The 72,089-nt window shown below is 41.8% G+C and overlaps 1 protein-coding gene and 1 pseudogene across 6 annotated transcripts; one reads left to right on the top strand and one right to left on the bottom strand.

Annotated features, from left to right (window-relative positions):
- Positions 1 to 7,607: 7,607 nt before the first annotated feature.
- Positions 7,608 to 11,189, bottom strand: LOC147453088 (uncharacterized; annotated as a pseudogene).
- A 13,180-nt stretch (positions 11,190 to 24,369) lies between these two features.
- On the top strand, positions 24,370 to 47,053 carry LOC147453087 (uncharacterized). Of its 6 annotated transcripts, XR_015188947.1 has the most exons (3): positions 24,370 to 25,206; positions 46,466 to 46,535; positions 46,647 to 47,053. XR_015188947.1 is itself a non-coding variant. In XM_086518589.1 (2 exons), the coding sequence occupies exons 1-2, from the start codon at positions 24,510 to 24,512 to the stop codon at positions 46,688 to 46,690; spliced, it is 741 nt and encodes a 246-aa protein (XP_086374715.1). In that variant the 5' UTR covers positions 24,370 to 24,509; the 3' UTR covers positions 46,691 to 47,053. The 6 variants fall into 6 exon arrangements, 5 of the variants coding, with proteins under 5 accessions (XP_086374715.1, XP_086374714.1, XP_086374712.1 ...); XM_086518589.1 differs by lacking the exon at positions 46,466 to 46,535; XM_086518588.1 differs by lacking the exons at positions 46,466 to 46,535; positions 46,647 to 47,053 and adding an exon at positions 46,060 to 46,422.
- The last annotated feature ends 25,036 nt before the right edge of the window (positions 47,054 to 72,089 follow it).

The raw sequence follows: 72,089 nt of genomic DNA, 5'->3' as shown, positions 1-72,089 counted from the left end.
TCATGAAGTCGCTGAGATATGTGTAATGAGTGTTAAGCATGTTTTTACCAACTTGAAACTCTTGTAATTTTGTGGATAGGTGTCCAATCTTTTGAAATAGAATTTGTGAATAAATGCTTGTTTTCATATCTTGTATGTTTCCCTATTTCTTTATTGTAAAATTGTATTCAAAGAATGATATCTTCCAAATAATGTGAGTAATATTTATAGATTCCGTCTGCCCCATTGACAAGGCCGTCTATTATGTTCAGATTGCCTGCGCAAAGTTCTATCACGAGGTTTGGTTTCAAGCATTAAAAGCCTCTACATTGTTTTGGGTCTTTAGGAATTCTTATGGTCTTATTACAGTTTTTTGATTTCTTATGGGTGGCTAACAAAAGTTTCCGGTTTGCCGTCCATGGTGTCGTATATATGCTTGTTATATTTATCTTTGGTTTTATTTTCATAAAATAAATAAGAAATTTGCATTTCTTTTGGCACAGAACGACAGTAGTTTTGATTTAAGAAAGCTATGTCTTTGTCTATATGTTTGCTCTCTCAAATTCTGTTTAGAATATCGATATATATTTTGTTATCTTGGCGCATTGTTTGTCGTAATTCATAACATTTTATACTTGAATGCCAAAACGAAGGATTTATGGTTTCTAATATATTTGTTTTTTCAAAAAAAATCCATTTATCTTGAACAAGACTTGCTTGATAGAGATCACCGCAAACTATAATATCCAATCCACCAAATGGCCTATCATGTATATGTTTTATGGCAGGCAATCTTGCATCAATTTGTTCAAAAACGCTTTGGTCGACAAGAGAAATTTTGTCAATGACAATCAGTTGTAGATCTATGTAATGTAACAATAACTCATCAAGTTTTTCAGCACTCAAAGAAGTCATGTCAGTGGTAATCAAGAAAAGATGTAATGCAGAGTGTATAGTTATTCCACCGATATTAAATGTTGTTTTTCCTGTATATGCCGTAAATAAGATTTTTATGTTTTCAATATTTCTTGGGAATTGCAGTTGTAAAAGCACAACAGAGCTTGAACCAATAACATCAATAAAAACGTCTTCCATGTCCCAGCACCTCCTATTAAGAACAAGTGCAATGGTTCGTGTGGAGAAATACGTTTTCTAAGCATGATGTCATCAAGCAAGCATTTTTGTTCATCGTTAAGCATATGACATTGTTGATAACATTCATTATTTGGAATTGCAATGGTTTATGTAGTACTTGTAGCTTGTCTGGTGGTTTTTATGAACGGGAGATTAGAGGTTATGTTATCATGATCATTTTTTTACATAGATCTTGATGTTTTTGTGTGACTGCAATTAAATTGTTCATTTTATCGACAATGTCCTTATTGAATTTTTTTTCATTGTATGTTATTAAGTCTTTAAAATGTGAATGCACATTTTTCCAAGTTTTAAAATTTTGTATATGCTAATTTTCAATATTACCATGGTAAAAATAAGTAACATTGTTCATGATAAAAGTTATCAAGATCTTTATGCTTATTGTATCGTACACAATGTATGATTCTTGGAGTTGGTACTACGACAAATTTCTTTCCACATTGTCTGTAATGAGAAGCAAATTCTACCAAGCATATATTATGGAATTGGGGAGGTCTTTTTTTGTATTTATCAATAACGTTATCAAAAAATTTGTCTATGCTATCTGGTTCTAGCTGTTCAAGTGTTTCTTTTCTTTTAAGCAGTAGAGCTCGAGTTTCTGGAGGGCTAGTATTGATAAATACAAAATTTCTTGTTGCACTGTGTAATGGTAAAGAAAGTGTGATATAGACAGCTTGTTGAGCACTCAGTTGTTGCATATTTAAGATTGTGTTTTCGATAGGTCACAATCTTTCGATGGTGTTTGCATTAGTTGCAATGCAGCACTCTATTTTTGCATTTACTACTGAGATAAGTGTATTTTCCATTTTTGTTATATATGATGTACAATATGAAGCTGCGCCATATGCATTAATTATGTATTGAATAATTGTATTTGCGTTCCATAGGTTTGTTATATGTGTGTTGAAGTTATTTGTGTAAATATTACATGGTTTTCTTTGAAATGTCACTGTTAGTGATGTAATTTTTAACCTGATAGCATTGCTATATTGTGTAAGCGAAAGATCAAGAGTCATTAACAATTCAGTAATATTTTCAGGCAAATAAGCCACGTTTGTTGATTCGAGCGAAAGTTTGATTTTCTTAGATTTCTTTGTTTTTTCTTTGAAACGACGCTCATTATCATGAATTGGTTGGAGTATTAAAGTATGTGGCATTGGATATCGAGGAAAACCAAAGCGACATTCTTTATTTTTCTTGAAGCAAGCTTTTGGATGTGCATGCCGTTAGAGTTCTTGTAAGCTTTGATTCAACAAAGCGTTATTTGTAGTGATGCATTTATCAATAAAATTTATTATCTTTTCATTATTTGCCACAACTTTGTATGACAAGTGTGGACAAAATTTTGCAAATGCAGTTGCAAATTCCAGGGCTATTTACAATGCAAAACTTTGGCATGCCACAAGAAATATCATTTCTTATGTGCAAAAATTCTTCCGCAGTACAGTTGTAGCTTTCATCAGCATAGGTCTCCAATAAGCTCTTCAGTATGCTCGTTTCTTTAGGAGTCCATGTTTTGTATGCTTTTCGAAGTGCATAAGAGTTCACTCTAGGATATATAAATAAACATCCTTGTGTCTCAAAAATTAAAATTTATTTCGTGGGTGCTCTTTGACAAGAATTTTCTATGATCAGAGTTCTTTTTCTTGCACCATTGTGAGTATATATAATTACTTTGAGAGATTGATATGTCATGACGTAAAAGCATTCTAGAACTTGTATATTCAAGAGAACTAAGTTATGAGTTGTATGTATAGTTCTATTATTTTATCTAAATTTTGAGAGTCGTTCTATTTTGTGTCTACAAGAAATGATTTTATGACCTTTACTGATATGTTATCTATGTTTAATTGTGACAAGATATATAGACCCATATTATTGAGAAGTTCTATCGAAGAGCACGACGAATCCAATAAGAATTGTACATCAATGAAAATATTGTCATTTTTTGGATATCTTTCAAGAAATTTCTCATCGATGTTATGTTTATGTTCTATGAATGCTGTTTATTTGAAGCAATAGATTTTGAAAAACAGCTTTATCTTAGTAGATTCAATGGATTTTTGTGACTACTTTGTGAATTTTGTAATTTATGATGAAAGCATTGCAATAGTGAGAAAAAACCAAGTTTATGCTATCTACAGATGAAGGAAAGAAGGTTAACAACATCATTTGGAAATTAAAAGATAAGAGTTAGACACAAGGATAGAAAGAAAAATGTGAAAAAAGAAGGGGAGAGAGGGAGGGAGGGAGAGAGTGGCAGCATGTAGTTGTCATAATGTAAATATTGCTTTAAAGAACATGAAAAACACACGTCATTGTTTATAACGTCACAGATTCAAGTGTTACCTACATGGTTGGATGTAATGTAAAGATTTTTAAACTATCATACAATTCATAAAATCTAAAAAGTACACATAACAATGACCATGTTAACTACTTTTTTAGTTAGCACTGTTGTCTTCATCGTCATTCTCATATGGTTCCTCATCCCAACTTTCATAAAGTTGCATATAAGATATATGTAAGCTCATCTGCAATCACTATTGATTTTGGTTTTGTTTCCTAAATCCTTCTCCAATCTAATTCATGTTGGGGTATAAAGCCCAATGTGGTCGCCCAGGTAAGTGGGCGGGCCGCCAGGTATGTACACATATTCTTTTGTAAAAACCTAATAAGAACTCACTATGCTCTACACATTACAATAGAGCGAGTTCACCATATCGTCGTGCTCTTCTTCTCGCACTCTCTCTCGCGTCGCACTTCCGCTCGTACTCCTTCAACTGGTATCAGAGCTCAGATCGAGGCTCGAGGCAGCACTGCAGGAGGCTAGAGTCACTAGCTCAGATTGGAGTGAAATTCGACAGGCGAAGACACGGCCCCAAATCCTGTGGGATAGTCCGAAGGGCTTGGTGTTCTCAGAATTTCATTCTGAGGTCATCTCGGCCACCGTTCGGCTTCGACAAAGGTCTGCGCAGGCCATTTTCGACTACGTGGTCTCGGTCGGTACTGATCCGACTCTGCAAATTTGGGGTTTTCGGCCTACGACTGCAGGTGCTGAGGATATCGACACTCCTAGAGTGTTGATTTGTGGTTGTCTACACATCGAAGGACGGCTCACAGTTCTTGGAGGCGTGTCACGTACGACACGGGGGCATCTACACACAGACTGTAGTCGACATCCACTAGTTCATCAGGTTGATATTGGTTCAGAGGTCACTTTACAGGGGAAAATCTGCCGAATTTTTCCCAGGAAAGTAAACTACTGTGAAGCGTAGCTATGGCTGGATCACAGGACACTGCTCTTTACAATATCAAGAAGCTGGATGGAACCAATTTCCCATTGTGGAAGAAGCAGATTTGGCACGTGTTGGTACAAAAGAAGCAGATAAAACCTATAAATCTCAAGGGGATAAAACCAGAAGATATGGACGAAGATGAATGGAGCGAAATGGATGAATTGGCACTTTCTACCATTATGCTGACTTTGGCAGAAAGCGTTTACTTCAATGTAGCAGACGAGATGTCGGCTTATCAAGCATGGTTAAAGCTGAGTGATCTTTATGAGAAGTAGAGTGCAGCTTCACCGGTATACTGGCTTAAGAAGCTTGTTGACTTGAAGATGAAAGAAGGGACACCTATGTCCAATCATCTGAATGAATTCAACACAATCTATAGTCAGTTGTCAGCTCAAGGTGTCAAGTTTGATGAACCTGTTAGAGCTATGTTCCTGTTGATCACATTGCTGGAAAGTTGGGACACTTTTCGCACAGCTTTGAGTAATTCTGCACCTCCAGATGGTTTGAACATAGCAGGTGTAGAAGGAAGTCTGCTTACTGAAGAAACCAATAGAAAGACAATGGACAAAGGCAAAGGAACAGCCTTAGTTGTCAGGGGAAGGACCAAAGAAAAGTACAAAGGTGGAAAGAGGAATCAGTCTCGTAGCAAGTCCCGCAGTGCTAAAGGCAAGAGTGACATAGAATGCTACCATTGTGGCAAGAAGGGTCACATGAAAAGAGACTGCAGAGAATGGAAAGCAGAAAAAGGCAAAGAGAAAGCTGAAGACCATGGTGAGAAGAACAAGTCCTCAGTGAAGATTCAAGAAAAAAATGTGACAAACATTGTTGCAGAGGATGACAGTCTAGTGTCAGGAGACATCTACTTCTTGAAGAATACAATGGACTCAGCTCTTCTTACAGCATCTGATGGAAATGCACTGAGTGACTGGATTATAGACTCAGGGGCATCACTTCATGTGTCTCCAAACAAGGAGTGGTTTACCTCTTATGTGACCACTAAAGATCATGTTCGGCTAGGCAATGGGCAGACATGTGAAATCTTAGGTGTTGGAGAAGTTCAATTGAAGTTTCAGAATGGCTCTTCTTTCACGCTGAAGAATGTGAGACATGTTCCCGCAATTACAAAGAGCTTGATCAGCACAGGTTTACTTGATGATGTTGGCTACGTCACCACTTTTGGACAGAACATGTGGAAGATATCCAAGGGTTCTATGACATTAGCACATGGAGTAAAGTCTGGAGGACTTTACATGATTTATGTATCAAATGTCTCTAAAAATGTAATCAATGTAACCGAGCAGCCGAACATTTCTTTGTGGCATAGCCGGTTAGGACATATGTCCAAGAAGGGAATGGAAATCTTGTCTCGTTCTGGTTATTTGCCTGGCTTTTCATTTAATGATTTTGAATTCTGTGAACATTGTCTGTATGGTAAGCAAACATAGCAGCCACATAAGCATAGAAGCAGTAGAAGAGATACAAAGTTGGCACTTGTTCATAGTGATTTGTGTGGACCTATGCCTAACCTATCTCTAGGGGGAGCTTCTTACTTTATGACATTTATAGATGATTACTCGAGGAAAGTATGGGTTTACTTTCTCAAGCACAAGGATGAAGCGTTTAGTGTTTTCAAAACGTTTGTGACACTTGTGGAGAATCAGAGTGGCAAGAAGATTAAATGCTTACGCACTGACAATGGTGGAGAGTATGTTTCAAAGGCCTTTCAGGACTTTTGTGAGTCAAAAGGTATAAAACGTGAACTTACTGCTCCTTACAATCCTCCTCAGAATGGTGTTGCTGAGAGGATGAATAGGACCATACAAGAGAAGGTCAGAAGTATGTTGTCTAATGCACAGCTGCCAAATGGGTTTTGGGCTGAAGCTGTATCAACAGCTGTTCATCTTGTAAATAGATCTCCTAGCAAGGTTTTGCAGAAGGATTCAGTGCCAGAGATGGTATGGTCAGGCAAAATTCCCTCATACAAGCATCTCAGAGTCTTTGGCTGTGAGGCATATACTCACGTTCCAAAGGAATTTAGGAACAAACTTGAGCCAAAGAGTAGAAAGTGCATCTTTCTAGGCTATGGTTATTCTGGTAAGATGGGGTACAGACTTTGGGATCCCGAATCCAGAAAGGTTGTTCGCAGCAATGATGTTCACTTTAATGAATCCAAATATCATTCTAAACCAGAGAGGGTTGAGGAGATTAGAAGAGTTGTCTTCCAAGAAGATGGACCTGCACGTGCAAGACAAAATGTCAGGGCTCAAGAGGAGCAAGGACAGGATAGAGTGGAACCACAGGTTGTGGCTGAGCCTGAGCCACCTATTGTGCGTAGATCTGGACGTGTCACGCGACCTCCTGATAGGTTTGTTCCATCTATGAACTATGTCATGTTGACTGATTGCAATGAGCCCTCATGTTACAAGGAAGCAGTGCAAATGAAGGACTCAGTTTTCTGTTTCAAAATTCTCTCTCTCTCTCTCTCCCTCTCTCTCTCTCTCTCTCTCTCTCTCTCTCTCTCTCTCTCTCTCTCTCTCTCTCTCTCTCTCTCTCTCTCTCAAAGTTAGAACAAACCGAGAAAATAACATTTGAAAATAAATGGTGAACTCAATAATAATGGTCATGTATGTTGTTTTTCTTCACTTGTATTGTCTTGATGACAAAAATTTTCTTTCACGTTGTTGTTTATCTTGTCTTTGTTTATTCTCTCTCTCTCTCTCTCTCTCTCTCTCTCTCTCTCTCTCTCTCTCTCTCTCTCTCTCTCTCTCTCTCTCTCTCTCTCTCTCTCTCTCTCTCTCTCTCTCTCTCTCTCTCTCTCTCTCTCTCTCTCTCTCTCTCTCTCTCTCTGAGCAGCCAGAACATACTGAAGAAATTGTAGTTGAAAATAGATGGTAAACTCGACTATATTGGCCACATATTTTTTCTAAAAGACAACTTTTCTACGAAACAACAAAGTGATCAGAGAAAAGTAGTAACATCACAGCACGTAGTTGTTCTGAGTGTTCTATGTACACATGTAGTTGTTATGAGTGTTCTATGTACATCCTTCCATTATAAAAGACAGTCTTTGTCAGCTTTATTTATTCGCAATGTATATCTTTTTGTTGCCATAAACATTTTGTCTGATTTTATCTATGTGTCAAGTGAAGGCACTCTGTCTTTCTCTTCCTTCCTCTAGTTCTTCAACTGTGTAGTGAAAGCTACTATCACGCCTGCAAGGTTGATCTTAAATTTTCCAGTCCAAGAGGTTGAAGCAAGTATCTCTCTTGCAGTGATGACAGTTTTAGAGTAGACACTGCAAAAAGACTTTTCTAAATGCAGTACATCATCAACTAAACTGCCAGTAAGCTGCACATGCACATTTTTCTTTTCTGACATTCTGATCTTCACCTAAGCTTTGGAATTTAAACTGTTTTTGTAAAGCTTTCACATGTAATGCAGTACAAACTTTTTGTAGTCTTTTGTATTTTATTGGACTAGCAATTTGTACAAGCAGGCTCAACGAGAACACTGTTTATATTCGTAAATTGCAAGACGCTAGAAATCTGCAAGTAGTGCGTCATGTCAAAGCAATCGTAATATTTCTCTTATACATTATTGTAAGCTTGCGCTCACCTCTTGACCATATCCAAGGTCTTTTGTTTGCTTGCTGTAAGTCTAAAGTAATTTACGACAAAGCCAATTGCTCTGAATTAGTAGTAAGATAGTTAGATCTAGAATAGATAAAGCATCTCCTTTTCCATAGAAAAATCTAATATTTCTTGCCACACGCATAACTGTTGTTCCACTCTCAATCTCTCTCAAAATGTTTCTGCAGCCTTCTTTTCAGTCATTCACAAAAGACAACTGCAAAAATCAGAGTGTGTGAGTTACAATATAGAAGATTGATTTCTATTTAAAGTTTTAATGAGGCTTACATTTGCATGATTGTTGTCATCGGATCCATCTGCAACTAAAATCTCTCCACGGGTGGAGGTAGTTCCAACTTCAATGTTGTCACATTTGATGAAGACAAATCTCATAGTTCCGAGATAGTTCTTCAGGCCAGAGCTTGTTGCTTCATTCAGAAAAGCTCTGATTTTAATCTCGAGGTAGAAGCTCAAGTTGACGAAAAAAGGCATACCAGTAGTAATAACTCATGAGCCATTTAAATACAAAAAAAGTGATGAGCTACCTCCATCCTTGCTATTCTTTTGTCTCACAGAAGCACCCTCTATGCGTATAAATTTACCAACTTTCAGTTTGTTGAGGAAAAGATTTATGAGCGAAGCTTCTATAACAATTATGGTGGTGTTTGAGTTGTGTGAATCTACAATGTCCACTTTGAAATATTTATTGTTAAATGCTTCATTGATCTTGTGTGTACCGTAGTTATTTAATACATTTTCTTCTATAGCAAATCAAGATGTCACGTCACAAAGATTGACAATGTGAAGCAACGGAAGTGAAGTTCCTGCTTGCGGGCCTGCTTGATACGCGATTACTTCATCATCATCGTTGTCATTATCTTCAAGGTTGATCACATCGATGTTTTGAGGCATGGAGATCAAATTTTCAAGTAGTATTGTGCGTTGTGTGCATGCTTGACATCTTGATTTGTTGCATTGTTATACGGGGCTTTTGAACCACTAGATTGATGAACGCTTCGTGCACTTGTTAAGAAATATGCATTTTAGGTTGCGTTTCAATAAAACTTAACTGGGCAAATGAAATGCACAGAAAACGATGCCCATTGTGAGACTGTTCTTTGTTCTTTGGAAAGCATGATTCAACAATAAAAGCACATTCATTTTCTACACTTCTTTTATAGCCCTTGGCAGGGGAGCTCACAGATGTTTCGCTAAGCTTGATTGGAGCGCTGCTTCTCTTTAAATAAGCGCTTTTTTCTTTGATTAGAATATCACTACATTGTGCTTGATTTTTATTTCTTGGTTCTACAAAATAATCAGAACTCAAATCTCACTATATATAGTATTACAGCAGTAAGAATTTATTTACTATTAAAAGCAACAGAAGATGGTACCATCAATGTCCATTTTTTATGCGCTCTAAGAACGGAAAGCCATACTAAAAGCTATATGTTGGTGCTCTGTAATATAACCGTTAAAGTGAGATAATTAAAACAGAACATGGCAAAGAAGGTATGATTGTGAGCGTCTTGTGAAAGAGGAGTAGCAGATTGTGTCAATTACAAGCAGAATTTATTTTAAGCTTATCGAAATATTTTCAAGATACGAGACGGTGAGAGAAGGGGAGGGGGAGAGAGAGAGAGAGAGAGAGAGAGAGAGAGAGAGAGAGAGAGAGAGAGAGAGAGAGAGAGAGAGAGAGAGAAAGAGAATATTTTTTGTGGCTCGTAAGAACCATTTTGGCTTTCTTTCAAGGTGTGTCGAATCATGACAATTGCTTCAAGTTGCTTTGAAAGTGCATTGAAATAAATCTTTGATGTTGTGATCTCTTCCTAAGTACTTTTCACAAGCTTGAATGGAACCTAGAGTCCATAAAGATAAAGATTGTTTGAAAATTACAATGTTCTTCTATTGAGCATGTTCTTAGATATAATAACCTTTGCATTTCACAAATGCAAATACATTGCTCTCAACAAGCTATTAGATATATATATAGAGAAGGTTTGTGCTTGCTTTTCCTTGAAATGTTAGGTGTTCGATGATTGAAGGTGACAAAATTACATCTCTAAGTAATGATGTCGTTCTATGAAGCTTATTTTCAGGCATAAGTAAGCTCTAGATGTGAGACTAACATTCATTTTTATAATATGTCAGATTTTTAAAAAACACATCTCACTTGTCAAGAAGAGTAAACTGTGTGAATTTCAAATGATTGAATACTAAAAGTTATACTTTGTAGATGGTATTAAAGTGTGTCAAACAAACTTTTGTTCCCTGTATATAAAAAGAGCAAGACATAGTTATGTTGTTTCTACATTAATTTCATGATACACTTAAAATTGAAGAACAAAGAAGCTGCATGTTTTGGGAATCTAGGAAGTAAAAAAGAGGAGAAAGCAGTATCACTGAAAAAAAATTAAATACGAGGAAACCATGTATATGTATATACAAAAGGTTATTCAATGCTTGAAAAGATATTGGCTTAAACGAGATGTGGTGACATCTCATAAATAGGTCGTAAGCACTTCTCATATTTCAAATCAAGCTTATGTAATCTCTCTAAAAGATCCACTGATGTTTTTCTATCTTCTGGCACAATCCACTTATATTCTGTCATCCACTCTTTAATGACTCTAGTGTCGATTTTTGAACGTCCATTCCATTTGACTTTTTAGAAGTGTCTAAAATCATCGCAGAAGATTGTGAACATTTCTATCAACCAAGACAAAGCGTACATATCAGTCGCTTTAGACCAAGGACAGGGAGAAGCAATACTCAGTAGCTCAAGAGCTCTCCATGGTCTCGCATCGTGATCTTCTTTTATTGCGATATTTGTCGGCCTCTGTTCGATCCCATATCTCAAAGCTAAACCCCAATCAATCAATCCTATTCGAGGCATTCCCTCCTTGGTGAAATCAAACATAACATTCCACAAATGAAGGTCATTGTGGATAACTCCTTCACTGTGTGTTGCACATACTGCAGCTACCAATATTGTGATTATAGATGGTGCATTGTTAATCAAGCTAGCAATTCTTGCAATTTCTTTGTCATGTGGTAGTTGCTTTGGTTTCTTTTTCTTTTCTTTTCTCTTGTTTTCTCTCTCATCTGACGAATCAGGTTTCAGCATGCCCGCAAAAGTTCCATAAGAGCTCGACAGACTTTGCATGATGATCCCAAGGTTTCCTCCTTAAAAAAAGGGGAATAGAAACCACCATTTCTCTTTGCAAGTATGACCAAGAGCTTGAACTATTCTTGGATGCGCCTAATCGATTGCTGCTTCATGCGCAAAAGATTAGTGTATTCTTGCACGACTTCCAGTAAATTATTTAGCACAGTATGTAATGGATGCTGGAAAGTACGAGACACCTTGAACATTACATTCAAAAGTCTCGCCATATGATCCCTTTCCAAGCCTCTTGTCTAGCACCAGCGCTTCAATAGGCACTCCAATCATCACACTACATGATGTACTATATATAGTCCACAATAAATGAATACCATTGGTAGCTTCTCTAGTAGCAGCGTCCTCTAATCTGTGCACATTTGTAGATGCTCCTTTCACCGCTTTTTTCTTGCTAATTAGGGTTTCAGAGAAAGGCACACAGCTTGGAGAAGACGAAGGAAGCTCAAGGCACACAATAGAGAGTGTGTTACATAGTGTGCAATGAAAGATAGATAGCCCTAGAGTGATGGGCGTATATACAATGCTCGGGGGAAAAAACCTCCTAAAGAGGGGAAAAATGCCCCGGCGGTCCTAGTGTGTTCACACGCATCACTACCACATCTATATGGTAACAAATCCCCCCTGGAGTGATGCGGTGAACGAGAGCTGGCACATGAGTAAAGGGAAGTGCCATGCCCTGAGGACATGATCAGTCCACAAAGGGGAGTAAGCCCAAAGCTTTGCGCAAAGCTTCAAGCTTCTCACGAGACAATGCCTTTGTGAAAATATCTGCAAGGTTGTCCTGTGTTGGCACATAAGCCAAGCTGATCTCTCCTGCTGAAAGTCTCTCCTTGACATAGTGGTAATGCACCTCAATGTGCTTTGTGCGAGCATGAAAAATTGGGTTCCTCGCAACTGCCAATGCGCTCTGATTGTCGGTGTAGATAGTGTTGGCAGTGTCCTATCCAACACCCAACTCAGCCATAAGGCGTCTGAGCCATACACACTCAATCGTAGCTGTGAAGACTCCCTGCACTCAGCCTCACAACTCGAAGTGGCCACAATAGGTTGCTTCTTGCTCAACCATGATATACATGAACTGCCAAGCATGAAACAAAAACCAATTGTGGACACTCGCGTATCAAAACAACCAGCCCAATCTGAGTCCGAAAAAGCATGTAAGTCTGGCGGCAATGATCCCCCCTTGGGATAAAACAAGCCAAGATGTAAAGTGCCACTAAGGTAGCAGAAAATCCTCTTGATAGCCTGCCAATGCTTAGACCGTGGGCTATGCATAAATCTGCTGACCTGTGAGACTGCAAACTGAATATAGAAATGAGGCAGCCAATAGCAGTTTGATAAAGAGTGACATCAGCAGGATCACCAGCATCATGTAGACTCAACTTCAAACCTATTTCCATGGGAGTGGCAATAGGTTTGCAATCCTCAAGTCCAAACTTACATAGCAATGTCTCTATGTAACTTTTCTAACACAAGGCAATACCACCATCACACTACTTAAACTGTATACCCAAGTAATGATGCAACAACCCCAAATCTTTCATCTTGAAAGTAGCATTCAAATCAGCCTAAAATTCAGCAATATGTCTCTCATTTGGTCCAGTGATCAGCAAATCATCGACATAAAGAACCACAATGAGAAGTACATTACCCTCACGCTTTACATTCAATGTGCTTTTTTTTGGACTGTTACAAAAGCCTCGTTTGACCAAATGAGCGTCAGCCTCATACCAAGCACAAGGAGATTGCTTCAATCCATACAAAGCCTTCTTAAATCTGCACACTTTTTCCTCTTGTCCTTTTATGACAAAACTGCGAGGCTGCGTTACATAAACTTCCTCAAATATGTCACTATTGAAGAAAGCAGTAACAATGTCTAATTGATGTACATCCCAACCAAAATGAGATGCCAATGCACATAGAAAACGCACAGTAGTTATACGACAAGTGGGAGCAAAAGTCTCTTCATAATCTATGCCTTTTTGTTGTGCATAACCCTTTGCAACAAGTCAAGCCTTATGGCAATCGATCTCACCATCCAGCTTGCGTTTCAACTTGTAAACCCACTTCGTACCAATGGAATTTTTTCCAGGAGGCAAATCACATAAAGTCCATGTGTCATTTTCTATAAGTGCATCATATTCTGATTGCATGGCAGCCATCCAATTTTTTAAATTCTGTGCTTCATCAAAAGACAGAGGCTCCTCAACATCATGTAAGCTAGACATAGCCAAAGCATAACAATCTGATGCATAAGATGCATGGTGAGAGCTTGAACGAGTACGACTAGACAAAGGTGCATCCAATTTATTGTCACGCAAAGTGTGCACAAGTCATTTTGGCATACCTCTAGCCTACTCATTTTCAGCCCTTTCCTCATCAAGTACATCATGTACATCTACATCAGTAAGTAGGCTGATCTGTAACATTTTCAGAAACCCCCATAGGCTGTACATTTGCCTCATTGGAACTTACATTCGTATTTCCACCACTGAAAAGGGGTAACAAGGTGTCATAAATGTCATGTGAGCTTACATTACTGTCTCTAGTACATGACAGCAAGGGCTGAACAGAATCTTCCACAAACACTACATCCCGTAAAACCAGAATACGTTTTGTTTGCGGATGATACAAACTGTAACCTTTGCTTTCAGCACTATAACCAACAAAAATACATTTGACAACCTTATTATCCAATTTTCTGCGTTGTGTTTGTGGCACCAAAACGTATGCCAAACAACAAAAAACATGCATGTGCTCAATAGAAGGCTTTCTATCATGCCATGCTTCATACGGAGTAATAGACTACAAAGCTTTTGTAGGACACCTGTTTAGTACATAAGTGGTACACATGATGGCCTCAAGCCAAAAAGAAGGCGGCAAAGCTTGACTTTTGACCATACATCATGCCATTCTATAAGTAACCTGTTTTTCCTCTCAGCAACACCATTTTGCTGAGGTGTATAAGGCACTGTACATTGGTGTTTTATCCCACGACTAGCCAAAAATGCATTGAATTCATGAGACATATACTCCCCCCCTCGATCGGAACGGAGGGTGCCCATAGTACATTTCAAGACATTTTCAACCATAGCCAAAAATTGTTTGAAGCACATAAAAACTTCGGACTTCGCTTTAAGCGGAAATACCCATGCATGCTTGGAGTAATCATCAATGAAAGTCACGAAGTATAGGTAATTGCCCAAGGAGGGAGTTTGCATGGGCCCACAAACATCACTATGCACAAGCTGCAACCTGCATGTGGCCCGAACTGAACCATCCTTTGGAAACTTAGAATGCTGCATCTTACCCAAAACACAGCCTTCACAAACATGTTTGATAGGTGCTTCAAGAGGCGGCAAAGAAGCAACCATATTAGATTTCTGCAAATGCAGCAAACTGGCAAAATTTAGATGACCAAAACATGCATGCCAAAGTTTTGCATCTGAAATAGCCCTTGAATGTGCAACAGCATTTGCAAAATTTTGTCTACACTTGTCATACAAAGTGAGCTTATACAGCCCACGGCACAAAAGGCCAGATGCAACAATTTCATCACCAAAATTGAGATCATGAACTGTACATCTGTCATCCACAAATTTGACTACAAGTCCAAGTCTAGCAAGTGCGGATACAGACAAGAGATTCTTCTTGATCCCAGGTACATAAAGTGCATCAACAAGTGTGAAGGAACTACCATTTGCAGCAGTAAGCACAATCTTCCCAATTCCCTAAACTGGATAAGAGGCATTGTTGGCACAAGTGAGTGAATTTCCATGAGGGATAGACTTGGGAGAGGTGAACAATTCACGATGTGAGGTAATGTGCTTTGTAGCACCACTGTCGAAATACCACAAATGTGAATCTGTAGCAACTGACATGCATGCATCATGGATAGCAGGATTGTAAGTGCACTTTGCGCTTAAAGCCCATTCTACATCAACATCAGCATCACAATCTCCTTTCACAAAAGACTCAACATTGGCTGCATTTGTAGTGGAACCAGCATTCGTAGTGGAACCACCCTCTTTCTTCTTAGCCTCTTTGGCCTTCAACTTAGGACACTGCTTGATCAAGTGATCATTTGCTTTACAATAATGGCAACGCATCTTCTTTTTGCCCTTATCACCAGAGTTTCCAGACGAATTGTTGCCAGCAAAAGCATTAAGAACAGAATTTTTGCCACTCGCAGCAGAACCATAAGAAGTGGCTGCATTGCTGTTACCACCCTTTCTTTGAGAAGCAATAAAAGCCTGTTCAACTACACGCTGCCTAGTCCTATTTTTTCAGGAAAGTGACTCTCGCAACAGGAATGTGCATAATGCATCAAACTTGACAACTTCTAGATTTTCTTGAGTCATAAGTCTCCAAGTACTAGCAAATGTCTGGTATGAATCTCATAAGACATCAAGAACAGTCTGCACAAGGGAATTGTCTAAAATGACTTCACCTGCAAAAATAAGTTTCTCATTAATATCCTTGACACTAGGAAGGAAAGTGTCCATATCATCTTCCTCATGCATAATCTTCGACTCCAGCTCTTTACGCAGCAAAGCAATTTTAGCCTCATTGCAACTTGCCTAAAGACCAGCCAAAATATCCCAAGCCAGCTTTGCAGATTTTGCTAAACGGATGTGAGGAACAATGGTGCGCTTCACAGAAAACGGAATCAATGCATGAGCTTGCACATCCTTTACATCCCAACGAGCTTGTTCTATCGTAGGCAAAACAACTCTAATAGCAGCAATCCTTGCAGCAAGACCTGCAACATCCTCAACATCGCCTTCATCCTCAGAACCAGGACGTACATCAATGCCCTGCACAATATTCCAGACGCCCTTTTACACAAGAACGTGTTGCATCATATAAGCCCACATAGGGTAATTGTCCCCATCCAACCTGTCCTCAGCAACAAAAGAAGTTGAAGACACCTGTGTTCTTGTCAGCCATGGTTAATGCAGCACCTGATGTGAAAACTGCCCGAAAATAGGAGAAACGGAGCGGGAACAACACGTGCTATATAGCACAAACCATAGAAGACTGTAAGGCACTTGTTATGCAAAAATCGGTACTAACAGAAATTCTGCACAAAATGACAAAACTGCCTGTGCAGACCTGCCTGTAGTGGAAACGGAGGCCGAAATGAGCCCGAATCAGAAATCTGAGCAGACTAAGCTCTACGAGCACACTCGAAATATTTATCGACCTGCAATCGCTCGCCAAACCTCATTGTAATTGGAGAAAGTGAGTAGGTGTGTGCTGGAGCAGCTAGCGTGTAAGGTCTCTGACCCCAACCAAAAAGAGCACCCTTGTACCATGAAATGATCATAATGGAAAAAAGTTACTATTTTTAGCAGTTTTCTAAATTCTGTCAGTGCCATGATGTTTAGAATGTTATAAAGCTTCGAAATGTGAATCAAAATAATTTTTGTGAAAATTTTCCAAATATAATAAGTTTTTGGTCACCCGACCCGTCTAGTTTTGACCGTCTCGAAAATCTGCACCCATACCCTGAATTTGAAAAAAATGCATTTTCGAACTCCAGGGGGTTCCTAAATATGGCAAGTACTCGGTCCAAGACGCCTTAGTTAGAGCTCAGTATAGCAATTTACGGCATCAAAATCTGACTCGTATAGCCCGTTTTAGACTAAAACCAAATTTTCATAAAATTGGTCGGGAAGGCACCGGGGGGGCCCGAGGCTGTGTGGGAACAGGTTCCAGCCCACTCCAGCTCAGCTTTAGCAGCTAGGGGGCTCCTTCTCTCTTTGTGGGAGTCCTAGGAGAGTTTCCAAGCCAGTAACTAAGTGTCAGAGCCAGTTAACCAAGCCAACTGGACACTTGGTGGGTAGGGGAACTGGACTTGCCAATGTAGAGACTCAGTGCTCCCCCAGATGCAAATAGCAAGGCTGGTCGATTTTTAGCCTGTAGGAGCCTATTTAAAGGCCTGCACACACACACACACACACACACACACATGCTCACACACACACACAGTGCATACACACACACCTACACACACTGGGAAGGTGCTGTCAGTACACACACAGTTTTTGAAGTAGAAGCAAGGAGGGAGGTGCTGCCGAAATTCTCATCTTGAGGATTCATTGGATCAGAAAAATCAGAGGATTCTCAGCCCCTAATCACGCTCTTTTCTTCAAGTTTATCAGTTAAATTAGTGAGTAAAATGGCCCCGGTTAAGAGAACTCGCTTCGGTGGTGCCCACGACCACGAGGCGGGAACGAGCAATACAAATGGAATAGGAAAAGCTCCCATGGTCGAACAAGCACCGGCCATCTCATGTGCCAATGACGAAGAAATGGAAGAGGAAAGAATGTCTGCTAGGGAAAATTTAGCTCGACATGTTCATTTTATTTCCAATGTTGAATCAGTCCTGACCCCCCTACTGATCACAGGGGGCAGAGTTCCTCGTTAAGGGCTCTTGAATCCACGACTTTCTTTTTATGCGGTGGATACCCACGACTTGCTTTCTATGCGGTGGGAACCCACGTCTGCTGGTTAAGCGGTGGGAATGTCCATGTCGTGCTTTCTATGCAATGGACATACCTAGTTGTATGGGCAGCTAGGCGACAACGGGAGGAGTAAACTCTCGCTGGAGGGGGGATGTTGTACCTCCAGAACATTGGAATTTTAATGAATAAGTTTGAGTAGAATTTTTACTAGAATACTGTCTTGGTGCCGCTTTGCAATACTGATTGAAGGGCTGTCTTAACGAACAATGTGATTCGAAATTAATCAAGGAATGTTTATGTTGAACAATCATTGTGGTAGTAATTAGGTCACACAAGGAAGTGTGAGTGTGGGGGTGGAAAGTGGGGGCTTGGCTCAGGTTGCCAATGCCTATGAGATGGGTGGTCCCGATTGGTCGGGAACTCTCTGTCCCCATAGTGCTTACTTCGATATTAGTAACACTCATTGCCCCTAGAGCGGCGAAGTCTCAAGTGTACGTGCCTCTGAAACATGGGGAAAAAGGCACTCGAGGTTTCTCTTCTCTTGGAAGGTGGGTCTTAGGATCGCTAGATAGGTTAAGTACGCTTCCCCTGCGAGGTGGAGCTAGATCTCGATGCTAGTAGGCTCGAACTCGACTCACCTTGTGATGAGAGATCGTCCGCTAGTTGAACCATGAACCACTTTGTTTGCTTCCGCTTTAGATCTAGTGGCCACCAGGTTCACCATCAAATCTGCCGTTTGATACGACGGGGTGGGGACCTCACATAGCGACTAAGCCTAGGAGGACGTAACCTGCTCTGATACCAATTGTTGGAATTACGGTTGCTGAGAAACTCACACAGCTTGGAGAAGACGAAGGAAGCTCAAGGCACACAATAGAGGGTGTGTTACTTAGTGTGCAAAGCTCAGCCCCATGTCTACCTCCTAAGTACATCAAAACAACCCCGCAACTTCCTTGTCTGCAGAAATCACAACAACAATATTCATCCTTCAAGTCAACAGTCTCGAGTCAAGATATTGCATGCATGTACATTCCATTCACAATGTCTTAAATAAACACTATGCCAACAATGATGCAAGAAGCCCTTGAGAAGGTTGCTTCAAACCCTGTCGAGCGTCATTCTCCTCTCTCTCTCTCTCTCTCTCTCTCTATCTATCTCTACACAGCTCCACCGCTCTCTTGTATCTTGTCTCTTGGAAAAGGAGGAGAAGTCACCGTTCATGTTAAACAGTCATTAATGCAAGAAGCGAACAGACATTAGTGGAAGTGTGAAATCTAGATTTTCACGACTTCAATTCCATTGCAATCATCAAGATTTGTGTTTTCAACCCTTCATCTCTATGACATTGAGAATACAAGCCAGCCCCAGATCCACTCCTTAGTGCCCAAAAGAATCTAAACATGCATCGAAACAGCCCCAAAGTTGTCTCGTCTTCTGAAGTCACTGTGGTGACATTCACTGATCGAGTCTGCCTGAGATATTGCATCTATGCACATTCCATTTACACTATAAAACACATTCATACGGGCAACGACACAGTTATGAGGGAGGCCCTTTTTGAAGGTGAGCCTTGGATAGGGGAAAGCAGATTCATGAAGAGATAGTGAGACATGGATTGTTGAAAAATCACATTGCTTTGGGCAATGCTCTTGTTGACATGTATGCCAAGGGCGGAGCTCTCTCAAAGGCAGAGGTCGTACTTGAAGAGCTCCCCCCTCGGGATGTCGTCTCTTGGAATGCACTGGTCACGGGCCTTGTAGCCTAAGGCCAGCTAGCACTTAAGTATTTTGACTGGATGAAGCATGAGGGCATCATGCCAGATAACGTGACTTATCTTTGTGTCCTCAAAGCATGTGGAATAATTGGAGCTATTGAAACAGGAACATATATGCATGATGAGATTACAAGAAAGGAGTTGCTACAAATGACATTGTACTCGGCAATGCTCTAGTGGACATGTATGCCAAATGTGGTGCCTTTGCAAAAGCAAGAACTTTTTTTGAGGAACTCGGGTCTCGGGATGTTGTTTCTTGGAATGCATTGATGGTCAACATGAGTAAGCACTCCAGTGTTTTGAGCTTATGCAGCTTGAGGGCATCTCCCCAAACTCGATGACCTATCTTTGCGCCATCAAAGCATGTGGTTGTAGTGGAGATTTTGACAAAGGAAAACAGATTCACAACAAAATTGCAAGGGAAGGAATGTTGCAAAAACATACGGATCTTGGTAATGCTCTTGTGGACATGTATGCCAAGTGGGGTGCGGTTTTAAAGGCAGAATGTGTGCTCCTTTTCAAGACATTGTAACTTGGAACACTTATTGCTGGTTATGTACAAGATGGTCAATGTGAGCAAGCATTGCTTTGTTTCGACTGAATGCATCGTGAGAGCATTCCTCTAGATGCACTGACTTTCACTTGTATTTTGAAAGCATGTGGGCTTTTGGGTGCCCTTGATAAGGGAGAAGAAACTCATGAAAAGATTCCGAGACAAGGGCTGCTACAAAATGATCTTGTACTGAATGCCCTTATAGACATGTATGCCAAGTGTGGTGCTCCCTTGAAGGCCCAACATGTATGCACAAGAGGGCCAAGGTGAGCAAGCATTGGAATGCTTGAAACGAATGCAAAGTGAAGGGATCGCACCAGATTTGGTCACGCTTGGTTGTGTGATCAATGTGTGCAATCACTTCGGGCTAGTGGATCATGGTTTTCTAAATATGACCACCAAATATGGTGTAAAACCAAGCTTGGATTGTTTCACTTACATGATCGACCTTTTTGGACACACAAGCTCCCTAGAAAAGCAGTAGAACTGATTAATGCAACAACGTTTTTGGACAGTTCCATAGTGCGGCAATACTCCAGGAACAAAATTCGCGCACACATAAAAGAAACAAGAAAATAGAGGGAGAGAAGAGCGAAGTAATGAAAAAGACATAGACTCCATGCAACAGACCTAGTCGAACGGTTCGACCATCTGTTGAATAGGATATGAGTTCATGTCAACACGAAATCCTATCATTTCTATGACGACAAATTCAGTCGATTTGACGACCATTTGTCGAAAGAGAACACCAAGGCTTCAGACGTCTTCACACAATCTTGCCAATAACAATAAAAATTTTCATCAAGCTAGCAATCACAAGACATGAAGTCAACATAACTCACTTGTCTCGAAATTACCAAGCAAGCATCAAACCAACAAAGATTACATTTGCCCAAACTTGACATACTATCGAACACCATGAGATTCCACAAGGGTGCAAGCCAACAAACAAAATGAACAAATGTTGATTTTTAAAAAAAAGACCACACTACATCAAGAATTGCATACATGCCTCTTCCCATGTCTCCTTGCTTGAAGACTTGATATCCTCTCTCTCTCTCTCTCTCTCTCTCTCTCTCTAAAGAGGAAAAACTACACTTTAACATCCCTAAATGAGGAGCAATGGAGAAGAACCACATCGCTGCATGCAAGATGGGTCCCCTACAAAGAGGAAAAAATAGATTATAGCATCTCTAGTTATTGACAATACACCAAATGAGCAGCAATGAAGAAGGGTCACATCATTCAAGACTTCTTCAGGAACGTCTGAGAGAGCAATTGCTTAAGAGAACAACCGTGAAGCTACAACGATAACAGCTCACTACAACATCCACACAATGGATAAGATTGCTAAAACCCTCTTAACAGAAACCTGCTATTGAATAAAAACCTGCAAAATCTCAAATGAGCAGACTATAGACTGTAATCCAATTACCACCAGTTCCAAAGGCGTTCATTACCATAACACAATACAGTAGAAGGGTATAGTCGACCGTCCCAACAATCAAATGCAGCAACAGTAACAACAAGAAAGAAGCGACGAAGAGAGAGAGAGAGAGAGAGAGAGAGAGAGAGAGAGAGAGAGAGAGAGAGCAAGAGAGAGCAGAAATGAATCTGTAGGAGATTTTGCTCGAAGGCTCACCACTGCAAAACAAAAGCAACGCCACACATCACGTAGAAGCACTTCCTCCAGACCTTCTAAAAAGGTGCACGCATAGGTCGCACACCAGAAGCACGTGGGAGAAGAGGCTGCATCCACAACTTCCCGCCACGATGTTCTTTCTCGAAAGGAAAAGGCTGTGCACCCACCAATTTTCCCTGTTACATGTCCCCACATAGAAGCAAATACATTGAAGCCACGTGCTTGGTCTGATTTTGCTTGGTCCCAAAATCAAACCAAACACTAAGACGACTGCATGGCATGCCAAAAAGAAAGAAAGATACGAGCCGGGTCGCACTCAGGGGAAGTGGGAGCAGTGGGGAGAGTGCATTCTCCATATTTGGTATCTCCTACAATGAAGGCAAGGAAGTCGAACCCAGATGCTAGTGCTACTAGTCCTTTGAAAAAGAGGGGGGGCTAAGCTATTTTTCTGGACGCAAACTAACCAACGTCACTGTCAGAGATAACGACCAATGAAGCAACAATCTCCAGCTTCACTTTTCAGCAGGTTTTTCGTAACCTTTATGGAGAGTATGTCCCTACGATCTTGGAAAAATCGCAACAAGAGCGAATCTCTGGGAGATCCTACGCTGAATCAACTGAAAGGCAAGTTAAGGAAACAAAACACCCCCGCCTACGCGCAGGATTTGTGCTCATCTGTCGCAATCCGTACGCCAACTGACATTGTTCTGTGCTGTCCAATAGCTGCAGAGAGAGAGAGAGAGAGAGAGAGAGAGAGAGAGAGAGAGAGAGAGAGAGAGAGAGAGAGAGAGAGAGAGAGAGAGAGAGAGAGAGAGAGAGAGAGAGAGAGAGAGAGAGAGAGAAAGAAAGAGGGTCAATGGTTACGGCCGGTGTGTATTGAAAGATCCACTAATAGAACTAACCACGCGCAACATGATTGGTCTAGAAAAAATCTACGGAGAGCGTTCAGTCTGATAGATCTGAGTTCGAGACCTGTATTAGGTATTTTAATGTATAAGACAAATGCAGAGGCTCGGAGCAGAGGGATCTCGACGACAAATCAATAAAATATGAAAGCCACCAATATGTACTGAGATGTATGTGGGTGTGACCAGGATTTCATTAATCCGCTGTTAACCCTGCTGATGATGCTGGGGCGACTCGGCTCTAAGATGGTATGTGTTCAACATCCTCTTTTGCCGAGCTCTCTACTTTACCTTTCATTTTACGTCTGCACCACGCAAAACAAAGAGATTCCCCTTCTCCCTCCCTGGATTGGAGACCAGGAGTGTTCTCTTCTCTCTCTCTCTCTCTCTCTCTCTCTCTCTCTCTCTCTCTCTCTCTCTCTCTCTCTCTCTCTCTCTCTCTCTCTCTCTCTATCTCTCTCTCTCTCTCTCTCGCGTTCTCTTCTCGAAGCAACGCCCCCCCCCTCCGACCTTCTAAAAAGGTGCACGCATAGGTCGCACACCAGAAGCACGTGGGAGAAGAGGCTGCATCCACAACTTCCCGCCACGATGTTCTTTCTCGAAAGGAAAAGGCTGCGCACCCACCAATTTGCCAAGTTACATGTCCCCACATAGAAGCCAATACATTGAAGCCACGTGCTTGGTCTGATTTTGCTTGGTCCCAAAATCAGCCCAAACACTAAGACGACTGCATGGCATGCCAAAAAGAAAGAAAGATAAGAGTCGGGTCACACTCAGGGGAAGTGGGAGCAGTGGGGAGAGTGCATTCTCCATATTTGGTATCTCCTACAATGAAGGCAAGGAAGTCGAACCCAGATGCTAGCGCTACTAGTCCTTTGAAAAAGAGGGGGGGTTAAGCTATTTTTCTAGACGCAAACTAACCAACGTCACTGTCAGAGATAACGACCAATGAAGCAACAATCTCCAGCTTCACTTTTCAGCAGGTTTTTCGTAACCTATATGGAGAGTATGTCCCTACGATCTTGGAAAAATCGCAAAAAGAGCGAATCTCTGGGAGATTCTACGCTGAATCAACTGAAAGGCAAGTTAAGGAAACAAAACACCCCCGTCTACGTGCATGATTTGTGCTCATTTGTCGCAATCCGTACGCCAACCGACTTTGTTGTGTGCTGCACACACACACACACACACACACACACAGAGAGAGAGAGAGAGAGAGAGAGAGAGAGAGAGAGAGAGAGAGAGAGAGAGAGAGAGAGAGAGAGAGAGAGGGTCAATGGTTACGGTAGGTGTGCGTGTTTTTTTTTCATAAATTGAAAGATCCACTAATAGCACTAACCACGCGCAACATGGTTGGTCTAGAACAAATCTACGAAGAGCTTTCAATCTGATAGATCTGAGTTCGAGACCTGTATTAGGTATTTTAATGTATAAGACAAATGCAGAGGCTCGGAGCAGAGGAATCTCGACGACAAATCAATAAAATATGAAAGCCACTAGTATGTACTGAGATGTATGTGGGTGTGACTAGGATTTCATTAATCCGCTGTTAACCCTTCTGATGATGCTGGGGCGACTCGGCTCTAAGATGGTATGTGTTCAACATCCTCTTTTGCCGAGCTCTCTACTTTACCTTTCATTTTACGTCTGCACTACGCAAAACAAAGATCCCTTCTCCCTCCCTGGATTGGAGACCAGGAGTGTTCTCTTTTCTCTTTTTCTATTCTGCACCTGCTTCTCTCTCTCTCTCTCTCTCTCTCTCTCGTTCTCTTCTCGAAGGACCCCCCCCCCCCCCCCCCCCCCCCGGGGCGCCCCTCCAAACCTCTCTCTCTCTCTCTCGCCAGAAGGCAAGAGTGTGATGCGGGGGAGTGCACACGGCGCAGAGACTATTTGTGGAGGTTCATTCTATATGGAATATTATGGACCGGGACAGAGTAGACTCCTCATGTAAAATGCAAGCAGGCAAGTCAGCCATGTCAGACACACCTTGGTTCAAAGAGCCTCCTCTGTGGACTTGCAGTCAGCGGGATGATGGGCGCATGACACAGCTGCATCAGGAACTAGAGGAGTTTTATGAACAAGCTAGGCCAAAGCAGAAGGATGCAGAGATCAGGGCACATGCACTAGAGAGGGTGAAGCTCGCTATCAGAGCCTTTTGGCCCTCCTGTGAGGTGAAAGTTTTTGGGTCCTTCTCAACAGGCCTGTATCTGCCCAAGGTAAGTGACATAGACATCGTGATTTTGGGCTCTCCTTCAGGCACTGAGCATTTTAGGGCTCTAGGGGCTGCCCTTCGCAGTTCAGGCATAGCCAGGCATGTGGATTTCATAGGCCGTGCAAAGGTGCCCATTTTGAAATTTCGAGAAGATCGAAGTGGCATCCACTTTGATGTTAGCTTCAGTTTAAACCAGGAACTCCGTGCTGCAGAGTTGATATCATCTTCTCTTGCTTCATACCCATGCCTTGCACCGTTGTACCTCTTTCTGAAGGCTTATGTGCAGCTCAAGCAACTCAATGAAGTTTATCATACCGGTGGCCTCAATTCATACACCCTCTTTGTCATGCTCTATACTTTTCTCCAATCCCATCCCAATGGCTGTCAAGCCCTCTCCGAGTCAGGTACTACATTCTTCATCTTGTTTGTGGCTGGTCTGCTGAGTTTTTCTAGGCATTTGAAACCATGTCTTTTGAGAACTTGTCATGGGTGGAAAAGACCCTTATTCGCTATTGTATCATTCATTCATTCAAGCACTAGTCTTCCACCATTTTGCAATAACTCAATACAAGAGGATATAGGTAGCTCCATGTATAATAGTAGCAGGCAAGGAGTTTCAGAACGAGATGAAATCGACCCACTATTTTACTTGTAGGTAAGGCCATGATAGTGAATGCTTTCACTGCTGGTAGATATTGTGAAATATAGCACAATGATGGAGCATATATGCAAGACACTTGTGGTAGTAGACATGCATGAGGTTGTGTGTGTGTGTGTGTGAGAGAGAGAGAGAGAGAGAGAGAGAGAGAGAGAGAGAGAGAGAGAGAGAGAGAGAGAGAGAGAGAGAGAGAAGAAGAAGAAGAAGAAGAAGAAGAAGAGTATTTTAATGTCGTAGGAAACTATCCCAAGAGACCTTAAAGATCTATCCAATGAGGAGAGAGAGAGAGAGAGAGAGAGAGAGAGAGAGAGAGAGAGAGAGAGAGAGAGAGAGAGAGAGAGAGAGAGAGAGAGAGAGAATAGTGTCAGTGGTGCTCCCATAAATTTGCACAAGTCTTTTGGTTTTCTTGTAGGTGTGGATGAGGATTGTCAGTGGGGTGCATAGGATAATTTCACCTGGCTACCTAGAGGACAAACTTGCAAATATTTGGGTTTCCATGTCGGCATTGATGTGTCAGTTGAGTAGTAGTTTGCACCCATACTATTGTCTATCATGAAGAAACATTTCCATTGGTCATCCTTGCAATTATCTCTGGCTGTCAGAGCCCTTGTGGTGAATGAGGTTCTTCTTGCGACGGCTTGGTTCACCACATCTTTCATGACTTTTCACTTAGGCATCATGGCACATTTGAGGCGCCTTGTATGCAATTGCTTGTGGGGGTGGCCTAGATGGCTCTACTGACACTCGACCACGAGTCCATTGGGACACAGTCATTTTGCCTAGAGAGGAGTGAGGTAAAATCTCGTCGAAGACAACATTAGGGCTGAGTACATCCTTCTTCTTTGGATCATAAAGTCGATATCCATCGGAAAGAGAGTTGTAAAAATAATCCCTGGGACTTGGGGTCAAACTTCTCCCTATGCTGCTCGGTACATGCACATAGGCATCGCTCCCAAAAATCAGAAAGTAGGAGACGTCGTGCTTCTTACCAAAATAGGCTTCAGATGGAGTCTTCTTAGGAACTGAAGAGGTTGAAGATCGGTTTATGATATGAACTGCCGTCGCAATTTCCTCTGCCCGTAAGGACTTCGGCAAGTCTCGACGCTCAAGCATGGTCCGTGCCATTTCTACCACTGTCCTATTCTTCCACTCCACAACTCCATTCTTTGAAGGTGATCCGGTATCCGCAAGCTCTCGCTTGATGCCTTGGAGGTAAACTCCTCGCCTTTGTCCGATCGATTAGTCTTCAACACTTGATTGGAGAACGCCAATTCTTGAAGAGGCCAAATGCCTTGTGCTTGTGTTGTAGAAAGTATACACAAGTAAAGCGGTTGAAATCATCCACCAATAACATGAAGTAAAGAGCCTTGCGTAGGGAAGGGGTCTGCATAGGTCCACAAAGGTCGGTGTGCAATGGCTCGGCGTGTAGCAAGCCTTTGAATAGATTCTCGATGTTGCCTTCCTTGAATGCAAGTAGTGCATTTCCCATGCTTACTCCCAATATTTGGTACGCCTATAAGCATTTGCTCACGAAAAGCAATCCGAAGAGCATCATGTTTCAAATGACGAAATTTTTAAATGCCAAAGATCACCTATGGGTATCTGTGTCACTGAAGAAAGAGCACGGAGCCTGTAGAGTGCGTTCTCTACTGAACCCCCTCTGACCTCATTGCCGGATTGTCGATCCTATACCGCATCTTATGTAAAGATCATCTCCATGCCAAGCTTGCACACCTCGTGCACATACATAAGATGAAAACCCAGCTTTGGAGCATAAAGTACCTTGGAGGTATGCATACCCCCTTTGCCGTCGGGAATGAGCTCCATGGATCCCTTGCTGTGAATAGGAATTCCAGATTTGTCGCCAATGAAGAAAGTACCATAGTGTCGTCGCATGTTGGACAAAAAATCCGTGGAAGGTGTCTTGTGCCGTGAGGCCCCACTCTCCAGAATCCAATCACGATCAGCTCGGCGCGTAAGAGTCAACTCGACCTCCGATATCCTTGGAGAGTCCTTTGTGGAGAGAATCTCCGAATGAACAAAGGCTAGTGACTGCACCACTGCCGTCGAAGAAGCCGAAGTATCTCCAAGTCGCTTTGGACACTTCCTCCAAGAACGTCCCTCCTCACCGCAACTGTTGCAATGCCGTTCCGTCTTCAAGGCTTCCCACTCGGCATCACTCTTCTTGTCTTTGGTGTTATTGCTTTTCTTCTTACCTTTCTGCTTCTCGTTGTTGTTGGAAGAACTGCTCAAGGCTTCGGAGCTTGACTTCTTCCCCGTATTGAATCGCTCCTCCTGGTCCAATACCATTGGAACAATCTCGTCCCAAGAGATAATATTCAACCAGCCACCTCGTAATCAAGGAAGAATAGAAGATGGTGTAGTGAGGAGGCAATTGGGCCAAAAGCTAGATGGCCATATCCTCTGAACTGATAAGCTTTCCTATATGAAGTATCTCTTGTTGAAGCTCCTTCATCTTGTTGATGTGATCCATCATCCCGCATGGAAGAGTGCTTCGCATCCAAGGTTCTCAACTACACCTCGAGGGCTATCCGCTTCATTGGAGAAACTTGATCATAAAGGGAAGAAAGTCGATCCCAAATCAACTTCGCATCTTTCATCAATCATATGTGCCTAATAATTGATGGTGTACTGTTGAGGATAATGAAAGACTGGATCCGAGCATTGACACACTCCCATAACATCGCTCCCGTGCAAGGTCCTTTGGCTTTTGAAAGTTACCGAGACAAAACCTCCAAGCTTGTAAGAGTCAAAGACCGCCATCATGGTAGCTTTTCAAATGGCATTAGTTGTCTCCATTGAATTGCCGATCTGAGGGGAAGGAAGGGAGGATAGGTATCTTGAAGGGGGTTCAAGCCTTCATGGGACATTGTGGATATTACAGACGATTCATTTACATGTATGCTATAATTGCACACTGAAGTAGAACTAGGATGAATCTCCCCATTCTCGTTGACAATGGGTTCACCGCCATTGGTCTCATCCCCATGATGTGTACTTGTCTCTTTTCGTCGCGAAAAATTAGCACCACAAACTCGCACAAATCACCGATCCGATTCAAGACCACGCTGTGGCTCTGATACCATGTCGAAGGTGCAACACAAAAGGGTGAATCGGGTGATAAGCTTGTTTGCAATTGCGAGCAAACCACCTCTCCGTACCGGGCAGTGTAACAAACTGAAGTTCAGTTGTTATTGAAGTGCTAAAAGTTTGTTCAGTCTGTTCTTTTCTATTGGCACGTGGTGCCTGCCTTGTGACAGTGGTATCAGAGCATCAGTCGTGTGCTTTTCTGAAAGCATACCGGTCCTACAAAAGAGCAGACAGAGCTATTGGAAATTATTATGTGAGGTATCTTCGCCCTCCAACCCATACTTCATCGCGCATCGGGTGCGCTCCCGTCTTCACCGCTCATGTCTTACAGGGCATAAGCCAATTAAGATCACTTGCAAGAGAAGGATCCAGATTTGTTTCAAGTCACTGTTTTCCTCTGAAGCAATGCCATGGAGATGTTGATGTCTACAGCTACCAAGCAGCATACTCCAAGTACTTGGCAAGCTTTCAAGATTTTTTTTTTTTTGCCCGAAGTTATATGGTTTCTGACATCTTCCTTCGGAGTGCAACTTCTGGCAGAGAGGGGTATCATGAAATGCTTGCCATGGAAACCCTAGCAGATTATAACTCGAAGTTTCTCGATATCTCCCAGTAGATGTCTCTTCACGAGCGATTGCTATTTTGGGACTACCATCGCCGTCAAAGAAACACTGTTTGTCCAAGAGCTGATGGACCATGCTGTGCTTGGCTACGACCTTATGGAACGAACCTAACCCTAATTTTTGGTGCAAGTTTGAGGATGGAAAGTCAGTCGACTTTTCGAGCTCGACTAATGTCGAGATTGCTTTTTAAGTTTGAGTTCTGTTTGATCTTGTTTGGTGATCCTGTTTGGAATTTGATTGAAATGGATGGTATCTGTTTTGAACTTGTTTTGGTGCCGATTTGAATTGTTTGACTCTGGTTTGATACTGGTTTCAATGATTGTTGATTTTACTCCCGGGTGGAGAAGTGAGAAATATTGTTTTGGTTTGAACCTCGGAACGATGCAGGCCGATGCCTGGGGAGCGTTTGGTTGTATGCTTGAACCTCCAAGCGACGCAGATTGCGGTCTGGGGAGCGTTTGGTTGTACAATCCTCTGAGCTCATGGCCCGGACCTTTTTAGGTTATTTGCGGGGGGAGTGACGAGGTAGTCGTTGAGTAGCTTCATACCGCATACCGTTTGTCTCGGGGGAGTGCTTAGCGGCGCTGTTTGTTGTGTCTTGTAACATGCATATGTAAGCATTTGTGTTGCATTGTGATGTGCCCATTATTGAATATTCCTAATTGGATGAGATTGCCTGGGTATGTAATTTTAGTGCATCAAGACACCCGTGGAAGATAAGTACGCTCTGGGTGTGATGGCTAATTTTACTACGCCGGAATATCAAGAGTTCCGATATGGACGAAAGGAGAAGCTAACTCCTTGATCAAAAGAGCAGAAAGGAGAAGCTAACTCCTTGATCAAAACAGCCGAAAGGAGAAGCTAACTCCTTGATCAAAAGAGCAAAAAGGAGAAGCTAACTCCTTAATAAAAAGAACAAACTGATTGTCCCTCGGAAATTTTTGAGCTAACTTGAGTTGTTTTGCAGATATGCTCTAATCGCGGACGATTACTCTCTTTCAAGAAGGGGAGATGTAACAAACTGCTGACGTGTCAAAGCCTAAAGAATGGAGCCAACTTACAGATATCGGCCGAGCGGCCTAAACCCTAAGAAGAAGAAGTAACAGAAGAAGTGTCACAAAGTGATGACGTGGTTGCCCGAGAGCAGAAACCCTAACCCTAATTCTTGCCAAAAACCCTAATTGTTGAAACTCTAATTTTGGAAACCCTAACCCTAAAACTTGCAAACCCTAACCCTAAAACCTGTAAACCCTAATTCTAGAAACCCTAAGAAGAACAAGGAACAGAAGAAGAAGTCTTACCAACTTATGAGGACCTCGTCCGATGGGGCCCCAAGTGACATAAACGCATTAAAAATAAAGCAGAACACACTCAAACGACTTTGCACATCAAAATATGATGATGTGGCACTTGTATGGACGTCCCAGAATTCGCGGCGGATTTTTAGGGAAATCTCGAAATTTTAGGAAAGTGATTTTTTGGGGTCAGCTTTTCAGATTTGATGCTTTTAGGCTTTGGGCCTTTAAATATGAGCCTTGGGGGCCCTCTCTGGCACTTTTTAGCGCATAGATTGCAGATCAGGTGCTCCTCGGCTATTGTACTTTGTGAATTGGCAGTAATATAAAGAAATACCGAAAGGGGCACCAAGGTTTGGGGCCAATACTCTCTGGGGTGGAATTCTGCCACTGCGTGTCGCGTGTCGTCTCTCTCTTTTTCAGTTCAGTTGTTATTGAAGTGCTAAAAGTTTATTCAGTCTGTTCTTTTCTATTGGCACGTGGTGCCCGCCTTGTGACAGGCAGCCAATAGATCTCGGATCTACACGATAGATCTCCTCGTCGTCAAGCTCCTAGCGTCGTTTGGGGTTAGAAATCGCTAGAGAGAGGAAGTGATAGCACACCAGAAACGCTAGCAAGTGAGAAAATGCTAGAGAGAGAGTGCCCAAACGTTGCTGAACATATGCCAAAAGTACAAGGGGGGAGGGGTTGCATATATAGGCAAACCTCAGGTTTTCCCTACCTCCAATGAAACCCCACGGTCTTGATAAATGGCTAAATAATGCTATTATAAATGTAAACTCACTAAAAGTGACCTGACACACACATATTTAGTAATAGAATTGCATAAGACTTGAGACTTTGACCTTGAAAAATCCTAGGAACGAGGGTCCGCCTCATGCCAATCTAGTGGGTGAGCAACACATTGAAGTGCACCGCCTTGTACACGTACGTCTACCTCAAGTAACAAAACAGCCTCACTCCCTAATCTACTCCTGGGAGATACTGGAGCTACCACCGGTCAGGAAACTGAACTCTAACAAAGCGAACATGAGTATCAATCATAGCATGGTTGTCCCATAGCCTAGATAGGGTTGAAGATGAAATTTCACAGAAATCATCTGTAGGTCTTTATAACTATCGTTTCATATTTTTTGCATGAGATACATTGGTATGAATTGGACTGTAGGGTTTGCACATCATCTCACTAGGCTTGAATTGAGAAGCATGGTGCTTTGAGCTTAGCATAAGAGCAGCACATGTGCTTGCTATATTATTTGAGTCAGAGGAGGAATGTAAGGTGCAGCGGAATGAATGTTGTATTTTCTCAAGATAAGTGATCTTTATTGCTCAAGGTTCCTTTTAGTTCTTAGGGAAAGAGAGAGCTTTCCGTCTTATGGAGAGTGCTATGATCACGAACAAAGTGAGTGGATATTGTGCGTGCAAGTGAATGAGACTGAGAGAAGGAGAGAGAAGAGATACGACACCGAGAGGTTGTAAAACCCTCCTCCGAAGGCCCCACTCTCGTCGGCGAGAGTGGTCTACTTTGATTGCACAACGGTGTACAATGCGAATGCAATGGACTGATGCAAGTTGGACTATGCCGATGACGACGACGGTGATGACGACGACGACTTCATGGCTGAAATCTGTGGACTTTTATCTGCGGATTTCATGGTCTTCTTGGTGGCTGAAAATGACTGTTTTGGCTGCGTTTTGATGGTTGGAAATGGGGGAACAATCTGCAACCGTCTAGGGGGAAAACTGCGACTTTATCATGGCTGAAATCTGCGTTTTTACCCATGCTGAAAAACGCTGGTCAAGCTGAGATTCTGCTGGTCAAAAATGCTGAGATCTGCTCTGTTAGGCTAGCGTTTTTGTGGGAAAAACATTGGCTGATATAGTGGTGGTTTTGACTGAGGTCGCGAGGGATCTGCTGGGGATGGAACCGCTGATGTTGCCTAGCGTTAGTGCATGCTGAAAACGATGAGGACTGAAGATGGTTGGTTGTAGGAAAACGCCAAAGATGGCCTAGGTTGGAAACGCTAGGATGCTGAGAGGGGGTACTGCTGAGAAGTTGCCTGTTGAGCGGGGATGATTGTATTTTCCAACGTAGGATCCGTACGTATGGACGGGTCCGTACGGTACCGTACGTCCGTACAGTATGGTACGGTACCGTATGGATCCGTATTGTAAAAGAAGAAGAAGAAAAAAAAAAAACGAATTTCCCCTTCGCATTTTCGGATTTAATTTCGCCTCTGTTTTGGGGGTTTGGCCGCCTGGTTATTGAGACAAAGTGAGTTTGGGCACTTGTTTATTGCAAACTATTGACTACAGAGTACTACAGAGAGAGTTTGGGCGCCTGTTTATTGCAGACAGAACTCTGCAAACTCACTTGCAGAGCAACCTTGTGCGCGGTAAAGGTAAGTGCTCGTCCTCGCGAGTCTCTCTCGTCTCCCTCGCGCATACCTTGTGTGTTTCTCGCGATAGCATCAATGTTTTTGTTCACCAATCTGTAGGTACACCATGCCTCGCAAACCCAACCCAGTCTGGAGCGCAGACACCACTGTCATTGCGGTGGTAAATACAGGAGGGCAAGCAGGATCAGGAACACGTACTTGGGCCTGCAAATATTGTGGAAAACAGAAGACAAGTACGGTGACGCGTGTGTTGAGGCACCTTACTGGCATCGGCACTACTGGCCAGTGCGGATGACTCGCCTTGGATTGTCTATTTATGACAGCCTTGGAGAGAGCTAATATCCTAGAAGTGATACTTATGAATTTATTAGCAAGTACGGACCGTATTGTAGGTTTTTGACGTTTTCGAAAAAAACCTTACGAATTTTACGTACCTTACAACTCAATCCATTCGGTACTACGTACAGTACGTACCGAACACGTACCGTACCTTACGTACCTTTCCACCTTGGTATTTTCTCAAGATTAGTGATCTTTATTCGCTCAAGGTTCCTTTTAGTTCTTAGGGAAGGAGAGAGCCTTCCGTCTTCTAGAGTGCTCTGATCACGAACAAAGTGAGTGGATATTGAGCGTGCAAGTGAATGAGACTGAGAGAAGGAGAGAGAAGAGATACGACACCCGAGAGGTTGTAAAACCCTCCTCCGAAGGCCCCACTCTTGTCGGCGAGAGTGGTCTACTTTGATTGCACAAGGTGTACAATGCGTATGCAATGGACTGATGCAATGGGATTGTGCCGATGACGACGACGGTGATGATGACGGCGACTTGATGGCTGAAATCTGAGTTCTTCTATTCGCTGAATATTGGGACTGTTTTGGTGGCTGAAAATGACTGTTTTGACTGCGTTTTCTTGGGCTAAAGATGGGGGAACTCCTGCAACCAATCTGGGATGTATTTGCTACCTTGCTAAAGGCTGAAAATGCTGTGTATCTGCGGCAGGTTGGGATGGCGTCGAGGGAGATCGCTAAGAGTGTCCGGAATCGTGGAAGGGACTCTTCGCCGGCCCACTCTGCTGTGTGGGTCGTGCGGTACTTGAACTTCATAAAGGTCTGGAACGCTCGCTTCTTTGGGCCGTGCCGAAAGCGACACAAAGTCGTTTGAATCTCCTTTCTTGCGTCAACGTTGTCTAAAAGATCTGCTTCTTCGTCTTCAAGAATCTCCATGGCTGAAAATTCCTGAAACCATCTGCAACACAAAACCATGAACATACCTAATCCATGTAAAGTGAAGGAAGAAAATCTTGTCTTGTCTAAAGACTGTGCATGCAATGTATATGAACATAGAGACGGAGTGACAACCCGTTCATCAAACACATGCAAACAATGAGATCTGCTTCTTTCGTCTTGAAGAATCTCCATGGCTGAAAATTCCTGAAACCATCTCCAACACAAAACCATGAACATACCTATTCCATGTAAAGTGAAGGAAGAAAATCTTGTCTTGTCTAAAGACTGTGCATGCAATGTAGATGAGCAATTCACAATGAAAATGCCCATGCTTGGTGCTCATACTATCATGTGCTCTTTCGGAAACTGTCATGCCAAGGAAGAGACATGGAATGTGACTTCCTGACATACAAACTTTTCATGCACAATCCGTATACATTCGTGCTCATCCATGAGAGAAACGTGCTCAACATACACTATGTCATGCCGAGAAAAGGGATCACATAACGATGCTGACTAAAATACAAGAAACCTTCACGAATGAAACACTCGAACAATGCGTGCGTATCAATCATGCGAACACATAATACTTCCTGTGAGGGTTCTTTGGACCAAGGCTCGAGAGCCAAGATCGGTTCGTCTTGAATGATCGAATCGTCCTGTGGGGGTTCTTTGGACCTCGACTCGAAAGCCAAGATCGGATCTTCGTGATTGGTCGAATCTACAACGAGGTTAGCTTCGCTAGGAAAAGCATCCACTAACTCATCATCCTTGTGAACAATCACATCATCTTCATGCAACTCATCATGCTTGTGAGAAATCACATCTTGATCATGCAAATCATCATGCTTGTCATTGGCATCCAAATCATCATGCTTATCAATATCATTCAGATCATCATGCTTCTCATAATCATGCAAATCCAGTGTGTCATGCTGTGGAGAAAAAGGGATTTAGAGAATCTCCTTATTCCGAATCCATTCAACCTTGTCCTGCATATTAGCAATGAGAGATGGAGAAGGAGCAGTGTCCATGTAACAAACTTGGACACTCCAAGTCAAGAATCAATCGCGACAGCACCAAATAACCACTTCAAAACAATTCACAGATCACAATAGATTTGCACATGCCCGGCGGAGTTCCGTGCCTAGAGATATTGGCCCCAAAGACTGGCGCCCCTTTCGGTATTTCTTTTTGTATTAATCAATCATCAAAGTACAAGAGAGCGGTTAGGGTTTCACTCTCAGACTCTGCGTCCAGATGCCCTGAGAAGTGAGGCCCTCACCACTAATTTAAAGGTTACAAGGGATGCCCAAAAGCAGAGCCCCAAAAGCTTTTAAAATCAAAAGCATCAGTTCTCTCTCTCTCTTAGAGACTCTTTTCTTTTTTTTTTTTAAAAAAGCAAAAACAAAATTCGCGTCGCTCATCATTTTCCAAAAAAAAAAATAAATATTTTTTTTAATAATCCGTCTCCGCGATTTTCGGAATTTAGGGTTTTTGGCAAAAATTAGGGTTTGCAGGAATTTTAGGGTTTCTGGCAGAAATTAGGGTTTCTGTTGTCCGCCACGTCATCACTTTGTGACATACCCCCCTCTTGAAAGCATTGTAATCGATCGCGATTACGCATGCAAAACCGACAAAAGCCATAAACCGTCTTAGCAGACACTGACTGTTAGTACCTACGTACTAGGAACGCACATCTAGCACATGTACAGAATCGACAGTCACATCACACGACATCACAGGACATCACATGACATTCAACATTCATTCGGATCTTAGACCATGATTTATCGGCAATGTAGCTAGCAATCACATCTAGGTCCAATCGGGACCTCATTGATGTCCGATTGACTAACCCCTATTGCAACCATGTCTATTCGAGATCAATCAGACCAAAATGCTGCAGTCATTTCGGCTATCAGTTCCTGCACTCACAAGAAGTCAAGAACAAATCAGTATCATAATCAGGAATTCCATTTCATAAAGTCATCCAGCAAAATACTGTCAGCTCTCAGTATCCCTGAAGCTCAAAGAGACATCAGTGACTTTAGTATCAAAATCGAGGCATCTGTTGACAAAGGAGTGGAGTGACTCCCCTCTTGTGCATCCCACTGCACCAGATCTTCGGCCAAGCTGAGTTCTGGGTTCCGTTTGGAGTAGACTATGCTAAACCAAAACATCGAGGTAAAGTTTCACAATCCGAGGAGTATCTGCTAGGTCCTCCTCCTCCATCCACTTCGCATCAAATGCAGGAAAGTTCTTGAACTTAACCAAGAACTGCCTTCGGACTTTACCCTTATTCTTCGTATCATTATGTGCCAAAATCTGTTCAGGAACAAGGATGTCCTCGTTTTCTTCCACTTTGGGTTGCTCATCAGGCTCCCCATCATCAGGCACATCACCCTTAACAGGATTCAAGAGACTCACATGCAATGCATTGTGAATCCTCCAAGTATCTGGCAGTTCCAATCGGAAGGAGACATCATTTATCTTGTCAGTGATCTGGAAAGGTCCGTAGTATCACATACTAAGCTTTGGAAAAAGCCTCTCCTTTCCCTTTTTCTTTCTTAGGCGTGCCTTCTCAAAAGTAAGAGCACCCAATCATCCTCCTTCAGTTTCCAGTCGCGACGATGGCGATCCGCTGCCTTTTTCTGTCATTCTTGAGACTTCTGTAAAGTCTCGCGAACCTTGGCAAAAGCCGTATCCAAATCTCGCGAATATTCATCCGCTTCAAATTTCTAATCTTTCGTGCTCAGGAAGATGGAACCTTAGTAGCAGTTTCAACAATCTCTCATGGCGTCTTCCCCGTCGAAGAGTGTATCGTGTTATTGTAGGCAAATTCCACCAAAGGTAAGTTCTTTTCCCATTGAGTCTTCTGATGCGAGATACAAGACTTCAATAAATCTAAAATCACTGAATTGGCAATCTCAGATTGCCTGTCAGTCTGCAAGTGGAACGATGACGAGAACTGCAACCGCGTGCCGATGTTCTCCCAAATTGCCTTCCAAAACAAACTCATAAATCTAGGGTCTCTGTCGGAGACAATCGTCTCAGGCGTGCCATGTAATCGGAAAATCATCGTGATCATTCTGTATTCTCGGGAGATAAAAAAAAATGAAATCCATTTCAATACTTTCCCAGGGGCGGGTGGGTATGGGTAAAGGCTGTAACAATCCCTGTGCTTTATGCCTGTCAAACTTGACCTTCTGGCATACCAAGCAACTGCGCACAAACTCTTCCACATCCTTCTTCAGTCTCCACCAAAAGAAATCTCTCTCTACCCCTTTCATGGTGGTAGCAATGCCGCGGTGACCCGTAAAAGGTGGACAGTGGCAATCAGTCATAACCTTTTCCCTCAACGGCTGTGTAACGCACAACATAGTCTTTTTCATCAAGTAGCCTTCCCGAAGGGTGTATCCAGCTACTGTCTCCCCATCCCGTATCCGTGTGAAAATATCTGCAAAACCTGTATCTGTGGCATACTGATCGACCATATCCTCGAAGCTCCTATGATGTATCGCGGAAATAGCCAGAACCAACGGTTTCCGAGACAAAGCATCTGCCACCACATTCTTCTGTCCCTGCACATGGACAATCTGGAAGTGGAACTGTGACAAGATGTTCACCCACCGCATCTGCTTTTTCGAAAGCTGCTTCTGTGACAAGAAGTAGCGCAAACTCTGATGGTTTGTAAAGACAGTAAAATCCGCTCCGAGTAGGTAATGCCGCCACTGAGTAAGAGCATGGATAACCGCCAAAAGCTCTTTCCCATAGATCTGTGCTGTCATCTCCGGCCTAGAGAACAAACGGCTCTCGTAAGCTATGACATGGCCTTCTTGCATCAAGACCGCACCCAGACTACGACCACAAGCATAACAATATACTTCAAATGACTTCTGCAAGTCCGGCAAAGTCAAATCTGGTCCCGTAGTCAATTTCTCTTTCAATGTCCGAAAGGCAGTCACCTCTGTGGGTCCCCACGGAAAAGGTACTCCTTTCTGTGTCAAGGTATGCAAAGGGGAAGCAACCTCTGCAAACTTTCGTATGAACCGCCTGTAGTACGAACACAGTCCCAAGAAGCTTCTAACTTCATGGACATTCCTCAAATCGGGCCAATCACGGATAGTCTCTATCTTGGCCGGGTCCATTCGCACTCCTGCTGCTGACACAATGTGTCCCAAAAAGTGTATCTCTAGTAGGAAAAATTCACTTTTCTTAGCATTAATCACTAACGTGTGATCTCGTAATTGCCTGAAAGACTTGAAGCAGATGATCTCTGTGTTCTGCCTCATTCGTGGAGAAAACAATGATGTCGTCAAAGAAAGTGCCAACAAATAGTCTGTACTCTCGAAAAATCCTGTCCATCATCCGGTTAAATGTCGCAGGAGCATTGGTTAAGCCAAAAGGCATCACCAAAAACTCAAATAACCCGAAAGTCGTCCGAAAAGCTGTCTTGTAGACATCTCCTGGTGCTATCCTGATCTGATGATATCCACTCTTCAAGTCAATCCTGCTAAAGCACGAGGATCCCTGTAACCTGTCGAGTATATCATCGATCCTAGGAATCGGAAATCTGTTCTTGAGGGTGATTTCGTTGAGAGTGCTATAATCGATACACATTCTCCAAGATCCGTCTTTCTTCAAAACCAACAACACTGGAGAGCAATACGGTGAAGTACTAGGCTGGACAAGACCCTTTTCCAAGAGGTCTTTCACTGAGTTCATAATCTTTTCATTCTGTACTCGGCTCACACGATAAGGTGGCCGATTCGGTGGCGTGCTTCCAGATATCAGATCAATGGTATGATCTTCAGGCCCTCTCAAAAGCAATCGGCATGAGCGTGGAGAAAAAAATCTTGGCGTTCTTTTCTTCGGGTCAAAACATATTCAACTTTTATCCATCGTTCAGTTCTCTCAAAAGAATGAGTAAGAAAACTGAAGTTCATCAAGTACAATCTCTAAGCCCTTCATTTATCAAAGTCGCTTTCTCGGCCCGGTAGTCAACCACGGCGTAGTTCTTGTGGTACCAAGGGATCCCGAGTAGAACGTCACTCACGTGCCCTGAACACCCCTGTCATTGCAAACGAAGTTTGCCAATGCTCGGTGTAATGGCAACATCCCATCCGGGTGCCAGTCGAACTACCTCCGCCTGTGGCGTCAGTCTGTCGGGCGTAGTTCCAAATCGAGCCGCCAATTCCAAGTGAAAAGAAGTTGGCCTTGGCTCCTTCAAAAGAGCTTCCTGATCCTTCGCTTTGCCCCGAAAGCGGCAAAGTTTGTACTTTCATTCATTAGATTCGGTGCAGGTCCCACGCCATGTGGTACCAGTTCTGCTTTTCTATCTGCCTTTTCTGCCACATTCCTCAGCTGCTCTCGAACTCTCAGACCTGTCGTCGTCTTTATCATTCTGTTCTTTCTGTGCCTTATCAGGGCACTTTGCGGAAATATGTCCATGTTCCCCGCATCCAAAGCACTTCCCCTCTCTGATGAAGCGAGCTGTCTCCTCAAGAGTAAGCTTGGGTCGTGCATCCTTTTTTTTTCTCTGGGTTGCTCTTTTTCATTCTACTTTCATTCCCAGAAGTCTGTTCGGCTCGTTGTGTCATGGCCTCATCTGTGGGGTAGGTCAGACTGCCAGAGTGAATGGCAAAGCCCCGCTTCGCATGACTCATCAACTCCTGAATAGAAGCTGACTTCTGTTCCAAGCAGTGATCTCGGATCTCTGTAGGTAGACCCAAGGTAAACCGCTCAATCTGTTCTCTGAACGAGATCTTCTTGAATGAAGAGGCGGGTAGAAAAGAGCTCCAGAATCTTTCACAATAAGAATTCACTGTATCGCTCTTGGTCATCCGGAGATGGTTCCAAGCAGCTCGTATATCTCGCTCAAACTCTTGAGTCAACCAAGAAGAAATAAAAAGCCTCTTGAATTTCAGCCATGTAACTGGCACAGTCTTGCTTAATAGAAGCGTGGACCACCAAGTACGAGCATTCCCCTCAGAGTAAGAGGCAGCTCTCCGAATCTTGGAGTGCTCTGAATAGCGTCCTCCCGCGAAAGCGATGTCAAACTGCTGTATAAAAGACAAAGCCTTCGAAGCATCTGAGTATCCTGAAAAGTATCAAACTTGATCGAGTGGCCACCTTCCTTAAACTCTCGGACTTTCTTGCTGTTATCTTCGAGAAAGTCATACTGGTTGGCTTTGTAAAAATTCTTCTTGTTCGCATAAAACTTTCCGTCATCGGAATCTGAGCTGTCTGTAGACGAGTCCTCAGTAGAACTGTCAGTCTCTGGGCGAGATGTAGCCTTCTTTGCCTTTTTCTTGCCCGTTCCGAAGCTTTGCTTCTTGCTTCGCTTTTTGCTTTTTTTCTGTCTTCTTCTCTCTAATCCGAGGAGCTAGAAGAACTGTCAGAAGAAGAAGAAGAAGAATTGGGTACTCCTTCAAATCGAACACGCTTCTTCCGTTTCTTTGCTTTGTCGAATGTCGACTGACGACCCAAATATCTTGGGAAGTCAGTACCTTTGTTCTGCTTTTTGTCGTACTTTTTGCCTTTCTTTTGCACGTCGAAAAGCTGAGCAATCCGTGCATCAACCACGTTCTCCAGTTCCTTCTCCGTATATTTCTTGGAGGCAGAAGGTTTCTTGAGAGCGGGTTTCGGGAGTGGTGTTGTGGTTCTCTGCCACTCCATCTGTACCTCTTTCAAAGAGGTCTGGTTCATATATTTTACCATCTTCGGGTCCTTGGCAAAATTGAGCATCATCTTTGTTGCATCGCCAATCAATTGACGACGCTCCATCTCTATTTGCTCCGCCTGAGTAGGCCGAGGCGGGCCATACTCTCTGTCTGAATCTTTGTTGTGATCCCAGCCCGCATCTCCAGATGCAGAGGGAGTCGACTGATCATTGCCTGAAGCCATAGGTGCCGCGGAAAAAAAATCGGGGATCGGATTTCCCGTAGAAGAGAAATCGGCCGTGCTCTGATACCACTGTAACAAACTTGGACACTCCAAGTCAAGAATCAACCGCCGACAGCACCAAATAACCACTTCAAAACAATTCACAGATCACAATAGATTTGCACTGGCCCGGCGGAGTTCCGTGCCTAGAGATATTGGTCCCAAAGACTGGCACCCCTTTTGGTATTTCTTTTTGTATTAATCAATCATCAAAGTACAAGAGAGCGGTTAGGGTTTCACTCTCAGACTCTGCGTCCAGATGCCCTGAGAAGTGAGGCCCTCACCACTAATTTAAAGGTTACAAGGGATGCCCAAAAGCAGAGCCCCAAAAGCTTTTAAAATCAAAAGCATCAGTTCTCTCTCTCTCTTAGAGACTCTTTTCTTTTTAAAAAAAAAAAAAGCAAAAGCAAAATTCGCGTCGCTCATCATTTTCCAAAAAAAAATAATAATTTTTTTTAAATTAATAATCCGCCTCCGCGATTTCCGGAATTTAGGGTTTTTGGCAAAAATTAGGGTTTGCAGGAATTTTAGGGTTTCTGGCAGAAATTAGGGTTTCTGTTGTCCGCCACGTCATCACTTTGTGACAGTCCACTCCATGAAAGACAGTAGGAGAATCACTTTTGGCATTGAGAGTTAAAGTGCTAGCCTCCCAATCAACGAGGGTTTATTTCACGAAACCATTTCATGCCTAAAATCATATCACATCCTGAGAGAGGAGAAACAACAAATAAATCTTCTAGTGAAGGCAGTCTGTTGAATTGCAAACAACATATCAAGGCACTCCTTCGTGATGAGAGCATCCATACCAAGACAAAAGCCAAAGACCTTGATAGGAGATTTCGAACTAACTTCGAGGCGGGCTCTCTCAACAAGAGAGGGGCTGATCACATCATGCATACTACCTGGGTCAAACAATATGACAGCGGTGTCCCGACGTACGACCATAACATTTAATGAGAGAATCATCACTGGGAGGGTCTTGAGAAACTTGGGGCACACTCGTGTTATCATTCATTGCATTGACAGATGTAGTGGGTGTTGTGGGTTCTTTAGATTCATTCGATTCAAGCTTAGGACATGTTCGTTTTATGTGACCTTTAATGTGACAATGAAAACAACGACCGTCTTTAGAATACGTGCTTTGTCCTCCCGAAGTGATGTAACCTCCTACAATTCCTTGTGCTACCTTTTCATATGGAGTAAGCTTAGGTTTAGCAGTTGTGTTAGCCTTACCCTTAGGTTCATTGGAAGAATTCTTTGATGAAATACTGTTGGTAGATTGGTTAGAAGAGTTATCATTCTTACCATTCTTACCGTTCTTACCGTTGTGAGGGTTTTGAGAAGTCTGCGAGGTACTTGTGGAAGTCTTGTTCTCCTTAGGCTTTCCCTTGTTGTGCTTCATCTCCTGTGCGAGAGCAATCGCTACCGCCTTGTTGAGATCGATTGGATCGAATACCTCGACATCGTACTTGATATACGCGTCCAATTCAAAGAGAAAAGCCTCTTTGTGCTCATCATCCGACATGCGTAACTGGGTACCTACCTGCAAAACACGATTAGAAAAAGACATAACCGGCATGCCATTTTGCTTGAGAGCGCGCCATTCGTCTTTCAACCGTGCGAGGTACTGAGGTGGCATAAACCGCGCCTTGAGCTTGTCTTGGAAATCAGCCCAACTAAAAGAGAGGGGCGTGAAATCGTCGGCTGCCTCTAGGTGCGCGGCTAGCTGTGCCTCTTGCCATGCGTGGTATCAATTAATGGCATCACCGGCAAGGTACATAGCTGCTGTCAAAACTTTGCTATTGCTTGTCTTCTTAGTTGTCGCAAAATAAGCATTAAATTGATGCAACCAAGAATGAATAAAAGTAGCATCCATCTTACCATCATACTTACTGAAAATCAACTTCTCTGTGACTGGATTGTGTGAATCCGCATCGTGGCTTTCGCCACTTGACGAACTTCCACGATCTTTGGGTGGTTCGGTCTTCGAGGCATGAATTTGGGCTATAAATTCTTGATTGCGAAGCTCCCTTTGAGCTTCACGCTCGGCCTCCTTTTTTGCTTTGCGTTCTTTTCGTTCAGCGCGCTTGCGTTCGAGAGCAAGTCGTCGTTCTTCTTGTTTTGCGGCAAGAGCAATGCGGTCACGTTCTTGAGCAAGGTGCTCACGTTCCTGAGCAAGTCGATTTTCTTCTTGTCTTGCAGCAAGTTTGTCGTTTCTTTCATCACGCTCGCGTTCTAAAGCAAGGCGCTTGTCTTCCTGTCTATCCATCATGGCCATCATTTGCTTCATCATTGCCTCCATAGGGTCTGGCGTAGATGGCGAAGGGGGAGGGTTGGAAAAATCTCCCGATGGGGAAAATCCTTCGTCGCCTCTCTCATGCTCATCACCTGAATGCGAAGTATCCATGCCGCTTTGGGTGACGACCATGCACTATGATCTTGGGGTCTTACGCTCGTGAGGAACTTGGGTTCTTGAGGGTCTTGAGGTTCTTGAGGTCCTTGATTCGTGAGAATCTTGGGTTCTTGAGGTTCTTGAGTCTTGAGGGTCTTGGGTTCTTGGGGTTCTTGAGGTTTTCTTTCGCTTGCAAATCGCGTTGAGAAGGATCTTCTCTTCACCCGAGTTCTACTCCTTTCTGCGGGCGCACCCCTTGGCGGCCTTGCGCTCACACCAAGGTTGCTTTTTCCCACCTCACGTCGATTGGCCGGCCGCTCCGGTCCGCTCTCAATGAGTGAAAAGAGACACAAGGGGAGGCTGGACAAGCCCTTCTTTATAGGGATTCTTGTCACTCTTCAACAAAACACGATTAGGAATTGACACGCCCAAGCGAACTTGGGTTCGTGCGATCGCAACAAGCAAAAAAAATTCTTGTGGTTCTTGTGGTTCTTTCCTTGAGTAATGCAGAACACGTCCAAAACTCTGATACCAATGTAAGGTGCAACGGAATGAATGTTGTATTTTTTCAAGATTAGTGATCTTTATTGCTCAAGGTTCCTTTTAGTTCTTAGGGAAAGAGAGAGCTTTCCGTCTTATGGAGAGTGCCATGATCACGAACAAAGTGAGTGGATATTGTGCGTGCAAGTGAATGAGACTGAGAGAAGGAGAGAGAAGAGATACGACACCGAGAGGTTGTAAAACCCTCCTCCGAAGGCTCCACTCTCGTCGGCGAGAGTGGTCTACTTTGATTGCACAACGGTGTGCAATGCGAATGCAATGGACTGATGCAAGTTGGACTATGCTGATGACGATGACGACTTGATGGCTGAAATCTGTGGACTTTTATCTGCTGATTTTCATGGTCTTCTTGGTGGTGGAAAATGACTGTTTTGGCTGCGTTTTGATGGTTGGAAATGGGGGAACAATCTGCAACCGTATAGGGGGAAAACTGCTACTTTATCATGGCTGAAATCTGCGTTTTTAAAGGGCTGAAATCTGCGTTTTTACCCAGGCTGAAAAACGCTGGTCAAGCTGAGATTCTGCTGGTCAACAATGCTGAGATCTGCTCTGTTAGGCTGGCGTTTTTGTGGGGAAAACGCTGGCTGATATGGTGGTGGTTTTGATTGAGGTCGCAAGGGATCTGCTGGGGATGGAATCGCTGATGTTGCCTAGCGTTAGTGCATGCTGAAAACGATGAGGACTGAAGATGGTTGGTCGCGGGAAAACGCCAAAGATGGCCTAGGTTGGAAACGCTAGGGTGCTGAGAGGGGGTACTGTTGAGAAGTTGCCTATTGAGCGGGAAGCTCCTGCTGCCTCTTCTGCCAGAAAGTGTGAACTTTGGTTTGCTTATATATTAACTTAGCAAAATTGCCCTACCTACTTTTGTAGGAAAGTCACTTAAAAATAATAAGTGAAAATCCCAATAAATAGGAAAATAGGCTGAATGCATTGGAAAATTCTCCTAACTGATGCTAATGGATTCTGATGGGAATTGCGATGATCATGCTGTGTGCAACCGGAGGATATGCATCTATGTTAAGTGATTGGGCATCCACGCGTGGTCTACGAATAGACTCACAAAAGTGCCAGATCACTGCTAATCTAAACTGACTGAACCTTGCTATGGTGTAGCTTGTCCACGGACACATAGGGTTGGGATGTGTCACGTGACAAGGAACATTATTTGGTGCATGTATTACAATATTAGTGGGCCCTTCAGGGAGGGATTTTGACCCCTAAATGGTGCTATTATTTGAGGACGAGTTATTTGGGACTGTTTCTTCCGTAGATATTGTTGCCCAGGGCGACTATTCTGCAATGAGAGGGTATCAACATAATGCCAAGCTATTTAGAATTCTTGAATAAACTATACTATTTTGGAGTGTGTTTTTTCTCTACAGCACTCTTTGGGATCTAAGCTCTAACCTCATGCTCATATTCAAACTCTGAAATCAAAGTGCCTTGACAAAGCTAGAAGATATCTGTAACAAAAGTAGGCCTCTAGAACCAAGGCAAATCGTGTGCAGGCCGTAATGTGGCTGTCAAGTGCTGTGTTGTGCACCTTATTAAAGGAGGGCTAGATTTGAATAGGTGTTAACTGTGATGTTTATCTGCCATTTCGTTTGATGTTAATCATCATGTCAATGAAATGGATTTTCTAGAGCCAGGTTGTCGGGAGTCTTGCATGGGGTGGAAGAGCTTTGTCTAAAGTTTCTTAGCATGTCGTTAAAGAAACATGAGCTGGATGGTTTCGTACAATTGAAATCTTGGCAGACAGGATCTTTTTGGGTTTTTTGCTGTTAAATTGAGAGAGGAGGGTTTTTTTTTTGGTCAATTAAGACTAAAAGAATCATTTCTTTTAAGCTATTTGGATTCTACTACCTTGAGGAAAGCTCTTCCAGAATTTGGATGGGCTTGACTCGTAGGGCAGATTCAATTTTGTGCAGTAAGGGTACACATATAATAAGCTAATGGCTATGATGTAAAAGTTTGAATTGGTAGCAAGTTTGAATTGGTAACAAAGATTAACCAAAGTTTGTAGGGTTAGGGTTTCTTCTTGCAGGTTTTTTCCATTTCTATGGTGTGTGTTTAAAGGTGCAAGAGTATGGCATATCGTGTGTTAGCGGTGCTCGCTTCTTTCTGAAATCACAGAGGGGCTTCATGGATGTTTGGAAGCCATACCTGCTAGCGGTTGAGGATCCCTTCAGGCCGACAAATGACATTGGCAAGAACTCTTTTAATTTCCCTAAGATACAAGCTACTTTTAAGGAATCATATGAGCTCCTCATGTTTAGCCATTATAATAGTGGACCTTTTCCACTCTTGAATGCAATTCTACCCTTGCAGAGTAGTGGTATGCGGTATGTCTAGCTGTGTCCGAGTATTGTAACATATGAAAGAAAAGGTAGTTGGTTGATAGGTCAAAGTCTCTTCTGTGCTTTTCATTTGTGTTATCTTCTCATTTGCAGTTTGATCTTATCTAAGACATAAAGGAGCAGGAACTGAGCATATGAGTCTGTGACAGAGCAGGAACTTCTTGTATGTATTAAAATTTGAAGGAAGCAGACTTGTTTTGGGAAATGTGCAAGAGTCTTTATAGACATTAATGTGTTCTTTACTCCTTGATTTTACGAATGCTGTTGTATGCAGGACGAGCAAGTACTGTCGATTTATGTGCAATGCATATAAATTGAACAATGCTGTGTATAATGCTCCAAAATAGCGTCTGCAGGATGATATGTTACTGGGGTATGGAGTGCTGATGTTTATACAGATGCGCTATATGCTGTTGTGTGGAAGTTGTTGGGTATGGATGCTGATGCTAAGAGGTGTATGCGAAGCATATCTATCAGTGAGATGTTACTGATGCGACTCTGCCAAAATTGTCTTAGTTACAAAAGGCCTTGTATAGTTACATATAAGACAAATAACTAGTGCACGTGTGACCATGCATGAGGCACAATTATTTCAAAAAGTAACTGATAACTAAGCATTGCATGACCACTGCCTAATATGATATATGTGATGTTTATACAGATATGTTGTTTGCCATTGTATGCAAGTAGTGTTAGGTTATCTGTGATGTTGACACTCATGTGTAAGGATGTGATCATGCAGACGGCAGGTAAGTAATGAGTAGAATATAGCTCATGCAACCATGCCAAAATTAGCATAGTAGCAAAAAGGCTTGCATAGTTATAGGACAAATAACTTGTGCACATGTGATCATGCATGAGTTATAGTTATCCAGTTAAGTAACTGATAATCATGCCTCGAGTGACCACCACCTCATTGGGCAATGCAACGTGTAATGTTCCGAACTCGCGTATGCTTGATAAGATGATGAGACATGGACATTGCTCTTGCATGAATAAGCCTGCGCTCTTTACTTGACTCCATCCCTTGAGGGTCATGTGCCTATGATATTTGCCCAATTCAAAATTATCAAAGGTTGAAATGTATTGTGTTGTCTATAAAAAGCAATCCAAAACATTTAAGGCATAAAGTTAACTCACATATTTGTTGTCCAAGTGGCCTAGCCTTTTGAGCCTAAATGGGTTGGAATCTCCCTCTTATTGTTATTTATAGATGAAACCCATATTGCTTCCTTGTTCCTGTTCTTCTGTTATTTATTGCCTCCGTGAGGGTTTCACTTGGGCTCTTGCAAGTATGCTTTTACAGTCGGGCTCATGGTTAATTGTGTATGTTTGATGGACCCCTTCAATCTTTTTGCTTTTGAAGCATTCATCTTTTGGGGTGAGAAAGTGGGTGTGCAATGACTGCTCAACATAGCGATAGGATAGTGATGTATGTTCACACCTAAGATGGGGAGGGCACTTTGTTCCTTCAGTATGAGATTTAACCCTCTTTTTATTGGGTTTACTCACCTAAGGAGCCATGAATATACCTATAGTATGTTGGATACATGCACACATAAATGAAGAAAATCATCTACATTGGCATCAATTGGTCTCAATACTGCCAATGCGTGTTGAATTTTAAGAATCTTAACTTTGCAATGCGCTTTTGTATATTGATCCTAGTATAGTGGTCACACAAAGGTTCTATATATAGGGCTTCTTAACTTCTTAATTCATATTTTGTGGCACGCATCCATTATGATATCTTGGACATAACCAGGCCACCTCACTTTTTGGTGTGGAGTCCTTGTGAATAGAACATTATCAACACTCACATACAGAAGTGTGTCAAAGGTGCAATGGAATAGGGTGAATTGGGTGATAACATGTTTGCAGCTGAGAGCAAACCACCTCTCTATACGGGGCATCCAATAGATCTTGGATTTGCTGTGATGGATCTCCTTGTCGTCAAGCTCTGGACACGTACCGCCCATCGCACGGGCATGGGAATACACCATAGGCAATGCCACACCGAAAAGGGTGTGCACACACGGAGAATAGGGAGCGCTAGTAAGAGGGATGGAGATTGCAAGGGAAAAACGCCAGGAGAGATCGATGTGGAGAGAGAATGCACTAGAAAAAGGAAGTCGTCGCACACCAGAAACGCTAGCAAGTGAGAAAATGCTAGAGAGAGAGAGTGAGTGCCCAAACGTTGGTGGATGTTTGCATTGAACGTATGCCAAAAGTACAAAAAGGGTTGAAGGGGGGGGGAGGGGGGGACATATATAGGCAACCTAAGATTTGTCCTACCTCCAACAAACCTGCGATCTTGATAAGTGGCTAAATAATCTTAAGGAAAAATTACCAAAATACCCCTCTAATTTGTGGAAATTCCCAAAATACCCTTCAAATTTCAAAAATTCCCAATATACCCCTCATATTTTGTCAAAAATTCCCAAAATGCCCTTCGAATTTTCCAAAATTCCAAAATACCCTTGGTTGTGAGAGTAAATTTATCCAAAAATTTTAAAAAATTGTAGCTTTTCATAAGAAGACTGATTGTCTATGAATACAAGGTACTAAAACTAGAATTTGAGCTGGTTATGTAGGCTTTGGAGATGAATTGCTTCATTATTTTTAGACATAATTGTCCTTTTTTGGAGGTAATTTGTGACAAATTACATGCTAAGCCCTAAAAAATGGATATACATTATCAAAAAAGAATAAAGGTTAGGAAATCGTGAACCATCCAACTAAAATAGATTTTTGGGAATTGTTGGAATTTGAGGGGTATTTTGGGAATTTCCACAAATTAGAGGGGTATTTTGGTAATTTTTCCTAATCTTAATAAATATGTAAACTCACTAAATGACGTGACACATATTGTAGTAGGACTATAGAAGACTCGAGACTTTGATCGTGGGAAACCCTAGGAACATGGGTCCCGCCTCATGCCAACATTGTGATTGCTTTGGAGGCATTGTGAATCGCCTGTTTGAATGTGGTGCGCAAGAAGGCTCCAAAATACCGATAGGGGTAAGTGATAAGGTAGGATTCAATTGATTGCAATTGAGGCTGATGTTGGTCAACATATGATCTAGTCAAAGCAAATTATAGAGTGAGACTTACCCAAATGTTGCTTGAAGAGAATTTTTAAGAAGAGGAATTGGGTAGAAATCCATGTATACTCTAGGGATTTTGGTAGTGGCATTCTCTGAAGACTACTTTTGTATCTTTTCGCTTTCTCCTACATAGTAGTATTTCTAGATTGCTTATATCAACTTGGTCTCTACCATGGCTACTTTGAGGGGAGATTCTTTCTCTTGTACTAGAGGCTTTTCTTTCTTCACATGGATTGAAGGTTTTCAAATATCTCCTAGATTGGTGGCGCCATATTTTTTTATGGATTGAATGAAGCTTCTCCTTTGTTCCTGGATTGTAGTGTGTTGTCTTCAATTGTCACATCCCAACCCGAGTACATGGGCTTTGTCCTCTGATCCCGTCTTTGTTAGATCTTGGTGTGTATGTACCCTTGTCTACATGGAGCCTATGTGGAAAATATTCTAGGATGTGTATGTGCATTCATGAGATGCCAAGTTGTATATAGAACAAAAAATACTGCTAGACCTAGATACATGTAGATGTGGGCGCCTACATTTGGCATGAACATGCAGTCTTTACTTAGAGCTTTAATAGAAATCTCCATGCGTACATTGATCAAGGAGCGCCCACAAACATGGTAGCTACATCCTTGCAGAGACAAAGAGATAGGTGCAAATGAATGTATGCGTGCATGCGTCAGAGAGAGCGAGAGATGGCTGCCCGTGACCCAGAAGCTAGCATCCCTAGCTTGCAACACTCCACATAGCCCAAGTTAGGGAGAATATTGCACGCAGGTAAGGCGAGGTCTCATGCAGACCTGACAGAAAAGAATTAGTAAGAGCCCACGAGAGAGAGAGAGAGAGAGAGAGAGAGAGAGAGAGAGAGAGAGAGAGAGAGAGAGAGAGAGAGAGAGAGAGAAGAATAAGAAGATTGTTTTACCAAGAGAATTTAAAGACCTATCCGACAAGGAGACTTGAACTCAAGACCTCTTACTCACTAGGGATACTACCACACCCGGGTGATAGAAAGGTTTTACCATTTTCCTCTTTATGTTAGCTTGCACGCGTACGCGCGCACACACACACACCCCCTCCTCCGAGAAGAAGAGTGTTTTAACGTCGTAGGAAACTATCCCAAGAGACCTTAACGACGAGGAGAGTTGAAGTCTGAGAGAGTCGACTGATGGAGCGAGAAGTTTCGCCTTTCTAATGATTTTCTTGGAATCGTGGTGACATATGTGGTAGCTTTTTGTTAGAATCTTGGTGACATATGTGGTAGCTTTTAAAAGAAATGCATAAGTCCCCTACCCTGGTCATATTGCTCTCGCTCCCTGTTTTGCTTCTTGTCCAGCTCCATCTCCGCCTTTAGAGCACCCCCCCTCAGCTGCCCCACTTTGCCTTGCCCCATCTTCTCAACCTATCTCCCACCGAAAACACACACACACACACACACACACACACACACACACACACACACACACACACACACACACACACACACACACACACACACACACAGATATCCTTGTCGTCCACAGAGGACTGAATCAAATAATGATAAAGCGTCCATCAAAGGTGATAGGGTGTCCGTAAGAGTTAATATGCCTCCCTTCCTGATGTAGATTCCTTCTCGGAAGCTATGGAGATGAAACCCGTTCGTTGAAGTGGAAGAGCATCTGAGTTTGTAGTCTTTAGCTTTCTTTAAATGTTGCAAAATCAACCAAGGTGCACAGTAATTGCATTCTCATATACAATTAAAAAGCATATGCACTGAGTAGGCACACCAATTGATTTGTAATAGAATATTAAACAATTTGTTAGTAGTAAACATTAAACTATAATATAATCAAACGCATAAGCAATTGAAAACGTCAAAAACTAAACAAGCTTGGGGTCGTTAATTTAACGGGCGAAAGGCACTAGAGGTCAACTATTAATACCATGGGCAAGCTTCTCAATTCTCTCTGTTCAATTAAGCTGTTTAATCGTGAGAGCAAAGTATTTCATGTTCGAGGGCTGACTAGAGGCTATACCTAGAAGACCTTCTAGTTAAGCTATGATAAAAGGAATTGCTTATGAAATCATCGCCTGGATTATTCCCTTTATTTGACCCCCCAAAGTTTTATTCACATTGATTCAATTTTGATGTGTGTGCTTATTTTGTATGCGTTGGGATTTTTGCTTTTCAAGGAAAAGTGCCCACACTGGGAACCTCTAGGGCTCTAGTACCATACGCAATACATGTGAGTGAAGTACCGAATCAAGCTGGAATTTTTCTTCCAGCTTAAGATTTTACATTGTGACACTTTTGATTTTTTTGTTTGTTTGTTTTCATCATTTCAACTTTGTAACTTTGGGGGGTCATATGACACTGTTATCCTCCCCAAACTCATCACACTAGTAAACTCCCTTTATAATACTTAACCTAAAGGTCAATAGGGACTAAGCCCACTAGAAAGCCCTAGTACATTGCACACAATGCTGCCTAAATTGGATTAAGAATCTAAAGTAACTATTGATTATTAGGAAGGAATTCCCCATGGACGCCTAACTTGGTCAAACAAACTTAGTCAGACTGCTTGATTCTTAAATCTAGATAAGGGATTATGACAAAAAATTATATTGAATCTAATGTTTTAATACTAAATAAATGTGCTGAATATTGTGCTACCAATCCCCATTAAAGAAGGCAAACATGGATATTAAAAAAGACAAGAGGCAATGCAAATGGACAAGAAACACCTGTTCGTGTTGATGATCACGCTCAATTGGAATAGTGAATTAGACAAAGATTCAAAATCCCAACAACTACAATATGTTCCTGTACACACTAGAAAATACAAGGAATACCTCTAGGAGGCACATCAATGGGAAGAGGCACAAACCTTTATTGAACACAATCAAATAACATAATGAATCCTAACCTAATTATTTGCACCCCCCTAGAGGGTCAAGGGAAGAGGATATTGAATAGATGGACGGGTAGCTCAAGGTCTAAACCCCTATCCTCGTCATCGTCGAGAAAAAAAAAGTCATTATCCTTGAGACCATATATGCCATCCGTGTAATCATGTAAATCTTTCTCATCATTAGATGCACATATGTTCACCAAGAATGTCACTAGGAGTCTATAGTCATCTTGGTCAAAAGGGTAAGCTAGTGCAATCGGAGAGAAGTTCTCTACTAAGTATGGATCAGTCGTGGTGATCAAGAGATGTATCAGCCATTCTAATTCCTTAAAATTCTTCTCACTCGCTACCGTATCTACCAAATCCCATTCACATGCAAGCACCGTGTAAACTATGTGAAACACTTGTGAAAAGTAAAGAGGGTACTTCTCACCCAAGGAAAGAGTGGATGACTCTAGCGTACTAGCCATATTTGCATACACATATAGATGCTGGTTAGTGTAACTTATGAGCACCCTCTAGCCATGTAGACTGCCATGTGTGCAAGGATGTGTTGCATGTGATGCCCTTAAAGCCACATGAAGGATCAAGGATCAAAAAGTATCTTGCCCTTTGGAGATGTGTAAACACGCATGTGATGCCTATATAAGAAGGTTCTTTGTACTCACAATGTTAATCTAATGCACAAATTCTCTCTTTTATCATGAACTTGTCTCTTGTTCATCCAGCCTACCCCTTCATTTTTTTTGAAAAGAATCTAGAAAAGCATTAAGAATTGATTACACATATACTATTTGGAATGACCCAATGAATGAAAATGAGATGAAAATTAACTGCTCATTAAGATCTTCAATATTTGTAAGAAATGCATCCATAACATACTCCTCATGCATTACCTTGGATTGTAGCTCCTTACACAGGTAAGTAATTTTTGCAAATTTTAGCTTGCATACAAAGAAGTTATTGTATCCCATGCATGGTTTGTTGTTTATTCTAAGCAAATGTGTGGAATAAGTAGAAAGTGTATCATGTATGCTCAAAGTGGGTACTTGTTCCCATCCAGTGTGTTTTAACGTCGTAGGAAACTATCCCAAGAGACCTTAACGACGAGGAGAGTTGAACTCTGAGAGAGTCGACTGATGGAGCGAGAAGTTTCGCCTTTCTAATGATTTTCTTAGAATCGTGGTGACATATGTGGTAGCTTTTTCTTAGAATCGTGGTGACATATGTGGTAGCTTTTAAAAGAAATGCATAAGTCCCCTACCCTGGTCATATTGCTCTCGCGCTCCCTATTTTGCTTCCTGTCCAGCTCCATCTCCGCCTTTAGATCACCCCCCCTTAGCTGCCCCACTTTGCCTTGCCCCATCTCCTCAACCTATCTCCCACCGAAAACACACACACACACACACACACACACACACACACACACACACACACACACACACACACACACAGATATCCTTGTCGTCCACAGAGGATTGAATCAAATAATGATAAAGCGTCCATCAAAGGTGATAGGGTGTCCGTAAGAGTTAATATGCCTCCCTTCCTGATGTAGATTCCTTCTCGGAAGCTATGCAGATGAAACCCGTTCGTTGAAGTGGAAGAGCATCTGAGTTTGTAGTCTTTAGCTTTCTTTAAATGTTGCAAAATCAACCAAGGTGCACAGTAATTGCATTCTCATATACAATTAAAAAGCATATGCACTGAGTAGACACACAAATTGATTTGTAATAGAATATTAAACAATTTGTTAGTAGTAAACATTAAACTATAATATAATCAAACGCATAAGCAATTGAAAACGTCAAAAACTAAACAAGCCTGGGGTCGTTAATTTAACGGGCGAAAGGCACTAGAGGTCAACTATTAATACCATGGGCAAGCTTCTCAATTCTCTCTGTTCAATTAAGCTGTTTAATCGTGAGAGCAAAGTATTTCATGTTCGAGGGCTGACTAGAGGCTATACCTAGAAGACCTTCTAGTTAAGCTATGATAAAAGGAATTGCTTATGAAATCATCGCCTGGATTATTCCCTTTATTTGACCCCCCAAAGTTTTATTCACATTGATTCAATTTTGATGTGTGTGCTTATTTTGTATGCGTTGGGATTTTTGCTTTTCAAGGAAAAGTGCCCACACTGGGAACCTCTAGGGCTCTAGTACCATACGCAATACATGTGAGTGAAGTACCGAATCAAGCTGGAATTTTTCTTCCAGCTTAAGATTTTACATTGTGACACTTTTGATTTTTTTGTTTGTTTGTTTTCATCATTTCAACTTTGTAACTTTGGGGGGTCATATGACACTGTTATCCTCCCCAAACTCATCACACTAGTAAACTCCCTTTATAATACTTAACCTAAAGGTCAATAGGGACTAAGCCCACTAGAAAGCCCTAGTACATTGCACACAATGCTGCCTAAATTGGATTAAGAATCTAAAGTAACTATTGATTATTAGGAAGGCATTCCCCATGGACGCCTAACTTGGTCAAACAAACTTAGTCAGACTGCTTGATTCTTAAATCTAGACAAGGGATTATGACAAAAAATTATATTGAATCTAATGTTTTAATACTAAATAAATGTGCTGAATATTGTGCTACCAATCCCCATTAAAGAAGGCAAACATGGATATTAAAAAAGACAAGAGGCAATGCAAATGGACAAGAAACACCTGTTCGTGTTGATGATCGCGCTCAATTGGAATAGTGAATTAGACAAAGATTCAAAATCCCAACAACTACAATATGTTCCTGTACACACTAGAAAATACAAGGAATACCTCTAGGAGGCACATCAATGGGAAGAGGCACAAACCTTTATTGAACACAATCAAATAACATAATGAATCCTAACCTAATTATTTGCACCCCCCTAGAGGGTCAAGGGAAGAGGATATTGAATAGATGGACGGGTAGCTCCAGGTCTAAACCCCTATCCTCGTCATCGTCGAGAAAAAAAAAGTCATCATCCTTGAGACCATATATGCCATCCGTGTAATCATGTAAATCTTCCTCATCATTAGATGCACATATGTTCACCAAGAATGTCACTAGGAGTCTATAGTCATCTTGGTCAAAAGGGTAAGCTAGTGCAATCGAAGAGAAGTTCTCTACTAAGTACGGATCAGTCGTGGTGATCAAGAGATGTATCAGCCATTCTAATTCCTTAAAATTCTTCTCACTGGTTACCGTATCTACCAAATCCCATTCACATGCAAGCACCGTGTAAACTATGTGAAACACTTGTGAAAAGTAAAGAGGGTACTTCTCACCCAAGGAAAGAGTGGATGACTCTAGCGTACTAGCCATATTTGCATACACATATAGATGCTGGTTAGTGTAACTTATGAGCACCCTCTAGCCATGCAGACTGCCATGTGTGCAAGGATGTGTTGCATGTGATGCCCTTAAAGCTACATGAAGGATCAAGGATCAAAGAGTATCTTGCCCTTTGGAGATGTGTAAACACGCATGTGATGCCTATATAAGAAGGTTCTTTGTACTCACAATGTTAATCTAATGCACAAATTCTCTCTTTTATCATGAACTTGTCTCTTGTTTATCCTGGCTACCCCTTCATTTTTTTTGAAAAGAATCTAGAAAAGCATTAAGAATTGATCACACATATACTATTTGGAATGACCCAATGAATGAAAATGAGATGAAAATTAACTGCTCATTAAGATCTTCAATATTTGTAAGAAATGCATCCATAACATACTCCTCGTGCATTACCTTGGATTGTAGCTCCTTACACACGTAAGTAAATTTTTCCAAACTTTAGCTTGCATACAAAGAAGTTATTGTATCCCATGCATGGTTTGTTGTTTATTCTAAGCAAATGTGTGGAATAAGTAGAAAGTGTATCATGTATGCTCAAAGTGGGTACTTGTTCCCATCCAGTTTTCCTTTGGGAGATGCAAAAGTTACCCATGTAGAAAAGAAAACATGTGCTATATAGCACAACCCATAGTAGGCTACAAAGTGCCTATTTTTTAGCAATGTCCAAAAGTTTCCTATGTAGAGGAGAAAATACACAAAACAAACATCTGCTATATAGCACAACCACAGTAGGCTACAACGTGCCTATTTTGTCCTTAGAAACTCATGGCAACGTCTATCCATCCAAAAGAACCCCCAATCCAAGAAAAGTGTCATCATTTAATGAAGCTACAAAACACATGTAAAAAGGGACAAAACTACCTATGCACCATTGCTATTAGTAAAAATGGACATCAAAACGATCTTGGTTTAACATTTGGACGAACCCATGATCAAAGGGCTTTTCCAATGGTTATGTCACCTTGCGAACGCTCCACAAAAATTACGTGAATTTGAGAATGTGAGCTAGAAGGTGCTAGCAATGCTACTCAAGATGTGGGAGCCTACTTTGATATCGGTTGTTGAAATGTGGTTATAGAAATGCACACAAAGATGGATAAGATGCAACGGAATCTCAAGAGCACACAATGCATGAATGCGGTGCGCATGTAGAGAGGAAGAAGGATGGAGAGAGAGAGAAAGAACCCGAGCACGATGTGGGTGGATCTCTTAGTGAGGGTTTGGAATTACCTCACTGCTTCTTATTTTTCTATATGATCAAAATAATAGCTAAGGTTAGTACGGTCAATGTGATGGGTGTCCGGCTAGTTGGCATGATCCCTAACAATCTCCCACTTGAAGGACACGTGGCCTATGTATGTATATCTGTACAATCATGGAGCAATCTGATGGCTTCACCGTACACCCAACATCTCCATGCAATGTGCAAGCTGCTCATAGGGTAGGCCCTTTATGAGAGTATCTGCAGGTTGTCATATATATGAAGCTTAACTAGCTCAATGTGCTTGCTAGCCGACGTATCATATGATAACAAAGTTCTATGTGTTTTGACTTGCAATGAAACAAAAGGTTCTCTAAAGCAATCACACTCTGACTATCAAATGCAACATGGAGTCTGAGTAATGCAAGATCTCCCACTAGGCGAGCTAACCACACAACTTCCTTGCTAGCATCAAAAATTTCCACATACTCTATCTCTGTGGTGGAAGATGATGTACAAGTCTAGAGACATGATCTCCATGTCACAGTTGCTCCAACAAATAGAAAAACATAGCTAAACATGGATCTTCAACTCTCCACACAACCCGCATTATCCGCATCCGTGTAACCCACAATGGATGCATCAATATTCCCAAAGCGTAAGCACTTGTTTGTTGTACCTTTCAGATATCTTAAAATGTGCTTCACTACTTCCTAGTGCTTTCTGCGAGGATTTTCCATAAAGCTGCTAACCACTACCACTGCAAAAGCAATGGTTGGTCTTGTGGCTACCATGTCATACATAAGACTACCAACTAATAAAGAACATGGAACCTTGTCCATTTTTTCTTTCTCATCATCAGACTTGGGAGAATCATTCTTACTAAGTTTTTCACATGTCTGCATTGGGGTACTCAATGCCTTCTCCCCTATATATTAAAACATTGTAAGACCTTGTGGATATATGTTTCCTTTGTGACAACTCCAATATTTCACATTTTCTATCCCTTGTGATATGCATACCAAGAAAGTTACTTGCATCTCTCAAATCCTTCATAGAAAACTGCGTATTTAGTGACATCTTAAAGATGGCAATCTTATCTTTAGGCTTTCCACCATTGAGTATATCATCAACAAAGTATCAAGATGATAAGTGAACCATCGTTCAACTTCTTGGTCTACAAGCGGTGATATTCTTGGCTCCTTAGATACCCTTGGAACTGCATGTACTTGTTGAACTTCATTGTATGGAGCATCACTTACTCTCTTTGGAGCACTACCAGTGGTTGGTACATCATTAGTAGACTGAGCTATTTACTTGAGGCTACATCCTTGAATCTCACTTTTCCATACTCAACCTCTTTCATAGGTTGTTTGTGCATCTTGGACTGATTAAGATCACTTGTGAGTTGCAAATAAATCTTCAAGATTTTGAGTGCCAAAGACATTAACCCATCTCTCCATCTGCACCATAGCCAATGAAGTTGCATTTTTGTGACTTGGGGTCCAACTTCTTTTGAAGCTCTTTAGGCACATGTGAGAATGCCTCACACCCCCAAACACACGTAATCGATCATAATTGGGCTTCTTTCCACTCCACATTTCTGCAGAATCTTGTAGTTCAATGGTGTACTAGGCACCTATTGATTATATGTAGTGCTATCATAGCAACTTCTTCCCAAAACTCTTGAGGTAGATTTGCCATAGATAGCATGGAAGTGACCCTCTCCTGAATAGTTGTATTCATGCATTCAACAACTCCATTTTGAGCACATGTGTACAATGTAATAAACAACCTCTGAATTCCTCTTTGGCTACAAAAATTATTGAACATAGTGGAGACGTACTCTCTCCCATTGCCAGTGCGCAAAGCCTTCCACTTCTTACTGATTGTTTCTCAACCATACTTAGGACCCCTTTGCAGTAGTCTTGTCCATACTCGTAAAGAAAATGTGCTCACCAAGGTGTAGGCAAATGGTCCCCATAGCACGAGCATCAAGCTCCTCCCACTCATCATCAGTGTAAACACCTTCTTTACGCTCTTTCAATGGTGTTGCAAGGCCTCTATTGACCAAGACATATGCTCCTTCTATAACGTGAAGTTGGTGCCATCAAAATTTTTGACTTCTTTCTCAGAAGTTCCAACCATGACTGACAAGAGAAAATGCAAGAGAGTGAGACTAGGAATATATGGTTAAATTTTTGTGAAAATTTTGACAGAGTTTTAACTAGTATCCGTAACACAAGTACATCTAGAACATAAAACTGTCATTGTAAGACCGTAGGACATGCACTCAAACATGCGTCAACGAGTATGTAGGAAAAAGCACAGAACCAGCTCCCTGCAACAAGGAGTAAAACGCTCTCAATAGAGCACAAGCAGTCTCAAGTGCTAGTCGTGCATAAACCATATGCATCTAAAACTCCCACTTGAACTGTAATGGTTGTCATTGTCAAAATGCTTGCATATTTGCTATGTCCATAAAAGCTATAAAAGAAGTTCCACATGTAGTGCCAATGTTGGCAACTTTACCTGGGCTAGAAAGGGCCAAAAATTGCTCGCTTCTTCTTTACCTAAATCTAACAAAGAAACTTCAAATTTCAAGCTCTACACAAGTTGAAATTGCATCTTCATCTTAAAATTTATGCACTCAACTTTGAACACCTACCGTGCTTCCAAAAGTGCATCAAACTCTCACAATGCGCAAAAACAAAAAATCTGATTTTTTTTGCGCACAGTTGTTCTGAGCTGAGTATCAACAAAACGGTGAGGAATTTTTGCAAAAGTTTCTTCTATAAAGTTATAGATCACGTTGGAAAGAAAAACGGAGGGGCATAAGTTTCAGATCTGCTTTCTACAAAAGGAAAAAAAATGAATTTGAAAACACTGTTGTTGCGCACAATTTTTGGGCAACACCTTCACATACATACAATCTTTCACAATCTCTTATGAGCTTCCAAAAGAGTATACATCACTCTCAACTGAGCCCACTAGCTCTCATTGCATTCTCACAAAGATTCCAAGCTTTATTGATCTCTCCACCGTCGAGAACAAGCAAGCTATCACTTCAAAGATCTCAACACCACCATGCTCTCTATGATTGCCATGCGCTTTGATGCAACTTATAGAGTGCGAAAATGAGGTGTGCGTGCAGAGAGAGAGAGAGAGAGAGAGAGAGAGAGAGAGAGAGAGAGAGAGAGAGAGAGAGAGATGTGGATGGAGCTCTCAGTGAGGATTCCAAACCTGCTCCTTATTGTTCCTTTATGATCAAAAGAGTAGGTAAGGTTAGTACGATCAATATGATGCCCTAACAACTTCCCTAGAGCGATCAATGTCTATGCAAGCCCGAGAAAAATAACCTGATAAAGAGCAAAAGCAATGCTGTGATGATCCTTAGTGTGTTCACACACATCACTAGCATAATTTGGTAGCACCACAAGCCTCAATGCATGATTATATCCTTCTAATTACATGTTAACAAGGTCAAAGTTGTGCAAAATCATCTTGAAATCACGATTAAACAAGGCCTTGAGTGAAAACTCCAATGTATCAAACGGAGGAATAAACAACACTCTCTACATCCTTAGTGAGGTCACCAAATGGTGTGATGGATTTATGGGGTGGCCCTTGCATCTTGTAAAAGGAAGCTACGATTTTCCCACATTGTGGCCTTTCTTTTTGAGCTTTTTGTGATGTTTATGGCCTTCATAATTAATCAAATCTCTTTTAAACTGTGTACCCATAGGGGCTGCATTATTAGCAAAGCTCTTTTAAACTCAGTGATTAGCTTTAAGCATTGGGAATTGGAATTCTTGTGACGTATATGCTAGAGAGTCTTTTTCCTGGTTAATGCCTATTTATTGATGTTGTCACAATTTTGTACCTTGTGTAGATAGTAGTTTTTTTCCTTGATGCACCTACATACTACTACTACCTTCTCATTAATTAATTTGAACGCAAGATTCGTTCTGGAATCAAGAGCTCAAAAGCAAAACTGTCCCGCCTCGGCAGCAGCAGCCCCGTATCGTCATCACAATAACCTGCAGACCCCTTTCTTGCCTGTCACCATCGCTATGGAGGCCTTGCCAGATATGCGCGCTTTGTCTGTCCGTCCACATTCGTCCTCACAGACACCGCCTCCCCCCTCACACAAACCATTGCTCGGTCCACAATGGCGCAAACTCTTGACTCAACCCACAGAAAGCCCCATGCCCCTTCCCCCGATGAAGGCTGTCACAATCGCTCCCCAAGAGTCTGCTGCGTCCCTGTCCACTGTCATTCAATTTTTGCACCCACGCAGAGGCAACCTTTCTCATCTTCTTGATTTCTCTCTCTCTCTCTCCCTCAATAGATTAGGAGAATTATTGGACTGTTTCAATCTCTCTTCGCCTTCCCCTCACACCCCTCCCCCTTGCCTTGCTGTGCATCCACTGCCGCTCTAGTACAATAGGGCTCCCCACATTCTCACCTCTTCACAGGGTGTGTCCCCTTCCGTTGTTGCCTCCACACTCCGTTGCTGCCTGCATGTCAATGTACCATGCGAAAGAAACGACCCTGCTGGTCTCTATGCGAAGCTGCGTACACACAAACACTACTATGCACGTACACCAAAATAAGAACTCTCTCTCTCTCTCTCTGGCAGCTCGTCTTGACACAACCCTGACAACAATAAAATCCTTTCCACTCGTCCACACACTCTTTCTCACTCTCTCTCCACGTGCTATCTCTCCTCTTTTTGCTCCTTAAATCCATCACAACATCTGACTAGATTCCTTCTAATAAAGCACCTCAAAAAAGATTGTAGGGACAAAAAAATGGGTCTATTCGGCTTCGCATTAATTAATTAGTGACTGTGATTCTTAGAGAATCTTGAAATTCTAAATGAAAACCTAGGCACGGTTGTCGCCATCAACACCCCCCTCGCCCCCTTTCTTGCGTGTCGCCATCGTTGTGCAAGCCTTGCCAGAGATGGGCTTTGTCTGTCCGTCCGCGTTCGGCCTCACAGACACCAGCTCTCCCCTCACACAAACCATTGCTTGGTCTGCAATAGCGCAACCCCCCTCCCCCCCCCCCCCCCCCCGCGTGGTTGTCTCGATCATCTAGTTGCAGAGCTGCAGCGCGAGGTTCTGTCTCTCTCTCTCTCTTCCTTCGTGCGATGGCAGCCCTCGCTGGGATGAAATCTCTCTTCCTCTCCCTCTCTCACACACCCATTAGGGCGATGGCAACCAGGCAACCCTCAGTCGCGCTCTGAATCCTCTTGCAGATGTCCGTGCCCTACCGCCTGAGCGCAACTACCACGCTCGATAGCCCATGCACTTGTGGTCTGCTCTCATCCGCCCTCGTTCGAATGCCACCTCGCGGGCCACCTGGTGCGTACATCTCTGCATGCCGCGATGTCAGTCATCACCCGAGCTGCCACGATCTTTTGCTTTCATTATCACAAGGCATCTGCCAAGATACCGCTCAATTTGACGTGCTTCGAAAATCGTAACGACATACTGGGAGTGTATCTCAAAACAATGTAATGTATAACATCCATTCAAAAGAATGGGTATTTTTATTCGTGAAATTTATTTAGTTTAAATTAGTTAACTTTAAAAAGTATTTTAATTAAAAAACAAAAAAAGAGTAAGTTAGATTAAAAAAAGGGTCATTTTATTGCCTCACAATATGTATGCATAGGGTTTTTTCAATACCATTTGAATAGGCTCGTTATAAACAGTTTCATACAATGCATAACATCATGAGCTTCTGCGACGGAGGCACCGCATACCTAGCTAGGTACGATTGGGGGCAGGGGACCGCCGGCCCGGTGAGCTTCTGCTCGAGAGGCACTGCATACCTAGCTAGGTACGATTGGAGGCATGGACCATCGGCCTCGTGGGGGGGACCGACGGTCCCTTGCCCCCAATCGTACCTAGCTAGGTATGCAGTGCCTCCCTTGCAGAAGCTCATGATGTTGAGGTAAGTCACAATGTGGGAATTATTTGTCCAAAACTTCTTGTGTAAACAAAGATGTTCAATTCTTTCTTATTTTTTTACTAACTGACATTTCATCTTGTTGGGTAATGACTGATGGAATACCACAGTTAGTTGACAGAAAGGTTATTCCAATTACGCCTTCTTATTTGCACATGCACGTGCGCAGGGGAGAGAGAGAGAGAGAGAGAGAGAGAGAGAGAGAGAGATGGGGCAAAAAAAGGGCTTGTTTTATTTTATTTTTTATTTCAGGATACACAAAGGATAAGATGACACATTTCTAAATAGGTGCAATTATGACGATCTTGCGGAAGAAGTCCAATATCTTCAAGGCACAGAACCACCTACAAAGAAAATAAATAATGGGCATCTCAATCTCAGACTTTCAAAATACAAGGTGTCATAAAGTTCAAACATATATTTAAAACTCAATCTTAAATTAACCAAAACAAAGATTATCACTTTCATAAATTGCATGCAAGCATGCACCTGCATGCGCACGCGTGCGTGCACACACGGACACACACATACTTGTACATGTGGTGGCCAATGTCTGACTTTTACCAATGCTTTCCTCATTAAATCCTAAATTGATCTTCTCGTAAGGCTTGGACTTTATGTGGGGTTTCTACCTGCTAATACATCAATCTATGAGCTTACCGGTAGACCATAACTTAACCTAAAAATAGTAATCTTTAGTTGACCTTGGTGGAACAAAAGCCTTTAGTTATACTCCAAACTGCTTGAGTTTGACCTACCTCGGACTATAGTTAGTATGATAATTTTTAAGTTTTGACATGGATAATAACACATAGGTTCTTTGACACCTGTAATATGCATCAAAAGCTAACAAAATGTGTTTTTTGTTTACATGAATTTATATGCGTTCATGTAAACAAACAAAATTTGTTGTTTGGTTACCTGGAATATGCAACACAAGGTAACAAAATCTGTTGTTTGTTTAAATGAATTCATATGAGAGCTCTATCCTTGCTTAAAGATGCTAAAGTTAGTTGCAGTTTGACCTTGCAGATGAGGACCTAGTTCATCTATGGACTTATGTCATGCCTTGATGTATAGGATAAGTGGAACGAATACTTGTTTTGATTAAATTGCACAAGAATGCTTTGAATAGAGAACCGTGTTTGTGAAAATACTTTCTCGATGAGTGGATGCAATTGTCTTTGTGTTCTTTTGTGTCTAAGTACTTTATTTAGAACAACACACACACACACACACACACACACACACACACACCTATGTGGGTGTGGTACGTCAATTCAGTGTGAAACATGTCTTTTAAAAGTGGAATGTCTATGGATACAATACGTTTCATAAATCGAGTTAGTTGACATCTAACCCCTAATTGCTCTCGCTCGCTCTCTCTCTCTCTCTCTCTCACACACACACACACACACACACACACACACACACACACACACTAAATATAGCATGACCCTACTTAAGCTTTTTGTGGACTTGAATATTTAGCTCAAGTCAAAGCCAATTAAAACCATGGCTCTAATGATGATTACAAGTGAGTTAACTTGTATGTCTCTAAATATAGCATGACTCTACTTAAGCTTTTTGTGGAGTTGAATGTTTAGCTCAAGTCAAAGCCAATTGAAGAACATGGATCTAATGATGATTACCCTAGTTAACATGTATGAGAGAGAGAGAGAGAGAGAGAGAGAGAGAGCTTACCAGCACACTGATACCCAACTGGGCGAGAGTCAAGATTGCAACGCTTGGGGATAGAGAGGGCAACAATAGGGTTGATACCCACTAGACGAGCCAGTGGCGAGGTGAGACAAGCACAAAGGCAAGCTGGGTTGTTGGATAGCTCCACTACCTTGGCACAACAAGTGGCATCTGGCTTTGCATCTTCATCCTTGGCTGGTGGCAAGCAACTCACCATTCCATAGGACACTGTTCTTGTGCCTCCTGGACACGGGTCTGGTGTCTTTGACCCTTTCCCCTCTACCGCTACCCCCCACACCACCACTAAGCCCCACATTACCAATACCACCATCTGTGATACTTCCCTTGCACCCATTCTCTCTCTTTGTCTCTGTCTATGGCTCTCTCTCCCACAACCACAATTCATTTCACCCCTTGTTAGACTCATTTATATGGATGAGGCCTTAGCAAAACTCTCTCTCTCTCTCTCTCTCTCGAAAAGCTTGTCTAGCACTTACACTAAGGTATGAAAAAAATTTGTGATTTGCTATTAGAAAAACCTTGATTTGTGCTGAGTAATAATCTATACAAGCAATAAAGTATATGGCTCTTCATCATGAATAAGCATTCTCTCCTTAGCACCTTGGCCACCCTTTTTACAAGATAGAATAGAACCAATCCAAGTTAACACTTGTCTGATTCTCTATCACCTTATTTGCCGTTGAACATTTTATGTAAATAGTAAAGTGTGACTCCACTAAATTAAAATAATAATGGCTAATACTTATACAATGATGCTCTCTTAATGGCCACATAAATCAAGCCTTAATGGCCACATATAGCTTGCTTTTTAAAAAGTTTGATGGGCCTTGTCTTGCATTGCCACTCTTACAAGTGTTTTCCATGTTTACAAGTGTTTGCATCGATTGACTATCAAGAAAAGGTTGCTATTGCTTATGTAATCCTCATCCATCCCAATAAGCCATCACTTTGCTTTGTCGCTAAGAAAAATACTCCGCTAGCGATTCTCTAGCTCGATCTGAGCAGGACTCTCTGATGTAATTCTTTTGGAGATAATATTATAAACAACTCACATTTTTTAGCATTGCAAGGAAAAAAAAAGAAGCTAATTAACGTTGTGATTTTTATATGAAATTGCTTAGCAACTGTGAGCAACATAGCTTTGTTATGTATGCATGATATAAGCCACCTCATGTATTGACATCATGGATTTTGTTGTTCTTTTTGACTAGCATATGGCAATATGACAAGAACAAGCCAAAAACCTTTTGTGTCGTAGCATCACCCACGACCACCATTGACGGGGATCTGACGAGGATCTATGGTTAAGGATAGAAAGTCGTGGTTGCATCTTGGAATAACCCTTTTTGTTTCCTCAAACGTACCAATTCGTGTCATCTTTGAATCCAACCGATGCTAATCATGTGCCCCTTTAAGAAAATTACCACCATTGTGTATGCATGTCCTCTCTCTTATGGCCTATTAAGTAATGCACACATTCATTTGGTTTTGCATTATCTAACATTTACAAAGCATTATTTCCGTATAAATTTTATAATGGAAAAAAATTTTAAAATCCTTATAATTTTCTTTTACTAATTTTATTTTGAGAGATCTCAAGTTGCTTTGTTGTCAAGGTAGTCACTAATTGTGCTTGTGAATTTGATAACCTTATACACGCACCCTCACACTTCTTACCACCACACCATTGAACAAGATAACCAACAAGATTGTGTCATGGAAAAAACGAGACCGAGGGCTTGTGTATATGTTTGCACTCACACTCGCACTTGCACTTGCACGCTTCTTGTCTCTCTATCAAACAAGATCAACACCATGATCTCGTTCTAATTTGTGAACAATACCAAATAAGTATTGAGTGTGTATGTTGTACACTTCATCTGCTACTTTCTATAGTGCTTTTAGGTAGCTCCTTTGATTTTTATTTTTGGGTGATTACATTCCATAATTTTATGTTTTAAAAGCATTTCATCCTACATGGCACTCAATTATGTATTACCATTTGTTCTACTTTTTTTTGCTTAATATCCACACTTGGACACATTCACAATAAAGGAGCAATTAACAGAATTTTTAGGATGGCAGTTCTATCACTCAAAATGGTCACAAAAACAAACCTTTGGCGTATATTTTACCTTTTCAAGCTCCAAATTCGTGGTAGGTTTCAAACTTGTCTTGAGAAAAAAAGTATTCTTTTAATGTGTTTCAATGCGAACATGAGGTGTGGGTGAGTGGGTGCAATCCCATAAAACTAGCTCGTGCGATGGTTAAATTTTTTTAAAAAAACTCATAGACCCTAATATTTTTCCAACATAGGCTTGAGAGTTTCTTCATTTTTTTAAAATTATTTTTTTGCAAAACTCACAATTGTGAGTGATTGTATTAGAATGTCACCAAGAAATATACAAATCAACCTCAAGCTCATGCCGAGCTTTGAAGGAAAGAGGGTTACATCCGAGATTAGTTAAACATACCTAGTAGCATACAATTACGGAAAGCTTGGCCAATATTCCTTTACAAAGCAAGGCTTGATCGGATGGCGATAGTCACCCTAAGCCAATCATCTGCCCACATATATCAACTCCTTGCTTTCATGTACAATCTTTGCGAACAGTTTCTTCATGTTCTTCCTTTCATACAATTTGTTGGACAAATTATCTCGTATACATACTTTATACTCTCTCTTGATGCATTTTACTTGAACATGAATTTGGTTCTAATTTTTTTTTTTTAATGGGTTTGTAAGTTCAAGGGCTTTCATAAGAAAAATTCATTGGAAGAGTCTCGAGATGGGTGTTCCTTTGCACACCTTTCTTTAGACGAGACCTGGTGCTTGTCTCCAGGCATTTGGATGATGAAGATCTCGAGATAGAAATTTGTATAGTTAGAGCTATAGTCTTGAGAGCCATATGGGTTTTTAGAAATGAACAACTATTCCTTTTTTTTTTTTTTTTGGCAAAACTCACAATTGTGAGTGGATAGTATTAAGAACTTCTACAATATACAACAATTTCGAGCTCATACAAGAGAGCAGAGTGACGATTCACATGATCGAAGGCAAACAAGGCTCAGAGGATTGGTCTAGAACAATACATAACATCTTGTAATAGGGAAAGCCTAGGAGTGGTAGTGGTTTTTTCTGCCAAGCAGATAACGTGTGAACAACTATTCCTAAAAAAGAACGGAGTGTTGCATGCAGAACTAGTGCTTGAAACTTACGAATGACTTTTGTCAAGCAAGAGGAAGCGGCTTGCTGAGAAGCAAAAATATAGCACAACAACAAAAATTTTGCAACTTGGATTAAGAATACGAATGGTTTCAAATCACTGAGCGGGTGTGCACTTATTGAATTTACTTTTTTGTACATGTTCCCCTTGCAAAGCTTGCAAAGGATATGCCAAGGTTTGCATGTATTATTTTGAGAGAATTCAAAACAAGCTCTATTAATAAGCGTTTCAAAAAAAAAAAAGATAACTTCACTAACAAGTTCAAGGGCTTTTTTTTTTGTGCAAAACTCACGACTTGTGAGTGATATGTATTAGAACCAAAAAATTTACAGAACCATCTCCATCATCATCATACCAAAACTAGCTAGAATAGGGAGGCCAACCCCGGACAGAAGAAGAATCGACAACATACCGTAATCCGAAAGGACGCGGCCCACATCTCCATCACCAACAGAAGTCTCTCGGGTGCCAACATATCGTTACCCCTGCCACGAACAGAACATATGCCTAGACAAGTACTTCAACAACCACTGAATCACGACTCAAAGAGAACACATAGATTAGCCGAGTAGACAAGACATCCTCCGGACCAACAAGGAAGAAGCCACGAAGACACCGTAGCTCCCAACATCACCCCGCATCAAACCATTTTCAGGAAAGTCCAATATATATATATATATATATATATATATATATATATATATATATATATATATATATATATATATATATATATATATAGAGAGAGAGAGAGAGAGAGAGAGAGAGAGAGAGAGAGAGAGATATCAATCTTGATTTCTCAATATTGCACTTTGATCTCAAGGCTACAACAAATGTTTGCACAATCTCTGGTGCCAAAAGTGGTCCCGAATCATCCCTCTAGGAGAGCCCTAGGAGTGAGAGTCATTTGAGTAGATCAACCAATCACCATAATAAACATTTATGGCCCCTGCAATGCTAAGAAAAGACCCAAATTGTGGATGCACCTCAGAGATTCCCCTATTGAGGGAGAGTGGCTCCTACTTGGAGACTTCAATATGGTGGAGAAGAGGAAGGACAAAACAGGCTCCTCAAGTCTACTCGCAGGATTGGAAAAAACTAAATGGCTAAGCCTTTGTGAGAAATGGGCGCTAATGGACACGTGGGAGATTGGTCCGTGGAATAGCATGTCGAGATTTACGTACACTAGCCTACATTATGCTCGCACGACCTCTCAACTAGACAAATACTACTATTCTCACCAAGTAGACTAGATCCCATCACTTTTTGAAATGAAAGTGGTGACAAAATAAAACAGTAGTCAACAACATCTGGGACCATTTGCAACCCTAGGAGATGAAGATATTTTTATGGAAGTTATTGTGCTGCATTGCTACTATGTTTACGTAGATTCCATTGCGAGTAAAGTTTGATTAAGCTATAATTAACACTCTTTCCAACCCATTGCTACTATGTTTATGTTGATTTCATTGCGAGTAAAGTGTGATTAAGCTTTCTTATCGGGTTAATATAAATTATCTCAACTCACAATTGTGAGTATGGCAAAAAAAAAAAAAAAGGTGTGATTAAGCTATAAGTAACACTCTTTCCCTCCTCCTTCTGAACCTTGCAGGTTGAATTCTATTTGCAAACTGTTTACATTTTCAAATTTCTGGGCTTGGGTAGAATCGACTGCATAAGCTAAATTTCAAAAACGTAACTGTTGTAGGTATTTTGAGTTGGCTGCGCATCTCGAGTTGCCATTTGTGCCACTCTAGTATTTGAGTAAGAGTGGGCTCATTAGTAGTCTTGAGTTTGGTTGCATTCGGGTATTAAGCCTATAATTTGCATTCCATTTGCTTTGAGGATTTTCCACAACATTCACGTGACCCTTAGTGTGACACTGAAAACATCTTGCTTCTTTCCATAAACGGTTCTTTCTTCAATACTTAACCATCCTCCTGCTATTTCTTTACCAATTTTTTCATTAGGTATCAACTTAGCCTTTCCTTTGTTATTACTGTTAGGTGAAGAATTATGTGTTTTAGGCGTGGAAGAAGATTGCGAAGATGAAGAATTACCATTGTTCTTACCATTCTGTTGTCTCGCAGTCTATGATAAGAAGAATACAACCAAAAGTAAGAAGTATACTGTGTCATCGTCTTGAGGTAACTCATAGAAGGGTCAAAGCATGGTTTGGTGGTACAAAAAAGAGTGTTCTTGACACAACATATACTTGGTGATTCTTGTGTGTAAAAATCATGGGCATTTTTTTGGAATTGGGGAGGGCAAATAAACTTCTTTTTTAAGTGGACTTTTTTTAAAACTTTAAAAGCATGCAATCCTAAGAAGAGGTGGGGGGTGACGGCGGGGCCGGGGTGGGGTTACTGTTGGGAGCTTTCACTCCAGCACCTCTCTCTCTCTCTCTCCCTCCCTCCCTCGCACGTCCCTCTCCCTGTGTGTCTCTCTCAGTTTTGAACCTTCTCGCCTTCCTTGCCACCTCCATAGCCACCGAACCACTGTGTTCGATCTCTCTCTCTCTCTCTCTCTCTCTCTCCATTTGCAAATGGATAGTAGCACAGGAGATTATTGGCTTGGTGATGCTCAGGACCTTTCTTTCGATGAGATAGAAGGTGATGCTCATGACCTCTCTTTCAACGAGGTAGAAGGTGATGCACAGCTCCTCTCTATCGACGAGATGGAAGGTGACGCACAATTCCTCTCTTTTGACGAGGTACAAGGTGGCCCAAGCAATGTTCAACAGATTCACATCAATTCCATTAGCACTAGTATTCCAGCTGCATGTACCGGTAATCAGGCTTTTCTTCGTGATTATTGGCCTGCAAAGAAACGCGCACAGAGAAGCAAGGAAAGACATCCTACGTCTGCTCTTGGATTACGGGAAGCCAGGTCAAGAAAGAACATTTGTGCAGCGGTGGCTCGATGTTGGCGCAAGCAAACAGTAGGGATTGCAAAGAATGAGCAGAAGGAAATATTCCGGCAACTCCTGGACCACCAAACATTTTCCTTGCTGCAACAATCAAATTTCAGCAAAGTCGAATACACTGTTGTATCGGGTGTGCGCAACACTTTGGCTGAAATCAAGGTCCCTCATTCAGCAAGTGAACTTTTTGTAAAGAGAATCTCTTTGAATACAACAGTCGAATACACTGTTGTATCGGGTGCGCGCAACACTTTGGCTGAAATCAAGGTCCCTCCATTAGGAAATTTCGGAGGTCATTTGGAGGGCCATATGAAGAGAGAGAAAAATAGAGCGCGTCCAATGAGCATGAAGGCTACGTTACGTAGGAAAGTACCTGGAAAGAATCAAAAAATAAGAAAATAGCATAAAACTTTCACGAAACTAAGATTGTAGCATAGTAATTTCCTTCCTTTTACCGAGCTTTTAGGTGCTTGCGTGTGGTCCCACTTCTGATATTCTCTTATGGTCATTAACGTACTGGAGGGTGACCATTAAGCCCGCACAAGATATTGGAATTTTAAAACACTTTCCCTCCATTAGAATGCTTTCAAAGTGAATCTCCCTCCACTAAAGCTTTTCTCTGAGAGTTATGGCGTCCACGTCTTCTCGCCCAAGAGCATCCAGGTGTTTACTGTCTCTCACACCAACAACCAACAACGGCACTTTGCCTAGAAGGCCAAGTAGTAGCATATCCTCAATTACAATACTAGCTTCAATAAGTGCAGACAACCAATGGGTTGGACAAAGGATAAACAAAGGTTCATGGGTCCTCATGCAACCAAGAAGACCCAAGAGGTCTAGTGGTATCAACGTTTACCGCTCAGCATGGAAGGCCAGGGTGTTGGATTTCAAAGTTGAGATCGGCAAAAGATCTGTAAAGGAAGTTCTTGTTCAGCATGTGTTTACCCATCCAGAGGTGATAGCAAACGGTGGAAATGTATCAGATATACATCAACCACGTTGCAATTGTAAGTACTCTTGACATGTGAACTTACTGATACTCTCATTATAACTTTTCTTATATATTTTGCAATGTTTCTCCCGCTTGTTATGAGTAATGTCTCCACTCTTCATAGCTCAATTACATTAGATTTGTCATTTGTACTTATTGATACTCTTAGTTTAACTCTTCTTATATATATTGCAGATGTTTATCCCTCTTCTTATGAGCAATGGGAACCTGTGGAGTGCATAATAGGCCTCTTCCATGTTGTACATGCCCATATTGGTTCTCTACAGTACTCAGAGAGGAGCAGCAAAAGATTGGCTGATGAGGGAATCTT

The sequence above is a fragment of the Adiantum capillus-veneris genome, chromosome 8 (genome assembly GCF_014529385.1).
Source record: "Adiantum capillus-veneris isolate H3 chromosome 8, ASM1452938v2, whole genome shotgun sequence".
NCBI lineage: Eukaryota > Viridiplantae > Streptophyta > Polypodiopsida > Polypodiales > Pteridaceae > Adiantum > Adiantum capillus-veneris.
This window is presented reverse-complemented; position numbering and strand designations above follow the sequence as displayed.

Bases quoted from the DNA above. Each gene is read 5' to 3' on its own strand.
- LOC147453087 (XM_086518585.1), top strand. From the start codon at position 24,510: ATGGACCGGGACAGAGTAGACTCCTCATGTAAAATGCAAGCAGGCAAG. The intron at 25,207-46,038 runs GTACTACATTCT...CAAAGTTTGTAG, and splicing joins TCAAGCCCTCTCCGAGTCAG to GGTTAGGGTTTCTTCTTGCA.